Source organism: Trichechus manatus, unplaced genomic scaffold (assembly GCF_000243295.1).
Source record: "Trichechus manatus latirostris isolate Lorelei unplaced genomic scaffold, TriManLat1.0 scaffold00009, whole genome shotgun sequence".
Classification (NCBI taxonomy): Eukaryota; Metazoa; Chordata; class Mammalia; order Sirenia; family Trichechidae; genus Trichechus; species Trichechus manatus.
Window position 1 is genome coordinate 4385906 of NW_004443945.1, and position 57990 is coordinate 4443895.

The following is a 57990-nucleotide window of genomic DNA, read 5'->3' on the forward strand; positions in this document are numbered from 1 at the left end:
ATCTTTATATATAAGTTGTCTTAACTTTTTCTATTCCAAAAAAAAAGGGAACATATTGAACAGGAGAGAGTTCTGACTGTTGACATCTATGACGTAGAGCAACTGCACGTGCGCCAAATCTGTATACGTTCCCATTTGTGAGCATCTGGTACAATGTCCTCCCGCTTCTTGCTCTAGAGATGTAGGATGTGATAGCCATTAGCTAATTACTTTTTAAAACATTTGATAAATGTTTCCAAGGGATCAGAGTGCTACTTCAGTCAACCACTTTATTTGGCAGCAGGGAAGTGTGTATGTGTGTGTTGAAGTGACTTATCTGAGCCTTTTTGTGATTCATAGAAAAGTCAGTGAACACCTTTCGAGTTTGGTGTCACCACAGTCATTCCTCAGAGCCATCAGCACTTATGGGCTACCTCCTGCTCACTGTGTAGCTTTGGACAAAACCCTTAACCCTCTTAATTTCAGATTCTGAAGGTGTTGTAATGGTTTCATTTGTATCATTTGTACAAAAACAAACATACAGAATGGTGTTCAAGAGGTAATGGTGGCCCATTCGTTTCATTAATACACTCCAGGCAATTAAAAGGTTGTTGATATCTATACGTGTGATTGATTGTGGAAAGATTGCCATCACATATGGGTTAGTGAAATAAAGGAGTATGTCTGCTGAATAGATAAACTTCTGGCCTTGAATCAGTCGGTGTGAGGGAAAGGAGGTCTGTATGACTTTAAGTTATGTCTGTGAGGACTCTGGAATTATTGGAGCTGCTCAGAGATTCTGAACATTTTTTGAGCAGGCCAGAGGTAATGTTAAGGGTCTTTAACAAGAATAAATCCGCAAGTCTAACTAGAGAAGCAAGACCTGCAGCCCAGTGCTAAAGCAGCATCGGCCTGCTTCCTCTCCACAGAATAGTCTATTACGAGAACTCCTTACCTCAAAGTAGTGGAATTGGCATGGTTTTGCTTTATTCTTTACGTTTTCCCCCCATCATTTGAATTTTCTACAGGCTTAGATATCATTTTTATAAAAACAACGTACAGTAAATCTATTTTCATTTTGGAGACATTGAATGCCGCAAAGCAGAAACTCAAACTGCTTAACTCTATATCGTATAGTTCTTTCTCTTAGAGGTATGACTGCTTAACTCTATATCCTATAGTTCTTTCTCTTAGAGGTATGCTGCCTGGGGTTGGATGCACCTCCTCATTCACTCGCAGAAGATGCCATTGTTAGATGTGCAGTACCGGCAGCTCTCCTGGCAGGCCATTAGGTTAGCACCTCTAACTGGGGTAGTCCCGGAATTCAGAAAGTCAGGGCTGCATCCAGCTGGGAGGAGCTGATGAGTAGAAATGAAGCTTCCAGCTTCATTTGTAAGGAGCCCTGGTGGTGCAATGGTTAAGTGCTTGGTTGCTAACCGAAAGGTTAGCGGTTTGAACCCACCCAGTGGCTCCTTAGGAGAAAGACCTGGCAATCTGCTCCTGTAAAGACTACAGCTTATAAAACCTTATGGGGCAGTTTTACTCTGTCACGTGGGGTCACTATGAGTCAAAATCAACTTGAGGATACCTGACAACAACAACAGCTTCATTTATTGGGTATTTTCTTTAGGCGTGCTCCTAAAGAAATCACTCCTTTTAGGGCTTAGCCCTGGGCCTCCTTCCATGGACCATGGAGCTCAGTCTCCTGCGCATCTACACAGTGGTGCTAGAGGTCTTGGTATTACAACCTGGGGGCCATGGGGTTATAAAGAGAGGAGTTCCTATGTGTCAGCCTTGCATGCATTCCTGGGATTTTCCCCTTTTTAGGGTCTCAGCCCACCTGGGTGTGGGGCTGCGAATGCTTCTTCTCCATATCCAGTCTTGGGGCATAGGAACACTTTACCCACACTGGAGCTGAACAAGAGCCAGTGGAGTGGGCCCTGGCTCCTCTTGGATTCCCTGGTTTGCTGCAGTTTACAGCATTCTACCCCTTTCTGCCAATTCCATTCCTGAAGCTGCAGTCATTTCTTTAACAAGCTAAAGGACAGAGTGAAGCAAGAGGAAGAGGCCTTGAAGGAAAGTATTCATTGTACCTGCAAGCCATCTCAGGGCCATTTCAGGGCCTGAAAACACATCTCAGGCAGAGCCTTGGCATTTTCAGAGAAGGGATCCTAGAGGTGGTCACTGAGCAGCTGTTCAGATTTTTCTGGGGCTTGGCCCAGCCAGGGCTATGGTCTGTGGGGGAAAGGCTGCTCTCTGCCCTCGCTTGTTAGACACACTCTCCAAACCTCAACTGAACTGGCCAGGTTGTAAAAACTGCTTTACTGCCTAATACTTCATTAAGGCTATAAATCTTCAGGCCCTTAAAAAATGTTAGATGTGTGATTAATACTACTGTTATTCTTAATTAGAATGTTTACTTGTATTTAAAATCCTGCAGAGCTTTTCTGAACTGGGCTATCATTGGTCAATAATATATACATGCTTATGAAAGCCCCTCCTTGGTCCCAGTGCAGAGCTGGATGTTCCTGTGGCATGAAAGAATCATGTGAGGTGAGCCTTGCCCTCTGGGAGCTCCCCCACTGAAAGCAATTAGAGAACAATTTGCTTCCAGACCAGAAGTGGCCTGAGGGGGCTTTATTTTCTCAGGTGGTGGTTATTCTCACACAGGCCACCCCTCTGAGATGGCTGGTGTTACCTCTGGGGAACATTCTCTGGTACTCAAAATGGACTGAATGGCCATTTGGGAGGAGGGAGGTGGTGGCAACAATGTACTCTCATCTTTCATTACTTCACTTGTCTCCCCTTGATATTATTTCCATAAACATCCTTATCCTTTAGGAGAAGGTAGCCACCTACCCTCAAAATATGAACCTTGGTGCCTGTCATTCCACCATTATAGTTCCATTCCTCTGAGTCTTCAAGGCTTTTGCATTTCCAGTTTAGAGTCCCCCTTTAAAATGTATCTGCCCCTTGGGAGAGGTCATGCTCTTAGCAATTCATCACTAAACAGTAGCTTTAATTAACAGGAATTAATTAAGTCAACTGAGAGAAAGACTGGGACACAGGTAGCACTTGGGGATGAGAATGTCTGAAGGGAGGAAGGTAGCTGCATGGCAGAAGAGAAGCCAGGGCAGCAAAAGAAACTTTCATCCACATCTGCTGCCAGCAGGTGCTATTGAATCACCTCATTGCTGACCCTGGAGCCACCCTGAGTGGTCCTGCTGTCTGGGGCACAAGGTACAGTATGAGCTGGTGCTGCTGCAGGGACTTTGAGGCAGAGGTGGAATTTGAGCTGGGTCTTAAAGGGTTGGGAAGATAGTTTTCTCTTTCATTAAAAATATATATATATATATATATATATGCTCAGTTTAGAAAAATATGAATATTCTAAAGGAAAATAAATCCCGCATGATTCTACCTAATGATAAACAACTGAGATGTATAGGCAGAGGGGAGTGATCCTTTTAAAATGTATGTCAGAGCACATCACTCCTCTATCCAAGTTCTCCTGTAGCCTGTCTTCTCAGAGTAAAAGTCAGAGTCCTTGCAACAGACCTGCATTATCTGCCCCCCATCTTTGTCTCCTACTATGGCTGTGACCTGTGCTCCTTGAACGCACCAAGTGCTCTCCTGCTTCAAGGCCTTTCCACTTGTTCTTCCCCCTACCTGGAACCTCTTCTTCCTCGTATTCACATGGCTTGCTCCCTCACTTGCTTAAAAATTGAGAATATAGTCATTAAAATCTCTGATTTCAGACGAGGAATCCCCGTTGAGAAAGGCTGACATATTATGGATTTGCTTGTTTGTCTGTCTGTCTCCTTCCATTGGAATGCCAGCTCCATCTGGGCAGGGACTTTGTTCTGTTCACCGTGGCATCCACTGTGACTAGAACAAGGCCTGATGCACAGTAGGTGTTTGATTAATGTTTACCGAATGCATGAGTGTATGTGCGAGTGTATCACATATGTGTTGTGGAAATGAGGTGGAAAAGGCAATGTGGCTAGAAGCTGGTGGGGGGGGGGAGAGACTGAGTGTTCCTGGTGTGGAGGATAGTGAGGATGCTCTTGGCAGGAATGGAGGCTGCTGGTTGCAGGGAGGGTGGAAGTCTACTGTGTATCAGTCTCTACAGTCTCATCTCTTAACTGGTGGTAGTGTTGAGGTGGAAGGCAGTGATTTGGTGCTTTGGAGCTGAAATATAAAATTAATAGACCTAGATCTAGGCCTGGATCATGGAGGTTCTCGAACACCTGGCACAGGGGTTGACCCGGTTGTGGTAGGGTATAGGAAATGACTTTAAGTTTCGATCAGTCAGAGAATAACTGATGAAAGTGGTGCTTTGGGAAGATTGGCCTTGGAGGGACATGCAGGATGACTGTGCAGGGAGAGACCAAGGTGGTGAGGAAAGAGGTGAGCGGGATAGGGGTCGGCAGACATGGGGCAAAACAAACCCAAACCAAACCCGTTGCTGTCGAGTCAATCCTGACTCATAGCAACCCTATAGGACAGAGTAGAACTACCCCATAAGGTTTCCAAGGCTGTAAATCTTTACGGAAGCAGACTGCCACATCTTTCCCCCGAGGAGCGGCTTGTGGCTTGAACCAGCAACCTTTCAGTTAGCAGCCAAGCACTTTAACCACTGCGCCACCGGGACTTCTGCCATCATGGGACGGAACTGGTGAAATGAGTGAGACTTGGTAATGGCAAGATGCTCCCCACCTGCTGTGCAGCTCCCTATTTGGTAGAGTTTAAAGTGTTGTCAGTGGCTTCAGTTGATTTTTGGAAGCAGGTAGGGTGTCATTAGGAGATGAGGAAAGGAAGGGTCCTCCTCATGTTGTTGATGATGTTTATCAGGTTGATGGGTGTGGTAGAAAGCAGGTGGGTAATATCTTGCACTGGGCTGCATCCCACAGACCTAACTCCAGGCCTGTCTGTTCTTTCTGGTGAGCTGAAAACGGTGCCCTGTCCAGGTATAGCTGCCAGTTCTGTCGGGCCTGGATCTACACATACACCAGGATGGTATCTGAAATACATTTGTGTGATCACCTTCTTTCAACTCCATTTTCTGTCTCCATAGTTTTATCAGTTTCTCAGAACAAATTTTCTTTGACTCACAAACCCATTTGGGATGGATTAATTGACTGGAAATACTTATTTCTAAATGGTTATGTTTCATTAGGCTTCTAGCCTGCTTTCAAAAAGGTTTTTGCCAAGATGAGGTCAGCAGAGAAGTGATTTTATTATAATCAGCTTCTTCTTTCGGATGTTCTAGTAGAGCCATCTTTTGAGACTGGCATTTCTGATTTAGTCATTAATTCCTAGAATAAGTATTGGAGTGCCTGCTATGTGCCAGACACGCTTCTAAGCACTGGGAATATAGCAGGGAACAAAATAAACACAGATCTTACCTCACGGAACCATATTCTAGTGTGTGGTCTTGTAGACAGTGTTGTTGTTGTGTGTTGTTGAGTTGATTTCAACTCATAGTGACCCTATAGGACAGGGTAGAACTGCCCGATAGGGTTTCCTAGGCTGTAAATCTTTACAGAAGCAGATTGTCAGGTTTTTTCTCCTGCGGGGCTACCGGTGGGTTCAAACCTCCGACCTTTCTGTTAACAGCTGAGTGCTTAACCATTGTGCTACTGGGGCTCCTTTGATAGACAACAAGCAAGTAAAAATGTAAAGAATGAGAACTGTTGAAAAGTATTAGGGAGAAAAATAAAGCAGGGCTGAAGGGTAGGGAGATTTGGTGGGGAGGCGGATTTTTTGTTTTAAATAGAGAGGTCAGAGAAGTTGCACTGATAAGACACTTGAGCAGAGATCTGAAGGAGATGAGAGCCATCAGGGTAGAGAGAAGGGTACTAAAGCCCTGAGGTCAGAGTGAGCTTGAGGAACAGCCAGGAAGTCCGTGTGTTGAGCAGGAATGAGGGAGGAAGTCAGTGTGTCCCAGCAGGACTGAGGGAGGAGGTCAGTGTGTCTGAGCAGGATCGAGGGAGGAAGTTGGTGTGTCTGAGCAGGAGTGAGGGAAGGGAGTCCCTATGTCTGAGCAGGATTGAGGGAGGAAGTCAGTGTGTCTGAGCAGGACTGAGGGAGGGAAAGCAGCAGGTGAGGTCAGAGAGGTAAGGGAGAGGAGTTGATACAGATCTTCAACGCCTTGTAAGTCCTGGTTGGGACTCGAGCTTTAGCTCTGAATGGGATGGGAAGCTCTTGGCAACTGTGCAGAGGTGCGATGGGATCCACATTCATTCTGGAAGCGTTGCCCAGTCTCCTGGTGGTAGAAAGAGTGGGACTTTGAGTGACTCTTAGCTAAGAGTGGGTATCGAGTCTGAATCACCTGGGAGGCTTGGGCCTCCAGGACTCCAGGGTCAGCTGAAACACGGGTGTGACTTCCAAGGCTCACTTCATGCTGTTGTTCTCTAACTTTCCTGTGCACGAGCCTCCCCTGGGAACTGTTACAGCTTCAAGTTCCTGGGGCCCACTCCACACCTACTGAGTCAGAGTCTCAGGGTGGGATCCAGAAGTCTACATTTTTAACCATCTTTTTGGGTGAATTTTGAGGCCATTGGGCCCTGGATCACACCTTGGCCCAAGATAGTGGTTCTCAAGCCTAGACTACATCAGTCACCTGGGACATTTTTAAAAAATGTATGGGCCTCACTCCTAGAGATTCTGATTTAATTGGTCTGAGATGGGGCTGGCATCAGTGTTTTTTAAAAGCTCCCCAGGTGTTTCTAATATGCACCTAGGGTTGAGAATCACTGGTCTGATGGTTAAATATGCCTTATACCTGGTATTTGATTGAGAGATTTGAATTGGGTAACTGTAAGAAGGGGACTTCAGCCCCTCTGATGAGAAGGCTGAGGCAGTGCCTGTGTGACCTTGCCAGGAATAACAATAGTAATCTTTCAGAGCAATAACAATTCTTCTCAGTTTTTATACTTTGTCTCATTTGATCACTTCACCCCTCTGGGTCTCAGTTTCCTTGGTTGTAGAGTAAGTAGGTTATACTGAATGATTTTCCAGAGTTTCTTCAGCTCTAACATTTCTTAATCTTGCTGGTGTAGAAGAACCTATAATTTAGAACAGTGTTTTCTATCTTGGTCTTACAACATCCTAAGGTGTGTCATAATTATGGCAAGGGTATGGTAAATGTCTCAATATCAAACTGAAGGAAAATTTGTGCCGTATACAGTAGCACCTCGGGAAGACGAGAGTGTTGTGAAATGTGGAATCTGACCTCCTGGTTCAGAGTTCCTGAGTGGAAGGGCAGCTTGGTCTTTGGAGGCAGCGCTAGTCCTGGCTCTGCTACTCACTGGTAAATTCCCTGTGAAGTAGGAACTGTGTTTTATAAACTGTAAAGCTCGTGTAAATACAAGCATGAGTACAGGGGTGGATTATCTAACAAGCGAGCACTGTGCTTATTGTAGTGAACAATTTCACATGGGTTTGATGTGGTGAAACCCGTGTGAAATTGTTCACTACAGATTAGTAAGTAAGCATAAGTAGGCCCGTGCTTACCTTGCTAACTGGGTCATCTGCCCCTGTCAGGGATTGTAAATTTGAAAAGAGACTTTCATTCTGTGGAAAGGTGCTGCAGGGTTGGGAGAGAGACAGATGCTAGCCATACCTAGAAGCAGACTCTTTGATATGGTGAAAAAATGATATTGTTCAATACAGATGATCTGGTAAGCAACGTAAGCACCGTGCTTGCCTTGTCTATTGGATAATCCACCCCTGCATAAGTATGTGGATCGGGTGACCTGGGAGAAGCAGTCAGCATCTGACAGTGAACCTGATGGTCAAGTTTCTCAGCCCCTCTCTGCTGCCAAACTGTTGCTGCACATGGGAGACTGTCTGCATAGCTGGATAGAACCCAGTGGCTGGATGAACCAAGGTTAACCTAGAATAAATAACCAGGTACACATACTGAAGTGCCTCAGAACTTATTTACTGTTGGACATCAGACCTCTGCCCTCCCTTCCCCACCCCCTAGCCTCTGACTTTTGTCCTCACTTGGACGGCACAGTGTCTGCTTTTTAGTTTGTTTTGAAATATGAAGGTCCAAAATGAGAAAAGGAAAAACTTCAGGAAAAAAACAGTTTTCTCTATTTCCCTTCTGTAGAATTGGGATAATGGGTCATGGAAATGGGATGGAAAGGGCAGTGTGGCTAGAAGCTGGGGGTGGGGAGCCTTCCCTTTCCTTCTAAATTTTTACATTAAATACAGTCTGTGTTTCTGTTTAGAATCCTAATTAAATGCCGGTCTGTCAGAGTTAAGACCAAAATGAAGTAAAGTGAGGAGATGGAGGATTAGCATGAGAATGGACAGAATTAGAAATTCAGGGGATAAGCCTTTTTATTCTAGCATTTGTAGGTACATGTACCTGATGGACTATTAATCAGTATTTTTCAGTCTTGGCCAGTTAAATCTGAATCACCAGGGGTTGTGGCCAAGCACTGGTAGTTTCCAAAGTTCCCAAGGTAATTCTAATGATCAGCTACAGTTGAGAACCACCTAATTTTAAAGGTGGGTTCTGCCAGCTTTTCCCATTTCTTCTGTGATTCTTATCACCTGCTCAGTGCTTGCCCCTTCCCTGCCTTTCCTCAGCCTACGGCTTTCGCCCAGGTTGCCTACCTCTGCCTCCTGTATATATTCCCACTCCCTGACCCTGTGCTTCCTCAGCTTCAGCAGGCCCCTTGAGCGCTGGAGGATGAGCTGTGTGGGGTGGTGAGTGGGCTTCGCTTATCTTGACCCTCTCTCTACTGCGCATGCTTCCAACCGGCCTGATATTTAGGGATTTGGCAGTCTGCTGGGACAGTCCGAAACATTTTGAGGTAAAGCTTGTTGGCCACTGCAGTTCGTGGCATAGTACTTAACACATACATTTGCTATGTGCCAGGCAGTGTTGTAAGAGCCTTACAAATATTTACTTATTCACTCTTTATAACAGCCCCTTTTACATATGGGGAAACTGAGACACAAAGAGAAGAAACTTACCCTGGGTCACATGGCTAGTAAGTAGTAGAAGTGGGATTTGAACCCAAGTAGTCTGTGCTCTGAACCACCACACTAGGATAGGGGATGGGTTGAAGGTCTGGGGCTGGGAGAGTTTTGTCTTCGGCTGCAGTTGAGGTCTGCTGTGAATTCATGTTTAGAGATTTTTCTGAGGGTCTGACCTGTGCTTGGATTATTGTTTCTTAACTATCTTTCCTTAATTTAACACTTACCTTCAGACCTGCTTAAAGAATCTTTTTCTTTCCTCAGGTGGTGTTTGGAAGGTAGACCATGTGCCTGGATAGAAGTTTCTCCTTTCTCCGCAGCTCTACACCTGCAGCGATGCTCACCACATTCTTGTTTTGAGAACCTCACTAAGGTAAGGTATCTAGCCTGACCTGAGCTGGCCTTGAAGACCCGAGAATTTGGGCACAAGTGATTCTTTCTTTACTTATTCAATTACATATTTAATTGGACCTACTGGGTCCACTGGCTAAGGGCCCGGCCCCTAGTGTGTTGAAGTGTACACATGTGTAGAAAATATGACAGACCTCCATGTATTTCTCACCCAGCTTCACCGGTTACCAATTCATGGCCAACCGTGTTTCATTTACATACCCCTCCCTGCATTCTTCTTCATGCCCTGGGTTGTCTTGAGGCAGATCCCAGACATCACATCATTGTATCTGTAAACATTTCACTGTCTTAAAAAGATGAGGACTCTTAATTTCCCATTTTGTCTGGCATTATTTTCTAGCATTTCCTTAGGTCACCAGGGACATATACAGAGGGCACACATGGACACCTGGATGTTGGATCCATTGCTGTGCTGGGTTACTGGTGAGAGGCTACCTTGGCTCTTCCTCTGCTTTCCTGCAGAAGGCTGACTGCCTTTAGGTCAGCAATGGTGCAAGAGCCCTCCCAGAATTCTGGTGAGAGGAGAGAGAGAGAAGAGAAGAGGGAGGAAGAGTGAGAACAAGAGAGGGAGGAAGTAAGGGAGATGGAGAAGGGAATAGGGAGAGAGGGATTAGAAGGAGAAGAGTTTGTGTGGGGGGAGGGTGAGAAAGAGGAGAAGGGAAGTGAGAGTGCAGAGTGCCTGGGAGAGAAACTCTGCTTGCCCCTTGACTTACCAGCTCCTAACCTATTGCTGTAGAGTCGATTCAGACTCATCGTGACCCTCTAGGACAGGGTGGAATTGCCCCGTAGGGTTTCCAAGGCTATAATCTTTATGGAAGCAGACGGCCACATCTTTCTCTCATGGAGTGGCTGGTAGGTTTGAACTGCTGACCTTTTGGTTAGCATCTGAGTGCTTTAACCACTGAGTCATCAGGATTCCTTCCCAGCTCTTAAACTCCTCTGAAAAGGAGCCCTGGTTGTACAATGGTTAAGCATTCAGCTGCTAACTGAAAGGTCAGCAGTTCTAACCCACTAGTGGCTCCGCAGGAGAAAAGACCTGGTGATCTAACTCCTCTGATGATCTAAGGGAACCACAGGGCACTAATAGCATGCTCCTTGTGTCCCCCACACGTTTCAGTAGTTTGCCTGTGGTAGGTGAGACTGGTGGTGCCCTCAGAGCCACTAAATAAATGCATGGAGAGAGTGGCCCTGTCTCTTTTCTGGGGCCCTTTGCTCAGGGAGTGGAGGCTTGGTTCTCAGAAGGACTGAGGCTGCTGGCTTCTTGCTTAAATTTGGGAGTCTCCATCACCATGAGATGACACTTTTACAAAGTTCAGTGGGAGCGGCTCCTCCAGGATGTGTGTGAATAAGAAGCCCTGTCTCCCTTTTTTCTCAAGTGTCTACGACTTGTTCCCCTCTAACAATGTGTAGTGCTGTTAGTGCTGACATCTGCTTGCAAATGTTGAAAGTTAAAGGGGGTATAGGTTACAAAGTATCAGTTTGTATCTAAGTTCTCAGCTCTCTTTAAAGTTTGTTGCCTATACCTAGTTTCCATTTCCAACTCCCTCCAGTTCTATCCTCTTTTCTTTTTAACATTACAGCCTTATTGAGATGTAATTCACATGGCGTACTATCCACCTATTTAAAGTGTAAATTCAGTGGTTTTTTTTTTTTTTTTTTGGTATATTTGCAGAGTTGTATTCCCTTTTTTTAAGGCTCAAAACTACACTGTGCCCTCTCTTCCCCCATGGTTCTCAGAGCTAGCCTTCCCTCTCCGCTAGTGTCATGCTGATCCCATCCTCAAGACAGGTGACCTTATCATGGGGACATTGACCAGTAGGCATTTTCCACTGCTAAAATATTTAACTTAGCACCTGCAGGAACACAGGATTCATAGACAAGTGCCACTTCAGGTAGACTTCTTTCTGCTGGTGAGGTCTCATCACCACTCAAGATCTCTCTATTTATAATAAAAATTTTAAAGCCCCCCCCCCCCCCAAAAAAAAAAAAAAAAAAACTGCAGATTTGCCAGTTGCCTGACTGGTAATAAACCTGCTTGGGAATCTGTGACTGTCCTTGAACAATGTTAGTTCTGGACAGATGAGCTTGTCAACTTGTTTCACCTTTTTTTCTCTTTTTTTGAACATTTTATGTGGTTTGGGTGAAAGTTAACGGAACAAATTAGTTTCCTGTTCAACAATTTATACAGATTTTGTTTTGTGACATTAGTTGCAATCCCCTCAATGTGACAGCACTCTACCCCCTTCCTCCCTGAGTTCCCTGTTTCCATTCATCCATCTTTCCTGTCCCTTCCTGCCTTCTGAACTTTGTTTTTGGGCAAATGCTGCCCTTTTGGTCTGGTCTGGTTGATTATTCTGAGAAGTACATTCCTCACAGGTGTTATTGTTCACTTTATAGGCCTGTCTATTGTTTGGCTGAAAGGTGATCTCTGGGAGTGGGTTCACTTCCAAGTTTGAAGGGTGTCTAAGGGCCATAGTCGCTATCAGACTAGTAAGTCTGGTCTTCCTTATGAATTTGAATTTTGTTCTACATTTTTCCCCCTCTGTCCAGGACCTTCTACTGTGATCACGATCAGACCAGTCAGTATTAGTAGCCAGGCACCATCTAGTTCTTCTGGTCTCAGGCTAGTGGAGGCTGTGGTTTATGTAGTCCATTAGCCCTTTGGACTAATTGTTTCCTTGAGACTTTGATTTTCTTCACCCTTCTTTGCTCTAGATAGGAAGAGCCCAATAGTTGTATTCTTAGATGGCCGCTTACAAGCTTTTAAGACCTCAGCCACTGCTCACCAAAATGGGATGTAGAATATCGTCTTTATGGATTATGTTATGCCAATTGACCTTGATGTCCCCTGAAACTATGGTCCTATACCCTCAAGCCCAGTGACTCTGTCCCTTGAGGTGTTTGGTTATGGCTAGTTTTCATAACTATGTCCTCTGTGTGCTCTGTTATACACATGAATATATTTGCAGCACATACAAATGCCTATGTAGGAATATCCTCTGCCAAACCTATATATGCTCATGGGGGGTATTCCCATACGCCATTCTACTCCTGTTCAGCTTACGTATTTGTATCCACTTGTAATTTATTGTTTATTACTGTTTGTGTATGTAATAGTATTTACCGTTGTTGCCTTTTACTCTTGCTTTCCTCCCAGTGTCTTCCTTTGCCTTGGCCATGTTATGCTGACTTCCCCCATATTGTGTTGTCTTTCCCTTCCCCAAGTTAATACATCTCTACTATCTAGTTAGTGATTACCCCTCCCTCCTCCTCACATCCCTGGTAACTATCAAAGAATGTTTCTTTCTGTGTGTAAACTTTTTTTTTTTGACTTTTGATAATAGTGGTCTCATAGAATATTTGTCCTTTTGTGATTGACTTATTTCACTCAGCATAATGTCCTCCAGGTTCATCCATGTTGTGAGATGTTTCGCGGATTCATTGTTATTTAACATTGCGTAGTATTCCATTGTGTGTATGTACCGCAGTTTATCCATTCATCCATTGATGGGCACTGAGGTTATTTCCATCTTTTTGCTGTTGTGAATAATGGTGCAGTGAACGTAGGTATGCATATATCTATTCATGTGGTGGCTCTTATTTGTCTAGGATATATACCTAGTAGTGAGATGGTTGAATCATTTAATATTTCTGCTTCTAACATCTTCCACCTTTCTAATGGTGGATTACCTTCAATAAATGGACTAGAGCTTATAAACAGACAATAAGGAAATAAACAATTATATGTCAGGTAGTGATAAGTGCTATGAAGAAAAACAAAGCAGAGTAAAGGGATAGAGACTGATGGTGGGGGTGGGGACTGGTATCTTATATGGGATGGATGTGGAAAGCCCCTGACAAAGACACATTTGAGTAAAGGCCTGAAGGAAGTGAGGGAGTGAGCCACACAGAGACCTGGGGGAAGAACATTCCAGGCAGAGGGAATCGTAAATGCAGAGACTCTGAGGAGGGCTCATGCCCAGCATACTTGTGGGGCAGTAAGGAGGCCTGTGTGTGCCTGGAGCAGACTGAGTGACAGAGAGGGTGGAGTGAACAGAGGGCAGTTAGATCATCTGGACCTTGTAAGCTGTGGGCAAGACTAGATTTTACTCTGTGTGAGATGGGATGCCATTGGAGGGTTTTGAGGAGTGACATGATCTGATTTATGTTTTAAAAGGAGCATTCTGGCTGCTGTGTTGAGAAAAATGCTAGAGGCAAGGGTGGAAGCAAGGAAACCAGTTAGCAGGCTTTTGCCTTTTGCAGGAATCCATGAGATGAATGATGCTTGGAGGTAGTGAGATATGATTGGATTTGGATATATTCTGAAGGTAGCGTTGACAGGATTGGCTTATAGGTTGGATGAAGGGTGAAAAGGAAAGAGTCTCAGTTGTCTAGTACTACTATAACAGAAATACCACAAGTAGGTGGCTTTAAATAATAAAAATTTATTTTCTCAGTGTTTAGGAGGCTAGAAGTCTGAATTCAGGGGATAGTTCTAGAGAGAGGTCCTTCCTTTCCTATTTCAGCTTCCAGTAGCTGCTAGCAACCCTTGGTTTTCCTGGGCTTGTATATGCATCTCTCTCGGTAGTCTCTCTTCCTCATCCCCTGTGTGTGTCTCTGTGTCTATTTTTCCTCTTTTTATAGCTCTGAACTGGTTAGGCTTAGGACCCATCCTATTCTGGTACGACCTTATTAACATAACAAAAGAAAACTACTATTTCCAAAAGAAAACCACTATTTCCAAACAGGGTCATATTTACAGGCATTGTTGTTAGTTGCCGTTGAGTTGATTCTGACTCATGGCAATCTATGTGTGCAGAGTAGAACTGCTCCATAGGGTTTTCAAGGCTTTGATTTTTTGGAAGCAGATTGTCAGATCTGTCTTCAAGATGCCTCTGGGTGGGCTTGAACTGCTGATCTTTTGGTTAGTAGTCCAGTGCTTAACCATTTGCATCACACAGGGACTCCTATTTACAGGTATAGGGGTTAAAATTTCAACACATTTTTGGGGAACATAATTCAATCCATAGTAGAAAGATAAGACTCTGGATGACTCTTTAAGATTTTTGGCGTAAGCAACCGGAAGGATAGAATTGTCATTGACTGAAATGAAGGAGACTGGAGGAAGAAATCAGGAGTTAGATTTTGGATATGTTAAGTTTGAGATGCCCTATTCAACATCCAAGGCGCCCTGGTTGCACAATGGTTTTAAGCGCTTGGCTGCTAAACAAAAGGTTGATAGTTCGAACCCAACAGCAGCTCCTCAGGAGAAAAGACCTGGCAATCTGCTCCTGTAAAAATTTACAGTCTAGGAGATCCATGGGAGAGTTCTACTGTGTCATATAGGGTCACTATGAGTTGGAATCAACTTGTCAACACACCACAACAACGTTCAACATCCAAGCTGAGATACAAGCCTAGATTTGAGGGGATACCAATTAATTAATAATTTTGTGAGTACTTGTTCAGAGGCTTATATAAATAATAGGAAAGGAAATATGCATACTGAAATAACTATAGTTGTTGTTAGGTGCTGTTGAGTTGGTTCTGACTCATAGCAACCCTATGTACAATAGAATGAAACTTTGCCGGGTCCTGCGCCATCCTCACAATCGTTGTTATGCTTGAGCCCATTGTTGCAGCCGCTGTGTCAATCCATCTCGCTGAAAGTCTTCCTCTTTTTTGCTGACCCTCTACTTTACCAAGCATGATGTCTTCCTCCAGGGACTGATCCCTCCTGATAACATGTCCAAAGTACCTGAGACAAAGTCTCACCATCCTTGCTTCTAAGCAGCATTCTGGTTGCACTTCTTCCAAGACAGATTTGTTCGTTCTTTTGGCAGTCCATGGTATATTCAATATTCTTTGCCAACACCACAATTCAAAGCCGTCAACTCTTCGATCTTCCTTACTGATTGTCCAGATTTTGCATGCACATGAGGCGATTGAAAACACTATGGCTTGGGTCAGGCGCACCTTGGTCTTCAAGGTGATGTCTTTGCTCTTTAACACCTTAAAGAGGTCTTTTGCAGCAGATTTGCAGTGCGTCATTTGATTTCTTGACTGCTGCTTCCACGGGTGTTGATTGTGGATCCAAGTAAAATGAAATTCTTGACAACTTCAATCTTTTCTCTGTTTATTGGTCCAGTAAAGGTAGAAAATTATGCCATGCTAAGGAATAAGTAAAGCAAAAGGGAGCACAGTGGGGAGTGAGGTTACTTCTGATGAGTGGTCGGAGAAAGCACGTCTCCCTTTCTTGCCTCTAGGAATCCTGTGCTCTTGGTGAGCCTTCGGTGGTGTCCATGAATGTGTGGCTGCCATGTCTTCAGTGGGTTCTGTGATGGTACTCTGGAGTAGGGTCTGGGCCTTCAGCTTTGTGTCCTCAGTGCCAGGTATAATTCTTGGCATTTGGTAAATGTTTGATGGATGAATTCTTGTTTCTGAGCCCCAATAAAAAATGAAGAGGTTGGACTAGACCAGAACACTAGACCCAGCCGGGAAGCTTTAAAATACAGTCACGCACCGCATAACATTCGTTCGGAGCAATGACCTATGGTGTATAGGTCCGTGGTTCAGTGCGTGCCCTCAGGAGGATGCCTACCCACCCCTCCTGGTGCTCAACAGCTTTGGTGCCCACAGCATACATATGAAGCTCATGGCCATTATGTTCCAGAACCTGTTCCCCCTCCATCAACATGCACAAGGTAAACCTGAACACCATCAAGTGCTGCCTTCTCCTCATTTGACTCCCAGGAGCTGGATTCCCACCATTATAACATCAAAGCCATTCCTGTGGGAGCAAGTTGCGGATGAAGAAGCTTCTCCAGAAGAAGTTCCCCAATATGAGCCATCCGCAGGGTATCAGTGAGCTGTTGGCCACGGGTGTGGGGCTGTCAGAGAGCTAGGGGGAGCCTGACAGTGAGCACAACATTAAGGAGCTGCCCAGACAGTGGGTCCAGCAGAGCTCTCTGTGGCTCACTGAGATCAGTCCTTGGATGATGCTGCAGCTCATCAAGATCCAGGAGGGTGTCGGGGTGTCTACAGTTTTGTGTACAAGACGGAGGAGAAGCTGCAGGCCATCCTGGTGGCCAAGGAGGAGAGGCTGCATTTTAAGGCCCAGAGGTAGGACCAGCAGGCTCATAACGTGCAGCCCAAGTGAAAGCAGCAAGAGGCCCACAGGAAGAAGAGCCTGGTGGGCATGAAGAGGGCACGGACATAGGTGAATGGGGACAGGGATGCCGAGGGGGCCGGTGACCTGAGGAGGAGGAAGATGAAGCTGAGTATTTCTACCAGGTGGTGGGCGAGAAGCCTGATGAGGACATGTTCCCTGGGCTGACCAAGAGGAGACAGCCCACTGGGCCTCCACGCAAGAAGCAGCAGGAAAGGATTGGAGGCCTGGAGGCCAGGAGCCCGGGCCAAGCTGGGGCCCAGAGGGGCTGCCTGGAGCCGTGTGCAGGGTTGGGTGTGGCCGCCTAAGAGAGCAGCTGGAGCCTGAGCCCCAGCAAGGCGGAAGGAATGGCCTAGATTGGGGGCTGAGAGACCCTACCCTGGGGCTCCAGCCAGCCAGGCTCCAGGTGCAACCTTCTGTTTCCTTTTATAAAGGAGCTCTTTCCCTAACTCTACCCCCACCCCCACCCCCACAATAAATGACTGATGGTCCCAAAATGAGGGGGGAAAAGAAACCGAACTCTCCCTTCCTTTCTCCGGGGGGGTGCCCACAGTCCAGCTTGACAGTCTGCCCCACAGCTCCCTGCCCTTGGGAACGGATACTCCTGCTGCTGGGGGGAGTGGATGAGGGCGCTCGGCAGGCATCGCGGGATCAGCTCTGGAGGGGATGCTAGGTCCCAGTTTGCTGAGACTGCCCGCCTGCTGCCTAGGACACTGGGCGGGACCCACCAAGTACTCACCTGAGGCATCCTCAGCAGGAGATGCCCAGGTCATGTGTGGCACAGCAGTCCCGGGCCTGTGGGCCCAGATGTTTGCACAACGTCCCAATCAGAATGTATCGTGAATGTTAAGTGACACATAACTGTAAATGCAGGTGCCAGGGCCCCACCCCAGACCGACTGAATCACAAGTTCTATGGTGGAGCTTGGAAATCTGGATTTTAAAGTTATTTCTCATGTTATTCTTTTGCAGTTAGCCCAGCAACAGAACGGCACTTGGAAGCTACTGGACCAGATAATTTCTGAGGTCCCTTTCAGCTCTAACATTCTGTGAGTCTGGCTAGAATACTTGAGAATTTTGGTCGGGGTGGGAAGAGCATGGAGGAGGAGAGCAGAAGCTGCCTCTGGGTGAAGGACACCTCGGGCAGTGCAGGCAGGAGGGCAAGTGTATCAGCCAGGGGTTTGCAGAGTGGGGAGGAATGGTTCTGGGTGGGTAGGAGCAGTTCACTTGCCACTGAACCAGGTGTGTTAGTCCCTGGAAATAGCGATGAAAGACATAACCCCGACTTTGGAGAGGCTCACAGTTTGATAGGGGAGACTAATGAGAAAACTCATGATTCCAGCCCACTGTGGGGAGTGCTGCCATAGAGGTGGGGGGTAGTCCCCAGTGTGAGGAGAAAATGGAAGAAGAGGAGAAGGAGGAGGGTCATGGACTGGTGCAGCAGTGCTCAGAGAAGGCATCCAGAAGGGGGCCCTGGGCCTGAGCTTGGGGGATAAGGAAGATTTCTCAGGCAGATCCGTGTTTGGGGCCAGGGTGGGGTTGGGGTGCCAGGTATTATTCTCTAGTCACAGGGGAGTGGCTTGGACCCTGACCCAGAGGCATGAAAGTTTGAGAGACCTCCAAATGTGGTTAGAATGGGAGGTATCTTGGGGAAGTGGCTGGAGAGGTATGCAGAGACCAGATCAGAGTGGATCTGCCATGCTAGGCCTGAGTTTGACCTCTCTCCTGGAGGTGATCAGATATGTGTTTTATAGCAATCATTCTGGCAAAGATTGGAGGAGTTAAGACTATTAGAGGAAAGGACAGGTGAAAAAAATTGTTTTGCCTGGGGCCACTGAGGAGCTGTATCCTTGAATGTTGATGAAAATCTCTTTGGGCTGTTCCTTGCTAATAGTTGGAATGCCAGGTGCCTCATGAAATGAAATATTGGCCACTGACCTACTCAGAACGTATGTTTTAGGGTCCCTTAGACCTGTTAGCCGGCCTCAGAGGTGAATTTAGATGGGTAGTGATATGCATATGGTAGGGAGTCTCTGTATCCACCTTAAGAGTTAAGCTTTATGTAGAGATCCATTAGTTGTAGATTAATTTGCCCAGCTGCCGCAGCCTAGCCTATTCAAGGATCTTTAGAGTTAGTTTAATTTTACGTATTAAACCAAGGCCCGCCTAACGTCTTCACTCAGGTAATTAGTGACAGCATAGAGGTGGAAGCCACTTCTCGTGGTTCACAGTTCCTTATGCTCTTAGCTCTACCATTCCCACTCTGGGCCTTCATTCTGGGGCTCTTTTTTCAGTTTCCTTTGATCCAGCTGAAGTTTCACTGAGCTGCCTTCACCACCACCCATGAAATCAATGTCTCTGTCTAATCCTAGTTACTGCCAGAGTCCAGGCAGGAGCTTCTGTCGATCTGGGAACAGCAGCCTGCTCTCAAGCTTCCTTGTTCCTTCTTTCTCTCCGCTTGTCTAGCTTCCATTCCTATTACAAAAAATTCCCCTACCTGGCAACTCAGACAGTACTTTCTTCTGTTCTCAGCTTCTGCTGAGTAACCTGTCTCTCTCTTGCTCTTTTTTTCTTTTTGGTATCACACAGCTTGAGTTATTCTTTGCTCTTTTGTCCCCGGCATGCTCCTTCTTCTGAAATAGACAGCTGAGGTAACTCACAGTTACCCATTTTAAAACTTTTAACCATTATAAGTAATAATTTTATAGAGATTATATCAATACATAAGCCATATTCAGTTATATGGGGAACAGGGTAAAGAGTTACCCTACAGATTTGTTGTAAAAAATTCATCCATCCATCCTTCCAGCCTTCAGCCAACAATGGCAGTTTTGTTGTCTCACAGTCCGGTGTTCTTTAAATCATGCTGTCTTTCACTTTTATAAATCTGTAATGTGTTATTTGCTTCCTTGTCTTATTAAACATAATATACTGAATAGAAATCAGATTTTTCTTGATGCTTTTGGAACACCTCTGCCCCCTTTGATGTCCTATTACTGAATTTTTATTAATCTCCTGTTACTGAGGAGTCCCTGAGTAGGGCAAACGGCTAATGCGCTCGGCTGTTAACAGAAAAGTTGAAGTTTGAGGCCACCCAGAGACACCTCGGTAGAAAGGCCTGGCGGTCTCCTTCTAAAAAATCAGCCATTGAAAGCCCTGTGGCACACAGTTCTATTCTGAACACACACGGGGTTGCCATGAGTTGGAATCGATTTGACGGTAACTGGTTTTGTGTTTTTACTGTTAACTGAACTTCGTGTTGCTAAGAAAAACATGACCAAGTTTAATGTTATCTGAAATTTGATATCTTCAATATGCTGAGGGAAAGTTAATGGGTTTAGTGAGTATTCCTTGTTCCTAGTTCCTCAGAGCCCTTTTTTACTTCTAGATATGAATAAGTCTATTAGTATATTATGTTAGTATATTAATGCCTGTAACAACTTCCATACATTTTCTGACTAATGAATAAAGTAACCTTTTATTTGGTTACCTCTTTTATTTCAAACTTTGAAATACTGCCCTACCCTCTGTAGTACTTTGAGATTTGATGAACATGTCTATACTCCAGTTTATGCTTCCTTTTTTCCCCTAAATCTTCCTCCTCCAGAATGAAATAGAGTTGTAATTTTTTTAGGCTTTCATTAGGGAGCTCTGCCATCTACTGTATAACTTTGATCTAATTTCTCAGAACTTCTTACTCTGTTATGCCTTCTTTAGGTGTGGGGAACCAGGACTGTGCAGCACTTCTAGCTGTGGTCTCTGAGTGGTTTTGAATAAGGGTAGGATCACACGTTTTATTTTGCTTCCAGTGTCCTTTTCTGATAATGCCCAGCGTTTTCTGGACCTATTGTGATGAAACATGCAATGTGGTGTCTTAAGAGAGAAGAGTCTAAACTGATGTCCAGGCCTCTTTCTTGAACAGTTTAGCTTAGAGCCCCGTTATTCTAAAGTATAATTGGAATTGCTCTTCCCTAAGTGTTCTTTTAGATTTGCATTCACTGATGCTTATTTGCCACAATTTTGCCTATTTACACAGCCTCATGAGAACTTGCTGCCTTTTCATTTTGCATTTTGATTTCTGGAGCAGCTTTAGGTGCCATTGGTAAACTTGAAGGTTCCACTTTATTGCTTTGACAAATATTTATTGAATACCTAATGATGAATGCGATGATGAATGAGACAGATAAGCCTCCTCCCTCACTAGGCGTCCAGCCTAAAGTCCTTCTACTAGATCATTGCTTCCCAAAGCATTTTGAGTAGGAGACCTCCTTTTCTAAATGATTTTTTCATGGACCTCATTCAATAGTGGAATTTTTAATGGCCAATCATTAAGGATACATACGTGCATGTGAAGTTGAGTTCCCTAGTGAATTGGGAACCACCATTCTAGGTAACTTATAAAATCATTAAGTTCCAGTCCAGAACTGGTCGCTGGGTTAAAAACTACTGTTCGCAGTTCCAGTGACAATCACATAAACACACACACCATACATTCACCCAAGTTCTGTGGAATTCAGTGGTTTGTGTGTGTGTAATTTCGGCATTTAAAATCTGAAGAAATTCTGCTACTAGTTCTGCTGTAATCTGAGAACTTGGTTTTACCTCAATGAATTCTAATAGGCTAATTAGACAGTTTTTCCTCCCAAAATGAAGATGCTCCGCCCCTGCCCCCCTCCAATTGATTATGTTTACTTAACTGTTTGGTAAAATTTCCTGGGCAAACTAGTAAAACCTATAATAAACAATGAGAATTTATACTCAACTTTTCTTTTAATTTCTAGATCCTCCCTGGAATAGAAAGTCATCCTGAAAGAGGGTAGTGGCTGCCAGTCCTGGAGTTGTTCTTTACCCCCAAGGGTTTGTATATATTGTTGCATAGTTTCACCGTCTCACCTTTGAGTGAAATTTGCTCTCAGCCTGGGCCACAGAGAACCCGTGACCCTGCCTCGCATGTTGACTAGGCTGCTCTGTGTTACTCAGTGAGCTCACTGTGTCTAGATCTAGCTTGTTCAGACGCTTCAAGGTGAATTTCTGCTGAGTGCTCATGCAGGGTAGGCCATGGTTCCTAGAATGTATTCGTGGACACAGGGCAGGGGCCACCACCCAGCTCTGGGCCCCATGTAGCTGTCCCCTAGGCAAGGTACGCAGCTGCCTGGGGTTTGCTGTTCCTAATTTCAGCATGCTACTTTCAGCAGATTGCAAACAATGATGTATACTGAGGCTTTTTATTTTGACTATACCTACCTGTCTACCTTACGTTTCGCTACTCTGCTGTACATACCTACCTATCTTCTCTCTCTCTCACCTTTTATTTTAATTAAGTTACTCCACTGATTAGCTAGCTAGCATTCTCCTGCTGAGTCATGCTAGTGTGTTTTGAGAATCTTATATGAATGATTTTTAGAGTCCTTTGCAAGGCGGGGTGGCTCAAATTTTTTGGCTTGCTTAGTTTCTTCTTCTTTTGCTATATTAAAGGAAATATAATTTAATAAAATCACACAAGCTATACAACTTTACTATAAATGCTTTGAAAATACAAATAAATAAAACAAGGAAAATTTCATCATCTCTTGAGTCACTTTTAACATTTTGGAGTATTCTAGCCTTTTTCATATATGCTGTATGTGTTTAAAAGTTTTTTGTTTTGAATAGCAATTATGCTATGTATACAATTCGGTTATCTTTTTTCTTTTCTGACAGCATGTCTCACAGCCTTGGATATTGATCTGTAATATAATTTATGATACCTAGTATTTGATTTTATTTAATACACCACGATTTATTGAACCAGTTTCCTATAGTTAAAACTTGAGGTTGTGTCCCATTTTTTATTATCAATAATTCTGTAATGATTATCTTTGCACAGAAATTGCCATGTGCATCTGTTTCGTTAGGGTAAATTTCTGGAAGTGGTGTTATTGACCGTTTTGTTTGCATTGCTAAAGTGCTGTTTAGATAGGTTGTATCAGTTTATACTACCTTCAGAACGCTTACTTTGCCACATCTCTGCCAACACTGGGGATTATCATTTTATGAAAACCTTTGTCAATTTGATAAACGAGAATTAACTTCCAATTATTTTGATTTACATTTCTCTAATTTCTTGTGAGGTTGCAACTTTTTTCATGTATTAATTGTCCACTTGTGTTTCTTCTTTTTTTAATTGTCCCCTTATCATCACCTTTGCTCATTTTCCTAATGGGTTGTTCATCTTTTACTTATTTCATTGTAAGAACTTTTTATATATTAGTAACTACATTAATGATATTAGCTACCATATGTTGCAGTTATTCCTTTTGGTCTGTTTGCCTTTTAACTTTGCTGGCAGGTTTTTGATGAATAAAACTTTTTATTCGTAGTCTTTTTCATTATGGTTTCTTTCTTTGCTTTTATAACAGGGTAGATTTTTGATTAATTTCTATTTGCTACTTATAAGCGATGCGATACTGAATTTAGAGCAAGGTTGAAATAAATACAAACACCTAGGTAGAAGGTGAGTCCCTTGTTTACTGTTATCAATTGCTGCTGCTTCTGGTTTTCCCTACTAGGGCTAACTAGAAAACAGGACTTGATCTTTGGGTTTTATAGCCTTCAGCTTTGGTAAAAAGCTTTTTCCTGTTGCTGATGCTGAGCTGCCACATCATTTACTAGCTCTGATTTTCCTAACCAAAGACACCTTACCTTACTTCTCATCATTCTCAGGGAGTCTCTGAGATTTCTCTGGTGTGGAGAACATTACTTTCTCTCGATGCAGTATCTCTGCTTCAAGCCCCTGTGACTTCATGTTAGACAATAGCAGGCTCTCATCTATTCTTCACATATACCACCAGCCATCCCTACCCCTCCCCACACACGTTTCTCCCATCTCCTTAAAAGGACCAATCTATTCTGCACTTCTCCCTCAATCTCTTTGTTCCTGTACAGTTAAAAAAGAAAAGAAATGGGAATAAGCTTGTAGAACCAATATCATGCACATGTTTCCTTACAGTTATCACCCTGCATAGTAGTTCACTTGGTACTAATGCCTTCAGTACTTTCAGTGACATCCATTCCTTTGTTTACAGGTTCCAAAACTTCCCATTCTAGGAGACTATCATTCATTTTGTCCAAAAACTTTACCTCTCATTCCAATGAGGTATTCTGCTGACCCATGTTTAGATAATTGGTATTTCACTTTATTATTACCTACCATAATTAAGTAACTTTCCAGTGTATGTGTAGGGGTTGTATTTTTAATTTTCTGTGAAGTTGTATTTTGATGGGGTTAGGAGGTGTGTGGAGAAATCAGACTTGCAAACCTGCTGGTCCCATGGGGAGGTAACAGATATACCTTTGCCATGGCACCTGCTCCCCTCATGGTTCTAAGTTTTTTTTCCCTGTTTAAAATTATAAAAGCAATCTATCTGCATACAGTGATTTTTGAAAAAATAACCCACCAGTAATCCCACCACCGTGCATAATTATTTTCATTTTTCTTTTGTTCTTGTCTCAAATGCATATTGAGTTTTATTTTGTTATAACCATAGTCTGTGAACATTTTTGTATTAGTTTTTTTAGAACTTAATGCTGTAAGTAGTTTTCCATGTTGCTACATAGATGTCATAATTAGGATTTTGAATGCATAATAGTCCATCAGTTATTTATCTATTCCCTGTTGTTGGACATTTAGATTCTTTTTGTGTACGTGTGTCTCTTTTGTGCTGTTCTAATAATGCTGCAGCATACAATTTTGCATATGGCTTTTGGAAATTTTTTGTCTTAGGGTAAAGTTCTGGAAGTGGGGTTCCAGGACCCAAGGGTTTGTCATTTGTCTATTCTGTGCAGCTGCCACACTGCTTTCTAAAGGAGTTGTGCAAGTCCACATCCAGAAAACTGTCAGCATAAATATGGTGTGAGAAATATCTAAGCCAGGATGGCCTTGGGATGCTAAAGCAGATGGAGGATTTAGGGCTTAACGAGGGAGGTGGTGGGGTTTTTCCCCTCCCTCAAGCATGTTTGAGCCAGCCAGATTTCATGTTTCCTGGAAGTGTGAGTGTCATAGTAATTTCTTAGTGGAGGGCCTCTTTCCTGAGGTCTTGCATATTCTTTTTGACCATAGTTCTGTAGCTCTGCTTCTTCAGGTCATGAAGGAAACAGGTGCATTTTCTTTTCTTTGTGTCTGAAGTTAAAATAGAATTTAGGGCTTTCTCAAAACTGTCCCCTGGCTAATTTGGTAACCATGTGGTGCTTTGAGAGTCACCCTGTCCCTCAGGTCTAACCACCCATTTACTCATGGACAACAACCTTAGGGTGAAAAGCAAGGAATCAAGGGTGTCTGCTGAATAGAGCAAAAAATACCTAGGGGATGATAGAATATTCTAGAGTTTATTCATGAGACAGTTTAGCACAAATCCTGGCACTAGCAAATCATTTTGGATTTGATTGAATTCAAACAGTAAAAATACAGAGTTATGCAAAGTTGGTGAATAATTACAAAGAGTAAATTAGTAGAGAAAGTTCTTCAAGTCTCATATGAATTAGGAGTTTTCTGAATGAAGGAGATGCTGAGCCATGCATTTCTTCAAAGGGCTGAGTGATTGGCTTTTTGACAGTGCACTTCATCATGGAGCGATGATTTTCCCTGAGAAATCGAGGGAGTGTGGTGTGAGTCTATCTTCTCTTTGGCTATGCAGCCAGCCAGGAATTTCCGGGTATTGGGGTTTAGGACCTGCAAGGCAGGCTTGTCACTGAATATAATCCCTTTTCTACCTACTTCTTCAGCATTTTAGAAACTTGGGGTAAAACTTGTTAGGTGTGTAATTTTTCCATAGTGCAGGGGGTTCTGCATCGGTGTGCTGGCCGCATGTGTGTTAGGGTGATGGGCATGGGATGAAGACGACGCTGGACAGAGTCTACTGGGATCCTAGCGCTCGCTAATTCTGTCGTCCATTTCTTTTATAGCCTTTGCCAGCATCCAGCCATGGGGGACATGAAAACTCCAGATTTTGATGACCTTCTGGCTGCCTTTGACATCCCAGACCCCACCAGCCTTGATGCCAAGGAGGCCATCCAGACACCCAGCGAGGAGAATGAGAGTCCTCTCAAACCTTCAGGCATGTGTATGGATGAGAGTGTGTCCTTGTCTCACTCAGGATCAGCCCCAGATGTTCCGGCCGTGAGTGTCATTGTCAAGAACACCAGCCGCCAGGAGTCGTTTGAAGCGGAGAAAGACCACATCACTCCCAGCCTCCTACACAATGGATTCCGGGGCCCGGACCTGCCTCCAGATCCACACAACCTGGGACACAACTGTGGGAAGTTTGATTCCACTTTCATGAATGGAGACAGTGCTCGGAGTTTCTCTGGCAAACTGGAGCCGCCCAAGTCAGAGCCATTACCAACCTTTAACCAGTTCAGTCCAATCTCCAGCCCCGAACCTGAGGATGCCATCAAAGACAACGGGCTTGGGATGAAGCCCAAGCATTCTGACAGTTACTTCCCACCCCCTCCTGGCTGCGGGCCTGTGAGTGGCCCAGTCTTGGAAGCTCTGGGTAAGTTTCCAGTCCCGGAGCTGCATATGTTTGATCACTTTTGTAAGAAAGAACCGAAGCCAGAACCTCTGCCCTTGGGGGGCCAGCAGGAGCATGAGCGAAGTGGGCAGAAGGCAGTGGAATCTCACAAGGAGCTGGATGCCAGTCGATTCTTTGGGGAAGCTTTGGAATTCAACAGTCACCCCAGCAACAGTATCGGAGAGCCCAAGGGGCTTGCTCCAGAGCTCGGTACCTGCTCGTCAGTCCCCCCTCGGCAGCGTCTTAAGCCAGCTCACTCCAAACTGTCCTCTTGTGTTGCTGCCCTGGTGGCCCTGCAGGCCAAAAGAGTGGCCAGTGTCACCAAGGAGGATCAGTCTGGTCACACAAAGGATCCCTCAGGGCCCACTAAAGAGGGTTCTAAAGGCAGTCCCAAAATGCCCAAGTCACCAAAGAGTCCCCGGAGCCCTCTGGAGGCCACTAGGAAAGGTATCAAGCCATCGGACAGCCCTCGCAGCATTTGCAGTGACAGCAGCAGCAAAGGCTCCCCTTCTGTGGCTGCCAGCTCCCCACCAGCAATTCCCAAAGTCAGAATCAAAACCATTAAGACATCATCAGGGGAAATCAAACGGACTGTCACAAGGATCCTGCCGGATCCTGACGATCCAAGTAAGTCCCCTGTTGGGTCACCTCTAGGGAGTGCCAGTGCCGAGGCCCCAAATGAGGTGCCGGGGGATGAGGACGCTGCCCCGCCTGCAGAGGAGCACTTTTCTGAGCTGGACACAAATTCAGGGAGCCCCCAGGGTGACAGGAAAGGGGATGAAAGCATGAGCAAGGCCAGTGAGTCTTCGTCTCCCTGCTGCAGCTCTGGGCCCCGGGCCTCAAAGGGGGCTGCCCTGGGCCCACAGATTGGCAAGAAGCAGCAGCAGAGCTCAGCACTGCAGACCTCCAGTCTGGCCCCTGCCAACCTCCTGCCCAAAGCCGTCCACCTGGCCAACCTGAACCTGGTCCCACACAGTGTTGCTGCATCAGTGACGGCCAAGTCCTCAGCACAGAGGCGGAGTCAGCCACAACTCACGCAGATGTCAGTGCCCCTTGTCCACCAGGTGAAGAAGGCTGCCCCGCTGATTGTGGAGGTCTTCAACAAGGTCCTCCACAGCGCCAACCCTGTGCCCCTCTATGCACCAAACCTCAGCCCCCCTGCGGACAGCAGGATCCATGTGCCGGCCAGTGGGTACTGCTGCCTGGAGTGTGGAGATGCATTTGCCTTAGAGAAGAGCCTGAGCCAGCACTACGGCCGGCGGAGCGTCCACATTGAGGTGCTGTGCACATTGTGCTCCAAGACGCTGCTCTTCTTCAACAAGTGCAGCCTGCTCCGGCACGCCCGCGACCACAAGAGCAAGGGGCTCGTCATGCAGTGCTCCCAGCTGCTTGTGAAGCCCATCTCTGTGGACCAAATGTTTGTGTCGGCCCCCTTGAACTCCACAGCACCAGCAACCCCGGCCCCCTCGGCCTCCCCCAAGCCTAGCCTCACTTCAGGCAGTGCCAGTCCTCCTCCTCCAGCCTTGCCACTCTACCCAGATCCTGAGAGGCTCATCCGGTACGGACTCAAGTGTTTTGAATGTCACAAGCAGATGCGGGACTACATTGCCCTCGCTGCACATTTCCAGAGGACGACAGAGGAAACCGAGGGGCTGGTAAGCAGACCCTCCCTCCAGTGGGTATCAGGCCCTGGCTTGTGATCAGGCCTGGAGAGAAACGCTCATTGATGTGGGGGCAGTGGTGGGATCTCAGGAGTCCTTGGGGAGGATGTCTGACTTGACGGCTAGCAACTCACCTGAGTATATAGTGCTTGGTGCTTATTGGGAAAGGCATCTTGCCCACAACTGAGGGGAGACCCTGAAGATTGATGGCCATGCCCCATGTTCCATTCAACTCCCACTCCAGTGAGCTGTCGGGAATTGTTGCAGGCCTCGGGTTAGGTCTCTGCTGGATGGTCACCTTCTGGTCCCTGGCAGGGCTCAGCACAGTCCGGCCATGTTCCCAGAGGACACGGGGGCAGAGGTAGGTGAGTCCCTGCTCCACTCCTCAGTTTGTACTTCTGACAACTATGTTTTCAGTGTGCTGCTGTTCTGCCCCACAGTGGACACAGCTATTTTTGCTGGGTCCCTTTGGGTAAACTGCGACAGGGACAGCGGCAAGGCTGGTGTGGAAGGAAGGGAAGTAGCCTGACCTGTGGGCTTGGGACAGAGGCTTTTGGGGCCTCCTTTCATTTGTGCTCTGACCAGTTATGCTTATCTGCTTGTTCCAGATACTTGGCTATACTTGAGGAGATCTGTTTGTTTGTTTTTTAAAGGCATTCTTTGCCCAAAAATCTCTCTGGCATCCTCTGTGTTGGTAGCTGCCTGCATTAGCAAGGTCCTGGGAAGAAGCAGCCTCCAGAAGGCTGCTGGTGGCATATGGAGGCACTCAGCCTTCAATATTCTTTTTTCCTCCTCCAGGTGGTTCTCTTCACGATTTAGCTAAGCCCACCCCCTTAACTGTGCCTCCCTAAGCCAGGGCTACAGAGGCCTGAGAGGAAAGAGAAACACAACTATTTTTGCTTCAGCTCAGCCGGGGGCCTGTGCACCTGTTGGTGACCAGCAGGCTTTGCTCATGCTTTCCCAGTGCCCACAGTGTGCACAGGGACTCTGTGCCAAGTGCGGGGTGGGGTGGGGAGGGGTTTACACTTATCCTCCAGAAGCTCACAATGCCTTAGCAAGGGCAGGGTTCACCACCCAAATAGCTACCATGTAAAATAGACTTTAAGATTGGGACTAAAACCAGTTGCCATGGAGTTGACTCTGACTCATGGTGATCCCGTGTGTGTCAGAGTAGAACTGTGCTCCGTAGGGTTTTCAATGGCTGATTTTTTTTTAGAGTAGAGTGCCAGGGCTTTCTTCTAAGGCACCTCTGGGTAGACTTGAACCTCCAACCTTTCAGTTAGTATCTGAGTGTGTTTACTGTTTATACCACCCACAGACTCCAAGATTGGAACTAAAGCTGGGTTATAAGCATAGGGGCATAGGTGCCTCAGAGAGACAAATTCACAGGGACTCCAGGCCTAGGGAAGGGGCTGTTGGAAGTGATATTGAAGCTGGGCCTGCAAGGATGAGTTTGGAGGAGGGGGAGGGGCAAGGGTGTTCCAGATATAGGGAGCACTACAAAGGTATGTAAATGTGTAAAATGGGTTTGAGGAACGGAGCTGTTGACAGGGTGGCTTTGAGGGTATTGGGTTAGGGACAGGAGGTAGAATTTGACAGGCCTGTGGGACTTCTGCAGAGGACCCCGCCCGCAAAAGGGGATCATCAATGTGCTGGAGGAATACTTTGTTGCTTCTCATCTTTACCCTCTCTGTGCTTCAGTTTGCATTTTCCTTCCTCAGGTGGAGTGTGGCTGCCCCGGGGCCTTTCCCCAGGGCTTCAGTGTTCTTCCTGCCAGCCTGGTTGAGTTGGGCCAGGATTACTTTTTTGAGTCATGTGATTTTGAGTCACATGATTGGGACCCTTGGCAGTGGAGGGCTGATGTCTGGGCCGTTTTTTTTTTTGCCCCCATGCTGCTCCTCACCCATCTTCTCAAATCTGAGTAGGCAGAGCTCTGGCAAGGATCCCGGCTAGCACCCTTCTCATCCTGCGTCTTCTCTGTGTTACTCTCCTCTAATGGGAGCTGGACAAGAGAACCTCCCAGACAGGAAGGGAGGGAGTACCCAGGAAGGCTGTCAGCCTAGCGCGCAGCCCTCACAAAGTGTTCTGTCGATAATTGTGGCCTTCAAGTCTCAAGGAAAGGAGTAAGACTTAAGCTCTGGGATCAGAGACTAGCCTTGATGGTGGTTGGGCCTGGGTGTCCTGAGACAGTGCCTAAGGCAGGGGGTGGACAGATGAGTTGTGGGTTTGGTTCCACCGCAGAGTAGGGACAGTGTGTTTGGGGCCTTCTGTCTCCTCCCTAAGAGTCCACCTGAACTGAATATGCTTCCCTCTGTAGTGGTTAAAGAGGATCTCTTCATCCTTCCTCTTGCATTCCAAGCTTCCTTGCTGGGGCAGGATGTCAGCACAGAGGGATTCTATTTTCTTGTTCTTAAGATTTCCTTTAACTGTAATGTCATTATCACATCTAACAAAATTCATAATAATTTAGTGTTACTTAATATAAGTCCATATTCAGATTTTCCCAATTGTGTCAAAAAATGTCTTTTTACATTTGGGCTTGTTGGAATCAGGATCCAAACATGGAGCACATATTATATTTGTTTATTAAGTCTTTTTAATCTGTATCTTCATCTTGAACAGTACTTCTTTCTACTCTATGTTCTCCCTCCCCCCTTTTTTTTATTCATGCCATTGACTTGTTGAATAAATAGGGTCATGTGTCCTGAGAACTTTCTAGGACAATTCTGGGTTTGACTGGTTGCTTCCTCATGCAACTAATTTGTTCTTCCTTACCCCAGGTTTCTTCTGTAGACTAGAAGTTAGTTCTAAAGACTTGATTAGATTCAGGTTCAGTTTTGAGGGGAGCATGAAGACTGCATAGGTGGTGCTGTATTCTTCACATTTCACGACTTCTCAGGAGGCCAAAGTGCCTGACTGTCTCACTTTCAGTGAAGCTAAACTTGATCAGTGAGTTCAGATTATGATGTTCTGAGCCCTTCATGATAAAGTTCCCCACCTTCTACCTAATGATTTTAGTATCCATTAATAAAACCGTTTGCCGTCAAGTCGATGCTGACTCCCTGTGACCCCATATGTGTCAGAGTGGAACTGTTCTCCATAGGGTTTTCAGTGGCTGATTTTGCAGAAGTAAATTGCCAGGACTTTTGAGGTGCCTGTGGGTGGACTCGAGCCTCTAACCTTTTGATCAGCAGCCAAGCACATTGACCATTTGCATCACCCAGGAATTCCATTCATAAATCATTGCTTGAATCGGTAATTTTATTAGGAGTTGTAAAAGAGTGTTTTTCTAATTTTATCATTTCTTTTTCATTTATTAGCTGAACTTCTGTATAGAATATTTTCCCTTCTTCTGTGAGGGCCATTTGGTTACATTGAAATATAATTTATGTTGGAAAGTGGGATTAAAAGTTACTTTGTTTCCTTTAACAATTTTCAGAGTAGTGAGTTGATGCCCTAACAGTTTCAAATGGTGTTGAAAAAATCCTGTCTCTATTATTTTTAGTTTTAGTGTAATAATGAGCTCACTGATTTTTATATATTCAGTATGTTTATTCATTCATTCTTTTTGATGCCAAGTTACCTCATCTTTGGTTAGTGGGAATCCCTTCAAGCGGTCCTGTGTCTTTTTGGCATGAGCTCATTAATCCTTGAGCTCTTCCTTGCTTCAGCCCCGACAAGATGCCCTGGCACATGTCTTGTGCTAAACCTAAAATCAGCTGTATCTCCAAGGAGCCAGGAGTCTATTTAGAGAACACATTCTAGGCATCAGAGATGCTCAGTACTACTGGGTTTTTAGTACTACTGGGTTTTTGTTGTTTCTAGGACTTTTCAGTGGTCAGAGAGAGTAAATACATATTTTTAAAAAGAGGAAAGAAAAATCATGCATTTATACTGGTATTCTAATTTAAAATTACAGTATTTTTATGTAACTTGATTTTATCCTGAAAATCTTGGTTCCTAAGACTTTCCTACAGTATATTGATTGATCCTATAATATACATGTAAAAATTTCAAAATATCAAAACCAGTATTATTTCTAACATTAAGACAGCTGCATAAGTTTAAAGTATACTTAATTTCTTTTTGCCCTTAGAATACACCACAGTAAGAATGTGTAAGTCAAAATACTGTGTTTTAAGCTTACGGGGATAATTCTTCTCTTTGTACGGTTATATGACCATCTTAATATATAGTTAGGTTATTTGTTTCTGGTTTTCAGTTTTAGAAATGCTTTTATTTAATTTAACCTTAATTTTATTATTTTTTAAATTATCTAAAACGTTTATATGTTTCCAAAGTTAAAATTAAATAACAAGGCACATTCAGAGAAATCTTGCTTCCATCCCTGTCGCTTTTGCCCTGTTCCCTCCTTCCCTATAGGTAAGCATTTTTATTTATTTTTAGTTTATCCCTCTATTCCTACTTTTTTGCACTGTGAGTTGTGGGAGGACAAGCACTGCCTCTGCTGAGCTGAGCTGAGGCCTGTGCGACTAGAAGGGTTCTGGTGGTGGTGCAGTGAGCGCTTGGAATTCAAGAGGTGCCTGAGGGCTCTGGAAAGGAAAAGTCGTCTATGCTAAGCCAGAGTAAAAAGCACTTACAGTCCTAGAGGACAAGACTCCCATTAGGGAAAATAGTCGGGTTCTGACTCTGATTAATAAGGTAGGAGACAAAGTTGGCTTGCGTGTCAGTATCAGACATTCTTAATGAGGCTTGGGCATGTCACAAGTGTCCTAGGGGACTTACAAGAGAGTGGTGGGGGCAGGGGGTTATTCTGCCACATATCCTAGGAAAACCAGACAGCTCTGATGGGAGAGCGCTGGGTCTGCTGCGCCTGTATGATCTGCTTTCTTGATGTTCTTTCCTAGACTTGCCAGGTGTGCCAGATGCTGTTGCCCAACCAGTGCAGTTTCTGTGCCCACCAGCGGATCCATGCACACAAGTCCCCCTACTGCTGCCCGGAGTGCGGGGCCCTTTGTCGCTCCGCCTATTTCCAGACCCACGTAAAGGAGAATTGCCTGCACTATGCCCGCAAGGTGGGCTACAGGTGGGTGCTGCCCGGCTCGCTGTCCCATGACTGCCCAATGGCTGGTCCTCTTCCTGGGCCAGAACGCATTTCAGACTGAGGTTTGGTCTTAGGAGGTCAGGGCTCCAGCCTAATAGGAAAAGGACATTGATTGGTACATAGGCAGACATGTTTACAGAAGGAGGAGAAGGAGATAAAGCATATTAAGTACCAAAAAAATAGTTTTGAAGGGGAAGGTTTTAGGGAGATTGTTGTTGTTGTTGTTAGGTACGATTTTGTTGTTGTTAGGTGCAGTGTTGTTGAGTTGATTTTCAGCTCACAGCAACTCCATGTAACAGAGTAGGACTACTCCACAGGGTTTCCTAGGCTTTAATCGTTATGGGAGCAGATCGCCAGGTCTCTCCTGCAGAACTGCTGGGTGGGTTTGACCTGACAACCTTTTGTTAGCAGCTGAGCACTTAATCAACCATTTGTGCCACCAAGGCTTAGAATGTACATAACATTCACTTTGTCAATTTGGTGAAAACAAGTATATACATTTAATTTGCTCACGAAGTTTATCATGTTTGGCATAATGAATTTAAAGTACTGTTTCATAGTAAAGTAACTAATTGTAGTACTTAAAAATGCTCTCAACTTTTGTTAACAAACAGAGCTGTAAGACACCAAACTCAAAGGACTCTAGTATTTCTGTTTAGGTTAGTTTTTGTCAGTTTGTGAGAAATAGTCAAAAGCTCAGAATGGAGAAAATGATCAGCCTCACAGTAAAACCAAGAGATTTTGCTTATGTTAGATTTAATTGCCTACATTGTATCAAAAGTATATAAGCAAGAAGTCATTTTCAGGAAAATGACTTTGGAGGAGAAACTGTCTTCCAAAGCTTATTGATCTGTAACTTTTACATCAACCCAGCCAGGTCTCCTTGGCTGATTTATTACATTTGGGTGTTTCTATGTTGTCTGATGTTCCACTGTATCACTTTCACTTTTGAGAGTTAATTTTACCTAAATTTGTTAAGGTTTTCTGTCCTTTGGTATTTAAAAAAATACTAGCTGAATTAATTTATTAAACATTTATTAAGTACCTATTATTGTCTTTAGCATTGTTCTACACACTCAGCATACAAAGATGATTAAGACACAGCCCTGCCCTCAAGAGGGCAGCAGTCTGGTAGGTGACGAATGTATGCGCTCAGAGTGGTAAGTCCCATAATAGAGGAGTGGTGAGGAATAGCATAATTCTATTGGAGAGGGCCAGGAAAGCTTCATGAGGGAGCTTTTAGGAGGTTTTCAGGCAGAAGAACTGGGGAGAACATATCTGGCAAGGGTACAGGCAGGGACACAAGCGCTCACAATAGGAGTTATGGGAATGATAAGCAGTTCAATAGAGGCGTATTAGGATAAACTGGGGGGAGTGGTGAGAAAATGAGACAAGGGGCCAGGCCATGCAAGACCTTGTATTCCTTGGCAGACATTTGACTTTTATTGTGTGAACAGTGAGGAGTCACAGAAAGATTTCCAGCAGGGGAGTGAACCAGCTATCTCTCTGTGTTTTAGAAAGATGATTCTGGGAAAGCTGATACATATATTAGAGAGGAGATTGGCTGGAGACTGGTTGAGAGTGTAATAGTCCAGATGAGGCAGTGAGGGCTTCAGCTCAGGCACGGCTGTGGGGATGGAGAGGAGAAGGTAGATTGAGAGACATTTAGGAATTAGAGGCATCAGGACTTGATGATAGTTTGTGTATGGGGATGAAGAACCAGGAGTTGTTGGTGATGACTCCCAGGTTTCTGTCTTGGCGTGAACATTTCCAAATGTAGACTAATTTCTTTCACATGCTATGAAGGATGAGAATCTAAAGTGCATTGAGAAGCAAGATAAACCCGAGACAGGATTACACAAAACCCTTGCTGCCATGTTGCAGAAGGGCACTGCTTGGCACTGTCCCAGGCTACATTTTTAAACCAAACACCTGAACATGTTTTTACAGTATCCTGTAACGTTTGAAAATACCTTTCTAACTTTGACTTAAGTGTATGCTTGCTTGTTCCAAGGTCGAATTCAATCCAATAGCAGGGCAGTCAACACTTAAATTTTTATCTTTGAATCTTGAATCCAAGAACTTTTCAGTAGTGTGGATGGATCGATAGCAAATTTTTGTGTGTGTGTGATTTCTGTTAAATCTTTTATTTTACTTGCTTTGTAAAGAGTAAAAAGAAGCATAGTATCTCAAAAGCGATTCAGTTTGCCAAGCCTTTTTGTAAGGAATGTCAAATAAAAATGCATTGTCATTTAACTAAAGTGATTATTGAAGACATTGACATTGAAACCTTAAATGATCTATGAGTGAACCCAGAAGACATATACACCGATACAGTATTCATTACACTTAAGACATGAACTATTAATTTTTTTTTGGCAACAACTTTATACATAATTCATGTACCATACAACCCAGCCATTTAAAGTGTATGATTCAGTGGTTTTCAGTCTATTCAGAGTTGTTCAACCATCACCACAATTAATTTTAGAACATTTTCATCACCCCAAAAAGAAACCCATCCCCACATTCCTAGGCAATCACTAATTTACTTTCTCACTGTGGATTTGCCTCTTCTGGACATTTCGTATAAATAGGATCACATAATATGTGGTCTTAGCATATGTTTTCAAGTTTATCCATGTTGTAGCATGTATCCGTACTTCATTCTTTTTATGGCTGGATAATATTCCATTGTATGGACATATTATATTTTGTTTATCCATTCATCTGTTAATTGACACTTGGTTTGTTTTTACCTTTTGGCTATCGTGAATAATGCTGCAGTGAACACTGGTGTACAAGTATTTGTTTGAATCCCTGCTTTCAAGTCTTTTGGGTATATACCGAGGAGTGGAGTTGCTGGTCATATAGTAATTCTATGTTTAACTTTTTTAGGAACTACCAGACTGTTTTCCAAAGTGGCTGTACCATTTTTATATTCTTACCAGCATGTATAAGGGTTTCAATTTCTCCACATCCTCACCAACACTTGTCTGACTCTTCGATAATAGCCGTCTAGTGAGTGTGAAGTGGTACCTCATTGTGGTTTAGATTTGCATTTCCCTGATGGCTAATGCTATTGAGAATCTTTTCATGAGCTTATTGTCTATTTGTATATCTTCTTTGGAGAAATGTCTGTTCAGATCCTTTGCCCATTTTTTAATTGAATTGTTTATCGTTTTATTATTCAATTATAAGAGTTCTTTATACACCTTGGATATAAGTCCGTTATCAGATACATGATTTGCAAATATATTCTCCCATTCTTGTGGGTATTAATGTTTTTAGTAAATGCTCAAAAGATAATGTGTGTTCATTTCATTAAACTCTACTACAGAGTTTTACAGTGTTACTTTATCTTGAAGAAAATATAAAAAGCCTATGCATGTTTTATAAATTTTTTTTGCTACTCTTGTTGATAATTTGGAGAGTATACAATGATGCCGTTAAGGAAGCAAGTTTAGTCTGTTGAAAAAATATTTTCTTATTTGTTGTGATTGTTAGCAAATTTAAATATTTTAGTACTCTTTATCTTTTCTAAAACTTCAGTAATTTCACAACATACGATTCTATAATTGTCTGCTTTCTCTTTTTCAGTGTTTCTTAAACATTTTGGTATAGCGTTATATTATGTGGTTGGATTTTTTTTCTGCACACTTTTTCGGTGTAAACCCCACTTGATAATTTGCTGTGGCTGCTTTGCCTGTGTTCTTTTACCCATATATGTTACTTTCAGTGAGGTTTTTTTCAAAGAATGTCTGCTGGGTAAAGAGAATGGATTTTCAGTGGGATCTACAAAGAGAATATTTATATTGCTCCTGCAAGAGTTTGGTCAGTTTGCATACACACACACACACACACAAAGTGCCACTTAAGAGATTCTTTGCACGTATTAGGTGTATTTGGCTGCTTTGGATGAATTTGGAAATATGTAGATTTTTCCCCTTCATAATACTTTGTGGCATGAAAGTACTTCTATGTGCTAGAAGTTGATTTCACGTTTTGTTTAGCAGGAAAGAAAAGAAAATATAACTGAGTAAGTAGCTTGTATATTGTTGGTATTGTTACATGCCGTCGAGTCAGTTCCGACTCATTGCAACCCTGTGTACAACAGAAGGAAACATTGCCCAGGCCTGCACCATCCTCACAGTCATTGCTATGTTTCAGCCCATTGTTGCAGCCACTGTGTCTATCCATCTTGTTTAGGGTCTTCCTCTTTTTCTCTGACCTTCTACTTCACCAAGCATAATGTCTTTTCTCCAGGAACTGGTCCCTTCTGGTAACATGTCCAAAGTACACGAGACGAAGTCATGCCATCCTGGCTTCTGAGGAGCATTCTGGCTGTACTTCTTCCAAGACAGATTTGTTCATTCTTCTGGTAGTCCATCTTGTTGTTGTCAGGTGCCATTGAGTCGGTTCTGACTCACAGTGACCCTATAGGACAGAGTAGAATTGCCCCATAGGGTTTCCAAGGAGCGGCTGGTGTATTTGAACTGCTAGCCTTTTGGTTAGCAGCTGAGCTGTTAACCACTACATCACCAGGGCTCTGGTATATTTAATATTCTTTGCCAACACCATAATTCAAAGGCATCAATTCTTCGGTCTTCCTTATTCATTGTCCAGTTTTCGCATGCATACAAGGTGATTGAAAACCTAGAAACCCTAAGTTAAAGTACACACAAATTTAGTGCTGAATGCTCCTCAGAGCTCATTGCAAACAGCTTTCTGGTTTAGTGAGCTGTACCTCATTGCTCATTAAGTTTGCAAAGGTGATTCTGTTCCCCATTCCCACCCCACCCCACCCCACAAAGAAAGCAAGAAAAGAAAACCAAAAAGTATTGGTCAGTATTTTGTGGTGATTTGTGGTGATGTGGATTGTGAAAATGGGCTAATGTAGTGAAATGAAAGTTAACATTCAGGAGTCAAAGTTTTTTTTTTTTAATTGTTATTGAAAGTATACACAGCACAACGTACACCAATTCAACAATTTTGTGTGTACGATTCAGTGATATTGGTTACATTTTTCAAGTTGTGCAACTATTCTCACTCTCCTTTTCTGAATTGTTCTTCCCGCATTAACATGAACTCTGTGCCCCGTAAGCTTCCTGTCTGATCTTTGGAGTTGCTGTTGTCAGTTTGATCCCATATAGATAGTTCTTCAAAAGAGCACGATGTTCAAGGCAAACACTCTTTACTAAATAACCTAATTTATTGCTTGGTTTAAAGAAGACTTTAGGGAATATTTTTGGTTTAAAGTTTAAAGATTATCTCACAGCAGTAGTTTTGGGGGTTCATCCAGCCTCTATGGCACCAGAAAGTGTGGAGCCCCTGGTGATTTGGAATGCTGTTCTGCATTTTCCCCATTTTGTTCAGGATTCTTTGTAGAATCAGGAGTCAGAGAATTCTTAAGTGAAGTCGTGTTCTTTCTTTAAAACAATAATCTCTTTTCTAGTGCCTATTTGAATGTCAGGGCTACAGGGGCAGGCATTATTGCAAGAGATATTGATAACTTTTTATCTATCTTCTGTTATTTGTTATCTAGAGGGGAATAGCAGAGAGCACTGAAGGTGATTTTTTTTTTTTCCCCATAGAGGGGAGACCTAGGTATGTTTATAAGTGGGAGGAAAAACTAAACAGATGAAAGGGATTAGGAACTTTAGTGGATGCAGGTTTGCATGGAGAAAGGTCACATCTTTCTCTGATAATTGAAGAAAGGAAAGGCAATATTTATAGAGAAATAAATTTTTGGAGTTGAAAGAAGAACCCAAGAGCAGGGTCCAACATGGCCTCAATTTCAGAAAAATGGTTTAAGGCCGTTCTTTGTTTCATTTTTTCATACCTAATAAAAATATCTCTACCAAACAAAACTTAGAAAATACAAATTGGTACAAAACTAAGAAAACCTGTTGCTGTCAAGTCGATTCTGACTCATAGTGACCCTAGAGGACAGAGTAGAGCTGCCCCATAGGATTTCCAAGGAGTGGCTGGTGGATTCGAACTGCCGACCTTTTGGTTAGCAGCCGAGCTCTTGACCACTGTGTCACCAGGGCTCCACAGATTGATACTGAGAAAAAGAAATAAAAAGTTGTCCATAGTCCCACCAAGTCAACATCACAATGCTTTAAAAGCTGATTCAATACAGTACCAGGTACATGCGACTGTGCATACTTGAAATGTGGCTGGTGTACCTGAGGAACTGAATTTTTTTTATTTTATTAATTTAAATTTAAATAGCTCCACGGACAGTACAGCTATAGAGCATTTCCATCATCACAGAAAGTTCTGTTGGACAGTGCTGCTCCAGAGTACGTTTTCCTGGTCTTCTTCCCTGTGTTTTGAGGGTTGATAGTTTTAATGTGGTTGTTGTAATGGTGGACATAGCCTTTCCTGCCCTGTTTTTTCCACGTAACAGTGTATCATAAGCATTTTCTCATATCGTTACACATTCTCCACAAATATTTTTAATGACTGTACTTGTGTTAAGTGGCCATCTCTGCTTATTCAATACCAACCTATGGGAAGGGCCAGGCTTTCTGTAGGCTCCCTCTAAAATTCCTCCTGGTCTCCTGCAGTTGTATCAGACTTGAATTTATACTATTTCTGTCATTGGAGCCCTGGTGGCGCAGTGGTTAAGATCTACGCTAAGCTACGGCTGCTAACCATAAGGTCAGTAGTTCGAATCCACCAGCTGCTCCTTGGAAACTCTGTGGGGCAGTTCTACTCTGTCCTCTAGGGTCGCTATGAGTCAGAATCAACTCAACGGCAATGGGTTTGGTTTTCATCCTCCCTCTCCACTCCTGCCAACTTCTCTTAGCTGGGCTTAAGTTTGCAGAATTTCGTCTGGCCAGTGAGGGGAGAGGTTAGGGTTTTCTACCAGGAGTGGCCTTGGGTTTGTGTGGCGTTGGGTGACTGCATTGTGCCAGACTACAGCAAACAGGCTTTTGGGATATACACGTGGAGGATGGAAGACTACGTGCTCTAGGGAGGTGGGTATGAGCCCCTGAGTTGGCTGTTCCTGCTCTCCCTCCCTTCCAGCACCACCTCTGGGTCTGACATCCCCACCCTCCGCCTCTGCCATCCAGGTGCATCCACTGCGGTGTTGTCCACCTGACTTTGGCCTTGCTGAAAAGTCACATCCAGGAGCGGCACTGTCAGGTTTTCCGCAAATGTGCATTCTGCCCCATGGCCTTCAAGACTGCCAGCAGCACTGCAGACCACTGCGCCTCACAGCATCCCACCCAACCCCACAGACCCTCCCAGTGAGTGCAGCTCCAGGGCCAGTTGGCCCTTTGGGGCGGAGAGGAGTGGCCAGGGTGTTAGAGGGGGTGGTGCCAGGGGTAGGCTGGGGAGCTGGGGCTGGGGGAATTGATGCCTGGAGTCCCCTGAGGACATCCTGAGCCTGGGGAGTGTCCACCCTTGTTCAGACAGAGCAAGGGTGAAGTGGGGGGGTGTGGTTCTGCCAGCAGAGCCTTGACTGCCTCATGCCCTGGGGCTTGTCTCATCAGGCTCATCTATAAGTGTTCCTGTGAAATGGTCTTCAACAAGAAGAGGCACATTCAGCAGCATTTTTACCAGAATGCCAGCAAGGCGCAGGTGGGCGTCTTCAAGTGCCCTGAGTGCCCACTCTTGTTCCCGCAGAAGCCGGAGCTGATGCAACATGTCAAGGTGGGGTGCGCTGGGGGAGGAGGCCGGGGAGGAGGGCATGTGCAATAGGCTGGGGGGTCTGACTTTGTGCATCTTTCCCCTTGCCCAGTCAGTAATCGCTCTCCCCATCCCCAGAGCACCCATGGTGTTCCCCGAAACGTGGATGAGCTGTCAAGCCTCCAGTCTTCAGTGGACACGTCCTCCAGCCGCCCTGGCTCTCGAGTTTCCACTGAGTCTCCAGCGACTACTGTGGCTACTCGTGGCAGCTCCTTGCCCTCCAGTCGCTGGGGCAGGCCTGAAGCCCACCGCAGGGCGGAAGCCAGGCCCCGGTTGAGGAACGCTGGCTGGACCTGCCAGGAGTGCCAGGAGTGGGTTCCTGATCGGGAGAGCTATGTGTCCCATGTGAAAAAGAGCCACGGTCGGGTAAGTGCGGCCACCTGGTCACGAGGCCAGGTCTTCTGGACTTCTGTCCGGTGGCCAGGGCCCCCTTATGTGGCTGACCCTTTGGGTTCCTGGTGCTTTGGGCAGGGTGGGTACCACAGATCTTAAGGTCTTTGGGACATCTGCCTTCCGCCCACATCACCTGAGAAGGAAGGTGCACTCAGAACTATCTTATGGTGTGTTGCTTTGTTTCCTGCCACCCCTCCCTTAGACGTTGAAGCGGTACCCATGTCGCCAGTGTGAACAGTCCTTCCATACCCCCAATAGCCTGCGCAAACACATCCGCAACAACCACGACACAGTCAAGAAGGTCTACACTTGTGGGTGAGTTGCTGGAGAAGTGGTGGTGAGGAGCCTGGAAGTTCACAAAGATTCTGTCCATGGCACCTTTGGGACTTTTCTCTGATGTAAGATCAGGGGTCTAAGTCAAGAGACAGGCAAGTTTCTACCTGGGGAAAATGCTATGGCTAGGTCAGAAATGGGGGGAACCCAGCTTCCAGAACCTGGTGGCCCCTGAGCCCTCTGCCTCTCCTCTCTCTAAATCTGGGCTGCACCAGTCAGTAGTGAAGGTGCTGTGAGGTCTAAGAGGAGCGATGGTGATGTGACCAGGTACCCCGTCTGGCCGTGTTCGGGACATGCCCTGGCCTCTTTCGTGCTGACCACTCTCCCATGCACTTGGGCCCCTGGGCAGTGATACCAGGGAGTAGAAAGTAAGATCATAGCTTGGGGCCAGGTGTCAAGGGTACAAATATTCTGTCTGCTATCTTGGCTGGCTTGCTGGCTTGATTTCTCCAGTGAGCCCCCAGAACTACCCAGCCAGCCTAAAGACTGTGGCTGTCTGCTTGCTCCAGGTACTCACTCTCTCTCCTGGTCTTCTGTGTGGAGAGTCTGAAGGAGCCTGGAGTCAGAAGCAGCTTCACTTCTCTCTGCTTGCCTAACTCCCCTGGGCCCTGCAGCCTGTTATCCTACATGATCTCCTCTGGTTTTGCCTTTGCAGGTATTGTACGGAGGACAGCCCCAGCTTTCCTCGACCTTCTCTTCTGGAGAGCCACATCAGCCTTATGCATGGTATCAGAAACCCTGATTTGAGCCAGACGTCCAAAGTCAGACCTCCAGGTGGACCTTCCCCTCAGGTGAGTGTGGGGCTCCTGCCCACTGCAGTTGCCTGCTCAGGGAGGCCTGGAGCTGCAGGAGCATTAGGAAGGCAGTAGGGGGCCCATCTGTCATTGTGGCCATAGAGCAACTCTCTAGTCCTGTGTGACCCACCTGGGACAGCAGACCAGTAGAGGACAGGGACAAAGACCTGTGTGGCAGTCCACTGGCCTTTTGTTACTGTTGTTCCCTGTCGCTGTTACCCCTCCTGGGGTGTGTGCTGTGCTCTGTGGACATTGGGGTGCTTTCACACACACCATCCTGTTTCTGCCTCACAGCAGCTCATGAGGCAGAGACAGGAAGGGTGTATTTGTTGGATGAGGATAATGATGCTTGGCGGAGTCCCCTGCCCCTTCTCCACTACCACGGGAAAAGCCAGGCCTAGAATTCTGCTATCCCGGTCCCCTGCCCTGTGGCCTCATCCCTGTTCCATGCCCTGTCCTGTCCCTATTTCTGATGAACTTCTAGAGCAACCTGTTTTCCCTTCCTCACTGCAGGCTTTTCCCACTCTTTAGTAGGGGCTGCTCCCTGAGGGGGCAGCCGTGTCTGGAAAGCTCTGGGATCTGCCTGGAGTTCCAGGGCATTCTCAGAACTTTCTTAGCTATTCAGAGAGGGGAGGTGGTTGGCAAAGGCATGGGGAAAACAGCCCCTTTTGCACATAGTGGGTGAGTTGTCAATTGACATTTTGGCCAACATCTGTCAATGACTAAAGTGCACACCCTCACTTGCCCCCAGATGCACATACCCTTTGATCCTGCAATTCCACTTCTAGGAATTTATCTGTCAGATATCTTTGGCCTTGGACATAAAGACGTGTGTTCAAGGATATTCACTGCAGCACTGTATGCAGTGACAAAGATGGAACTCAACTCATTGTCCATCCATGGGGACTGCTTATATCAACCCTGGTTCATCCCCACAATGGGGTAGTGTGCAGCTGTTAGGAAGAATGATGCCTCTATGTGCCCTCATGGAGACAAGCTCCAATATATGTTAAGTGGAAAAAGCAAGATGAGAAAAAGTGTGCATGGAATGCTATCATTTTGTAAAAGACAATAGTTCTAATTTTGTATGTGTATAGAATATCTCTTGGAGGATGGCTTTCTCTGGAGAGCAGGCCTGGTGAGGGGTAGGAGGGACTTAATTTTCTCTGTACCTTTTCCATATCTTTGGAATGGTGTGCCGCATGTATATGTTACATTTAAAAATGAACCAAACCTAAATCAGCGTTCAAGACTGGGGTGACTCTAGCTTGGGTGGTGACCCCTGTGAGTCCTCGAGGCTGCACTGGTCATGTCTGGGGAGCTCTGTCTAGGGCCAAGGCGCAGCCTGGACTCTACTCACACTGTGTCCCCTTCCAGGTGAACCATCTGAAAAGACCCATCAGCGGAGCATGGGACGCTCCAGGCACCACCAATGACGTGACTGTCTCTTCCTCCAAAAGACACAAGTCCCTTTTTCAGTGTGCAAAATGTAGCTTTGCAACAGACTCAGGGCTTGAGTTCAAGAGCCACATACCTCAGCACCAGGTGGACAGCTCCACAGCCCAGTGTCTCCTCTGTGGCTTGTGCTACACCTCTGCCAGCTCCCTCAGCCGCCACCTCTTCATTGTCCACAAGATGAGAGATCAGGAGGAGGAAGACGAAGAGGAGGCGGCGGAGCCGGCAGAGCCCGAGGGGGGCTCCGGGGAAGAGGTGCCTGTGGAGACCAGGGAGAATGGACTGGAAGAACGTGCTGGCGGGCCTTTGTTGGCCAACCCAGAGGCAAGGAGATCACTGGGCCCGGCCTCTGAGGAGGATGGTGCCCAAGATGCTCAGAGTCAACCGCGGGCCTCTCAGGACCAGGACAGCCACGTACCATCCCCTTAGGTGTGACCAGAGGCTTTGCAGTACGTGAGGTCGGGGTGGTGCCCTGGTGTCCTCTGCCTGCCATCTGACAGTGGGAAATAAAAGGCTCTGCCCTGGTATGAGTGTGGCCAGCTGTGCCCTGGAGCAGTGTCTGCCCTGTGCTGCAGGGTGCTGAGTGTCCTCCAGCTCTGGGAAATGGGGCTCGCCCAGGGCCCTAACAGTTCTGAATTTGCTTCTGTTATTTATGGCTTTGTGCTGCTTCTTGGTACCCCAGCTCTTTGTCTGTGTCCTCCCAACCCCAGGCTGCTCACGTGGCCCAGCACCAATGCTGTCAACTTGGCTCGAAAACCCTCAGCTGCTGTGCTCTTCTGGGCGGTTCCCTGCTTGCTGCCCTCATCCAGGGGGCTCCTCGGAGCTCTCTGTGCCTGCAAACACCAGCTCTCCTTCCTGCCGTCCGAGCCCGAGAAGGGGAGTGAGGGGTGCTGACACAAGTCCCTCTTGGAGAGCCCCTGGCCTGCAAGGGCCCTTGGTCACTTTGTCCCTCCTTCCCATCTTCTCTGATTCTTTTCCCCCACAATTGTCCTGGAGAATGAATTGTCACACTGGCTCAACATGTCTCTGTGGGTGGGTGAAACTTGGCAGCGCACCTCTGTTTGGAACCCGGGTGGAGCAGGAGGTGCAGCAAAGGCAGGCGGGCACCGCAAGCCAGACCCCCCCCTTCAGAAGGAGCTGGGGGTTCTTGTTCTGCTGCTGTTCTGCCTTCCTTGACAAGTGGGGTTCGGGGCACACAGACATTGGAATATTTGTACTCTTGCTCTTGTGCCATTAGAGAGGCTGCTGCCCCAGGCAGGCAAGCCCCTCCTCCTCTCAGCTACACTCGTGTTGCTCAGACTATATTTCAAATAAAAAAATCTTCTTACCATGCAGGTAGGCTCTTGTATTCCTCTTCGGGTGAGCCTGGCCCCACCCTGCTCCACCTAAGGGTCTCTCCCAGACTTCCTCCTTTGTCCCATCTCTGAGGGAGAGCAATGCTTCCTACCGTCCTACCGTCCAAGGAAGGTCCTCTCTAGACTCTGGAGCTTACAGGTAGGAAAGCAGGAGCCCTGTACTTCTGGTTCTCTGGAAACCTGAAGAGAGGAGGGGAGGGTCTCAGTGCTGTCAGGAGTCACCTGTAAGGTCTCCCCTGGGCTGTGGCATCAGCTCTAGGGCCCATCTGAGCTCCTTCATCTTTCTTACAAATGGATTTTCAACCGAAGAGAACCCTTCGCTGGTGAGGAGGAAGAAAGGGGTGAAGGGGAGGGATTCTGTAATGTTGCTACGTTAAAGAGGCCTTGGGACTGACTGCCTACTGCCACAGGGAACTCAGGTGTGGCAGAATTGGGTCTCGGCTTGGCAGGCCAGGATGTCTTTTTGCTGATAGAGGAGTGTGGGTCATTGTCCTTGTTGGGGCCTGCATGAGCACATGGAAGAGGCTTGCGTGGAGGTGTCCTATGACCCAGGCTGCCACGCCCTGGCATGGATGGGCCATGGGGCTGGGCTGGATAGGGTCTAGTGCAGCAGAGGGGAGTGGGTGGTGGCTGGGCCCTTAGAGGTGATCTTTCAAGGGAGGCATTGAATATCAATTATAAGTTATTAAGTCAGATAAATATGCCTGACCTTTCCACAATTGAAAAAATTACATTTTCTTCCTCTTTCAAATGCCAGATTTTCAGTGAAATGCTAATGGCAGTGGGAAAGGTTAGTGCTTGCCTCAGTTTCAGAGAGGCTATGGCTGTGTGCCATTTCAGTGATTGCTGTACCTGACAAGGCCACCATGTCCCTCCTTCCGGAGCTTGTAGTGAGGTCAGACTGGGCTTTATTTCGGCTGCCTGCCAAGCCAGAACTAGCCCCAGGAAGGAAGCTGGGCAAGCATATACCCTGACCTGACTTAGCTTTGGTCCCTTCTGAATGCAGTTGTGAGGAGCCCACCCTGTACCCTGGGTCCATTCGTAAGAGCAGGTTTAGAGGAGCCTAATACAGCCTTGGAAATGGATGGCTGAATCCCTCACTGCTCGGACACTGGCAGCTGAAGCATAGGGAGATGGCAAACTCTCAGGTTTGACCACCCAGATACAGTAGTCCTTGCTGGGAAGAGCACGGGGGAGAAAGAATGCCAAGCCACTCACCTGGAAACCTGGGTCATGGCCTGGGGTCTTCTCTTAACCAGCCCTTGACAAACCTCCTGACCTCAGTGACCCCCTTCTAAATAGAGCTAGTGATTCCCTCCAACTCACTTCGTGGGCTTTTGTGAGATAGTGAATGTGGAAGCATTTTCTAGTTTTTACAACACTATGTACATGTGAGTGATTCTTGACCTTAGGGCTTGGATGGTGGAGTGTCCCTTGTCTGCATCAGACTCGGATGCTGATTATATGTTACGATTCGGTCTGTGACACCTTCCTATTATTTATGAACAGTGGGGACAGTAACACTTTGGAGCATTTCATATGTACCCCACACTTTGCTAAATACTTTTCAGTGATTCATTTAATTCTCACAGTGATCTCAGTTATCACTCAGAGGGTTAAATAACTTGCTGGGCTGCCTGCAAATAAACGGTGCTGAGACTTGAAATCAAGCCTGTCTGTTCCCAGAGCCTGTGATCTTGGCCACAGCCTGCCTGGCCTGCCTTAACAAGGAGCCTGCTCTGGCTGGCTGCCAGCTCGTCAGCAATCTGCAGCCATCCAGACGTTGGTTTTCTTACTTCCCATGTGGTTGGGATGCCCTACTGAGTGCCAGGTTCTCTTTGGAGTGGGTCTGTGCCTAGTCACCCCAAGGAGGGCATGCATACCACGTTTGCTTGTGATATTCTGAAGCACATATGGTATCTCTTCATCCTTCATTCTCTTTGGGGTTTACCTTGCCGTTTGAAGGCCATTATTTTTTGATGACCATCCCAGGAAAGGTTGTCCAACCCTCAAAGGGAATACATGGTTCCCTCAGGATCCAATACCTTATGATCTTTTCTTTCTACATATATGTTCTAACGCTTGTGCTATTATTTGTTATTAGAAAATGCTGTCTGTAGCAAGCACTTATCTGCACCTTCCGATGCAGTGAATGCTCTACCGATCAAGTTAAACAGATGAGATCCCCACCCTGGGAGAAACTACAATTTAAGGCTTGACAAATGACTAGTATTTATTTCCCAACTACGTTATCTCTGTAAAATGATACCCTGAATTACTGTGAGGTAATTGATATAGAAAGAACCTTTCCCTTAATTTATGTAACAGTCTGGTTTTTAAAGACTTAGCAGTTGCAGCCCAGTTAATAAGTTCAACACTTTGCCTCTCCCAAGACTGAGGAAACTCTGCCCTGTTCAGCACCAGCCAGTTCCTTTTAATTTTTTGTTTTTTGAAAAATTAATACATGTACATGGTAAAATATTGAAACAGTACAAAAAACAATGAAAAGTAAGCCTCCTGATGGAGGTCAGCCTCTGGTCCCCCAGCTCCCTCCTCCTGAGTTAATACTGTCATCTCTATCTTGTGTATCCTCTCAGAGCAATTCTATGCATTTACACGTTTATAAATATGTATATTTATATATCTACTTTTAATACAAATGGTAGCATTCTATACACAGTGTTCTGAAGCTTGCTTTTTTCACTTTGGAAATTGTTCCAAATTCGTACACTGGGTCAGCCTAATTCTTCAAATGCTTCTAGCACGGTTCTCACACAATAGGGGTTCAGAAAGTATCTGAATGAGTGAGTGAATGCATGCCTGAATGAATGAATCGGATTCTATTGGTAGCTACAAAGTTCTCTCTGGGTCCAAGATAAAAGTCTGATCTGATCAAGACAGGACCATCTAGATTCTAGAACATGTTCCCCCTGTCTTTTCCAAGGGTTTGGGCTGCTGTTCACCTTCTCCACCAACAGATGCCACAGCAGCCTCGGGAACTGGGCACAGTGAATCTTTGGCCCCTCTGGAGGAAAGAGCAGGGATTAAGGCTCAAGTCCTAAGTATGGAATTTTGATTTTTTTGGTCCCTATTTAAAATGCCTTTTTTCTCATTGGAAAATGATGTAACATTACTAAAGAAAATTAAAAACACACATACTTACAATCCCATCCACCTCCCATTGCAGTTGGTTTTGTTTTTGCATATCATTTTCCAACCCTTGTTCAGCACATTCATATCTGAATTCATGCTGTAATTATAATAACAGTGGTTAACACTGAACATTTCTATATGCCAGACATTATTCTTCTCACTTTATATTCATTCTGTTATTTCGATTCACAACAATTCCATGAGATAAGTACTACCATTATTCTCCTCTTGGAGACAGTGAACTTGAGGTTCAGAGGGGCTGAGTAATTTCCCTAAGGTGACGCAGCTACTTAGGGGCAGAGCTGGGATTCACACTCAAGTGTGACTAACACTATACTATCCGATGCAATTTAGTACCAAGCTTTTTTCCACTTAACATTATGTCCTGGATTTTCCCATGTTTCTACATGGCCCTTACATTATTATTTTCAATAATTGTGATCGTTTTCATCATGCCAGTTCTACCTAGTTTATTTAACCATTTCCTGCTTAACATTTAAATTCCCCACTTCATAAGTACAACCAAGAGTGCTGAGAATATAGCTTTTTAAAAAAAAATTTTATTTTGTTGTTGAGAATATACACAGCGGAACATACACCGATTCAAGTTTCTACATGTACAATTCAGTGACATTGATGACATTCTTCAGGTTGTGCAACCATTCTCACCTTCCTTTTCCAAATTGTTCCTCCTCCATTAACAAACTCACTACCCTCTAAGTTTCCTGTCTAATCTTATTTTTGTGTGTGTGCTTTAGGTGAAAATTTACAGCTCGCATTGATTTCTCATTCAAAAATTTATACACATACTGTTATGTGACATTGGTTGCAGTCCCACAGTATGACAGCTGTCTAATCTTTCAAGTTGCTGTTTGGGCATACAGCTTTTTGCTCCTACAAAATTATTTCCTCAGGATGTATTCCCAGGAGTTCATCCCTATTTTTCTTGCCTAAACACACTGGTAGTATGAGATGGAGAGAACACTAGTGACTAGAAATCAGAAGCCCTGGGTTCCAGTCCTGACTCTATGACTAAGTCAGTCACTTGGTCCCTTCTGACCTCAGTTCTCTCATCTTTTAAATGAGGGGAGTGGGTTTATATCTTTGGAGGTCTTGAGTCTGGCTAATTTTATCTTCTCATTTCTGTATATATCTGTGTCAAAATAGAGGAGACATTCCCGAGGCAAGAACTCTTATTGTGTTTCTTCTTTTGTTGTTTATTTTCGCCTAGATATATACCAAAATTTTAAAGGTACAAAGGGATATATAATGAAAAAGATCCCTCCCATTCCTTCAGTTGCCCTCCCCAACAGCAGTATCACTTTAAAAAATTCTTTTAAATTTTATTGTGGTGGAGTATATATATATACACACGTATGTATATAAATTTGCCATTTCAACCATTTTTATGTGTACAATTCAGTGATGGTTACATTCCCCATATTGTGCAACTACCATCACTATCCATTTCCAGATCTTTTCATCACCGTTAACAGAAACTCAGTGCCCCTTGAGCAATACTTCTCCATCACCCCCTCCCACCAGGCCCTGGTAACCACTAACAAACTTTGGTCTCTATGTATTTGCCTAAGCAATATTACATTTATTGTATTTCAATTTGCATCAGATTTATGCTTTCTCAGATAGAGTTCTAGCTCTTTTATGAGTACCTATTTCTTTTGGCTTTTTCAAGGCTTCCAAGGTTTGAACTGTCTGTTGACTTGCTAATTCCCAAATATCTTCACATCCTTTAATCATCCAGGCATTTTTTCATTAGGGTCCTGGGTCCAGATGAATTTTGGGGCTAGTTCATTGTTTCATGCATTGTCCTTTTAAAATGCTCTTTTTGTAATTTCTTTTCTGTTTGTAAATTTAAATTGAGTTTTTATTGCATGAATACTAAAAATCAAATATATAACCAATCATGTAGGAAATGGGGCAAGAGGATATGATAAAACCATTTAAGTCAATTAATTCTAACTGGAAAAAGCCCCCATCACCTTGAGTGCTCAGGTGACTGGATCAAGTAGCACCATCTCCTTTCATGGGCGGGCACAATATTATACAGTGATTATCTAGAATCAGACCTTACTTCTAAAACTTAATCCCATAGCCTTTGCCTCTACTCTCTGTGAAGATGGGGATGGTTGATTATGCCCTGATGTTTGAAGAGAGTGATGAAGCCGCTCTTCAACCCCTCATTCATTAAGCTCCGCTGTTTCTAGGCCTCCCTTTTCAATTATAGTCCAGGGCACACTGTACACAATTCCCATTTTCCTCTGAGGTTTTCTAGTCCGTAAACGTCTTCACTTGGAATTTTGCCCTAAGATCCATTGTGCATAGACAAGGCTGAATATTTTTGGCATCTGGGTCAGAGGAGGGTAGGTGCTGCTTTCTGAGAAGCTCTTTGCCTGTGAAGGAGTCTTCCCATTTCTACCCTTGACTGGCTCTTCTTAGGAGGGCTTTGGATATGATTAAAAATGTGATTAATAAAAATATGGAGGAGATGGGATGGGGAAGTGGTAGTGGGGAAAGGGATACAAAGTTGTGGAGGAGCAAGCAGAAGAGTTTAGATCCTGGAAACAATGCACTTGAGTTGCAGGGAGGGCAGTGTGTGTGTGTGTGTTCGAAACTAGGAATGTCTGATTAGGAGGAAATGTGCTGGGTGGGTGCAGGGGAGCTAAAAAAAAATGGAGGCAGTGGCTTAATCTGTCATGCCTTGGGTGAGCAGTAATTTCAGCAGCTGTTGTAAAACCAGTTGCTGCCAAGTCAATTCTGACTCATTTCAGCCACATGTGTGTCAGAGTGGGACTGTGCTTCATAGGGGTTTCAATGGCTGATTTTTTGGAAGTAGACTTCCAGGACTTCTTTCTGAGGCACCTCTGGGTAGATGCAACCACCAACCTTTCAGTTAGTAGCTGAGTACTTAACTGTTTGTACCATCCAGGGACTTGATAGGAGGTACTAACATTTTTTTTAAAAATGAGAAGAAGAGTCTGAGATGTCTGTTGAGGAAAAGGAGCTCTGAGATACAGAGTTCCTTTGAAAAAGAAGGGGAGGAAAAGGACCGGTTTACCCTGGATGAACACCAGCAGAGGCCAGGGCTTGGTTGGGCCTTTCTCAGGCTCAATTAAAGATGTGGAGTTTGTGTTGTAGGCCTGACCAACTAGCTGCCCCCTTGATCAAAGAGCTGCCCTCTCATCTAGCGATTCTAGAATGTACCTAGATTTGTGGCATAAATTCTAGACCCTCCAGTCTGGTATGGAATCATAGCAGGTGGGCTAGGGAGGGCATCTGGCTACACTTGAGTCCCAAATTCCCCTTCCAATCAAGCCAAAATCAGGAGTGACTTCTTACTGGCAGTAATCCTTTAATTGGTGTCCACTTACCCAAGCACAGCTGTGGCCACATCTCCAATCCCTGGAGATGAGCATGCCAGAGTGGCCAGCTCATCCCAGAGCAGCAGAACCAGGAGTCTCCACCCTCTAGGACAGGGGCTCAGCTGTTCAGAGCCGGGAGCTGTGGGAGCTGTTGGAGGGAGGTCAGACAAGCAGTCAAGAGCAGTACAGACGGGCCGGCAGGAAGGGCAGCTTGCAGCAGAAAGCAGTAAGTTCTCATGGGAGGGCAGGACCAACAGAGATCTGGGGCTTCTTTGCTGAGCTCAGGGCTAAGGCCTTACTTTAGATGACTGGAATCAAGAGGAGGCTGAATAAATAGAAAGTGGAAACTGGAAGAGGTGGATATGTGTTTGATTGACTTACCGTACTATCAATGACCTGCATAAGACGGGCCACAGGTCTGGGGAGCCGTGAGGGCTGGAGTGGAAGCTGATGATGCTTCATCAGGAAGTTCTCATGGACCTCTGACTTCAATTCCTTGGGCCACAACTTGTGGAAAAGGCCACCTTGGCATGAGTCCACATGGGAGCAAAAAAAAACTAAGACCTCGATAGTCTACTATCGAGTGAGGTTGATGCTAGTTGTACTCTGTCTTCCTTTGAAAAACTCACGTGTGAAGTGTGATGCTCATAGCACAGTAACTGAAGGTGGACACTGGCAAAGTGGGCACATCCAGAGGGGAATGTGCACCATGGCTTAGGGGTCTCGGTGCCATTTCGCACATGGAGCTAGTGAAGGAACTTGATGTTTGTGAAGAAAAAAGATGTTTCATGATCAATGTTTTTGTACCTTTGCAGGGCTATTATATCAAAAAGGAGTCTAGAATTTGTCTGTGTGGCCTCAGAGGGTGGAACAGAATTTGTCTCAGTTAAAGGAAAATCTGCCTGAAAACAAAACGGGCTGCCTAGAGGGGTGGCATGCTCCCACTGCCTGGAGATATCCATGAGCAGGCTGGGGACCTCCATCAGGAGTCTCCTGGAGAGCACAAGGCCTTGCAATGGTGGGGGGTGGGGGTGGGTTCAGGTAGAGGGGGTACCAAGTGACTGCCAAGTTCCTTTCCTGCCAGCCCTGACTGGCCCCTGCCCTCTGGTTTTTCCCTTCTACACAGCTGGGGCCACATGTTCTTCCACTCATAGACTTCTCCCTGCCCAGGCCTGGGGACCACCTCTGACCCCTAGGAGCTCCATGTTCACCCTCAGGGACAGGCATCTGGCCACTCTTGTTGGGCAGGCCTGGTCTGGCTTTATGTTTCAGCTCTAGTCACTGGCCTTCTTCTGCCTTGTTCAGGAGGCCAATGTTTGCACTTTTATGACCTAATTCTGGGTAACTGCATGACTGCTTGATAACATGACTGCTTCCCCTTGGGCTCTTTTGAGAAGTTTGGTAGTGAATAGAAGTGAAAGATGGGGTAAATATTTCAGAGAAAAGCAAACATTTGATCATCCTCATTTGCCGTGAGAAGGAGGCTGGGCAGAGGACAGGGAGACCCAGAAGGCCAAAAGCTTGGGAGCCTTGGAAAGGAACAATCTATGTTTTGAAGAGGAGGTTGTCGTGACACAGGGATAATCTAGATAGCTTGCCCTCCTTCAAAATTGAAGTTCTTGCCCGATAGTCTCACACTTCTCCGTACTTTGAACAACTGACCATTGTGAGTGAGGAAGGCAAAGAGGAGTTTGGAATCCTGTTTGGAACAGTTGTTGCAGGAAAAGGAGAAGGCCAGCTTAGGGAATGTAAAAGTGTTGCTGAGCAGCCTAAGTCCCACTCAGGTTAGAAACCAGAAATGTTGGCCAGCCCTGGGGCAAGAAAAATTTACAACTAGATTCCAGATTAGGAGCCAGCAAGGTAAGCAAGTGAAATGAGATCCCTGAGGAAAACGTAAATTCAGTATTGTCCACTTTACACTGTGTCTGTGTGTATGTGAGGATGGGTGGGGGTGGTTAAGAGAAGCTAGGAAGGACCTCATGGATGGAGAGGTTAGGGAGGAGTTGAGGTCTGGGGTTGCCCAGAAACCCAGGGCAGCTTGAGAGATGGAAGCATAACAGCTTGGCATTTTAGAGGTGGAGAAATTCATGATGACAAGGTTCAAGTCGTGGGCATTTGATTGGGCTGCTAAAGAGAAGTGGTGGTCTTTGAGAGGACAAGGTCAATGGCCTGCTGCCAGGGTGTTGCTGAGTCAAGAGAGGCTAGGATGATGGCAGGGGACCAGAGCCTGGGGCACAGTGGCACTCAATGAGGTGACCATTATTGTTTTTAATAAGTTCAGCCAAAGGTGGTGAGGAATGTGGAGTGGCATCCTGATAGCTAATAAATATTGGGGATAAGTACTGGGTAATGCCATCCCATGTCTAATGCTTAGATTGTTCCTAGCAGTGGTGGTTCAGTGGTAGAATTCTTGACTTTCATGCAAGAGGCCAGGGTTTGGTTCCTGACCAACGTACCTCATGCACAGCCACCATCCGTCAGTGGAGGTTTATGTGTTGCTATGATGCTGAACTGCAGCCTTGGTGGCTCAGTGGTTAAGAGTTTGGCTACTAACCAAAAGGTTGGCAGTTTGAATCCACCAGCTGCTCCTTGGAAACCCTACCAGGCAGGTCTACTCTGCCCTACAGGTTCGCAATGGGTTTGGTTTTTTGACGGTGCTGAATAGGTTTTGGTGGAGTTTCCAGACTAAGATGGAGTAGGAAAAAAGGCCTGGTGATCTACTTCTGAAAATCAGCCAATGAAAACTCTACAGCTCATAATGGTCCAGTCTGTTGTGCACGGGGTCACCATGAGTCAGGCGCTGACTTGATAGCAGTTAACAACAGGAGAGAGAGAGAACTGGGTAGGAAGGGGAAGAGTTGGGACTAAGTAAAAATTCAAGCTATCTTCAAACACAGCTAGACCTTGGTGAAGGAGCCCTGGTGGTGCAATGGTTAAACGCTCTGCTGCTAACCAAAAGGTTGGCAGTTCGAACCCACTCAGTGGCTCTGCAGGAGAAAGACCTGGTTATCTGCTCCTGTAAAGATTACAGCCTAGAAAACCCTATGAGGCAGTTCTACTCCATCACATGGGGTCACTATGTGTCGAAAATCGATTTGACAGCACCCAACAGACATTGGTAAGAGGGGTGGACACGGTTGGCTCAGAGTGTTCTGGGAGACTCCACCATCCTCTGACAGGGAGGGAGCAGCTTACGCTGGGCTAAGTATGGTAATTAACAGTAGCCCAAGATTTTCCTACCAAAAGCACCCAGTTTATTCTGGGGCCCCAGGAAGTTCAAAACAACCTGAAGAGCGGATCCTGGCATCAGTAACAAATTCTGACAGCACTTCATCAGTACTCATATTTAATGGCAAACACTGACTGCTTTGTATCATGGTTATTTCCAAATACAGAACCGGAGCATGCGCAAACCTCTATCAGAGCAGTTATGGCGATTCTGTTTTAATTTTCTATCTTTCCTTCAGTCTTCATATCTTCTTGAGGGTAGAGACTGTGACTATTCATTTCTGTACCCTCAGCACCTGACACGATGCCTAGCATGTAGGCGTTACTTAATAAATATTTGCTGAGTGAACAGCTTTGACCTTCAGGATCATAAAGGATGTGCCCCGCTCTCCCTTTACAAAGGAGAAAGCGGAAGCTCAGGGATGGTAAACCACTTGCCCAAGGTTACACAGCTTGCTCAGTGGAAGAGCAGGATTAGAACCTGAGTTTCCTGACTCCTAGTCTAATGCTCTTAGGCAACACCACTTTACATGTCCTCTCTCTCCTGGTAGATTGTAAGCTCAGAGAGGAAAAGAGACTGTGCCTCATTGACCTCTCCATCCCTCAGTGCCTTGACATTCTGTACTCAGCTCTGGCCCCCTCATCATTAACTTGGTTGAAGACAGGAAGTCAGCTTATTAAATTTGCAGAGAGCAAGAAGCTGAGAGGGACAGATGATACACAGATTATGACAGGATCAGAGTTCAAAAAGATCTAGACAAGAAGGAAAGGGAGTAGGAGACTAAGAGGATGAGATTTAATTTAAAAATCATAAGGGTAAGTTTCTGCATTTAGCATAAAAAAGACTGAACTCTATAAGCAGGAGTAGGGAAGACTTGGGGAAACAGTGGTTCATGTGGAAAACTCCCATGCTGATGAGTCAATGAAATAATTTGGCTGCCAAAAAAGCTGTTGCTAATGTGTGGACTTCAGACCCAGAGAGGTGTTAATTCTGTTCTAGGCTGCTCCAGTCTTACCTCTGCGGTGCCACGTTTTCAATAGAAATTGATCAGTTGGAGGGTGACCAGGGTAACTAGTAGTTCCACATCCATTGTTATATGAGAAATGGCCCCTGCCGTATTTTCATCTCTGTTTACTTGCCCATCATCTTTACACTTGAGTGGCACGCATACCAGGCTGTTTCATACCGCCATACTCCAAATCTTTGCACATACTGTTCCCTCTATCAGGTACCTGGGTGGCACAACTGGTTTGCACCTGACGACTAACCGAAAGGTTGGCAGTTCAGACCTACCCAGCGGCGCCATAGGAGAAAGTCCCGGAGATCTGCTTCTGTAAAGATTACAGCCAAGAAAGCCCTGTGGAGCTCAGTTCTACTCTGTAACACATGGGGTCGCCATGAGTTGGAATCAACGGCAATGGATTTGGTTCCCTCTATCCAGAATATTCTGTCTATCCCATGTGTTCTCCCTTCCCCCCTACTCCCACCAGTCTACTTGATGAGCACTTATTTAATTTTCAAAATCCTTTTCAAGCATTACTCCCTTCCTTGTAAAAGTGTCCTAACCAAACCCCCAGGCAGAACTAACCACTCTTTTCTTTATGCTTGTACACTCCCCTATACATAATTTTATAATTGTATGTTTCTTTCCGCATTGTATTTTGCTTATATGCCTGTCTCCACTATTTTAGGCGGTAAGCTTCTTCACGTCAGGAATCATGTGACCCCTGCCTCTAGCACAATGCCTGATACATGGTGGTGGTTCGCACGATTTAAGCAAAGGAACCAAATTTCAAGAGAGTTGGAGTAAGCTGTTTTCAAATACTTGAAGAGCTTCCTTGTAGACAACTCAAGAAATTTTAACATGCACATCTCAAGAGAGCCAAGAATAAGCACCAATGGGGGCATGTGATCAGGAGATGGATTTAGGCTCACTGTAAGAAAATAGGAATCCCCGGATAGGGCAAACAGTTAATGCACTTGGCTGTTAACTGAAAGGTGAGAGGCTCGAGTCCACCCAGAGACACCTTGGAAGAAAGGCCTGGTGATCTACTTCCAAAAAATCAGCCATTGAAAACCCGAGGGAGCACAGTTCTACTCTGACACACATGGGGTTGCCATGAGTTGGAATTGACTCAATGGCACTAGTTTTTATGAGAAAGCACTTTAGAACTGGTTAGGATTCATATTTCACCAGGAGAAGCCTAATCTGAAGTAGTTTGAGCAAAGGGAGACCTTTTTTGGTATACAAACGCCAAGGAAAGGTTGAACCAACAACCTGCAGGAAGCCAGGGACATGGATGGACCTTAGGATCAACTGCAACAAGGCACCTGAAAGCCATCAGAACTCTGTGCCCCTCTTCTCTGCTTCTCTTGTGTCAGCCTCCTTCTTTCTAACTGCAGACTGGCCTCCTCCACATCACTGAAAACTTGGGCCTCACAGCTCACAGCTTTCCACCACAGAGGGACTGGTTTTCTCAATTCCAGTTTAAAAAATTCTAGGGAAGAACTTTAATTGGCACATCTTGGGTCTGATGTCTACTCTGTGGGCATCATGTGGAATGCAGGCATGGGATCATACAGGAATGGCAATTGCCATTGGAATCACATAGTTAGAGTGGGAGAAGAGCCATTCCCAAAAGGAATGGGGTCATGGGTGCAACTTTTAGAACAAAGGGGTTGTACTTCTTTGTTCCAGCTTTCTAACAATTATAGCCATCCAGCTCTAAGCACTTTCTGGATGCTCTCAGGGAAGTGGGAGAAGAAAGAAAAAAATGGGTAAATGAACTGTGGTCACTCCCAATGTCTAGAACCAGGTTTAGCGCAATGCTTAAACTTTGCCCTCGGGAACTTGTCGAATGATTGAATTATTTTTCTGGGTATTGGGACTCAGGCACTGGGAAATGACAAGTTAAGGGGTGAAGAAGGAGGTTCATTTATTCTAGAAGTGTGTCCTGAGTCCCTAATCTGTGCTAGACACTGAAGGAGAACACAAGATATGTATCAGAGGAGTCACAGCTTCCCAGGGACTTGAGGTCACTAACGGAGGTGTGTGGGTTTGTCTAAGGGCTGGACCAACAGTCACTGGATGAGGAGTGCCAGTGAGGGCTACTTCCAGGAAAAGGGTCAGTCCTCTGGCTCCCTCCCACTGGGTCTAGTCCAAGTTCCCAAGCGACTTACGGGGCTCCCTCTCCCTCCGGCCTCTGTGGCCTCACCAGGCTTCGCTCCTTGATGCTTCCTGCCTTTGCACCCCCTGCTCCCATCTGAGAGCGCCTCTGGTCGGGAGGGGGCAGAGTCTGAGCTTCCTAGTTCGCAAAACGGGACAGGAGCAGGGAAGGAAGGTTGACAGGAAGTGGGGGTTCT

The 57990-nt window shown here is 45.3% G+C and overlaps 1 protein-coding gene and 1 pseudogene across 5 annotated transcripts; both read left to right on the plus strand.

Moving 5' to 3' along the window:
- Positions 1–4350: 4350 nt before the first annotated feature.
- On the plus strand, positions 4351–16885 carry LOC101354558 (suppressor of SWI4 1 homolog pseudogene; annotated as a pseudogene).
- Positions 8618–47859, plus strand: ZNF592 (zinc finger protein 592). Of its 5 annotated transcripts, XM_023725967.1 has the most exons (11): positions 8618–9352; positions 17530–17606; positions 21339–21414; positions 25498–27760; positions 32635–32813; positions 39917–40093; positions 40340–40499; positions 40614–40901; positions 41131–41243; positions 41917–42052; positions 43433–47859. In XM_023725967.1, exons 4-11 carry the CDS (start codon positions 25517–25519, stop codon positions 43937–43939), a joined length of 3804 nt encoding a protein of 1267 aa, XP_023581735.1. In that variant the 5' UTR covers positions 8618–9352; positions 17530–17606; positions 21339–21414; positions 25498–25516; the 3' UTR covers positions 43940–47859. The 5 variants fall into 5 exon arrangements, with proteins under 5 accessions (XP_023581735.1, XP_023581736.1, XP_023581737.1 ...); XM_023725968.1 differs by lacking the exon at positions 21339–21414; XM_023725969.1 differs by lacking the exons at positions 17530–17606; positions 21339–21414.
- Positions 47860–57990: the final 10131 nt, after the last annotated feature.

Bases quoted from the DNA above. Each gene is read 5' to 3' on its own strand.
- ZNF592 (XM_023725966.1), top strand. From the start codon at position 17,473: ATGGTGGAGCTTGGAAATCTGGATTTTAAAGTTATTTCTCATGTTATT. The intron at 40,500-40,613 runs GTGGGGTGCGCT...CCCCATCCCCAG, and splicing joins AGCTGATGCAACATGTCAAG to AGCACCCATGGTGTTCCCCG. The intron at 40,902-41,130 runs GTAAGTGCGGCC...CCCCTCCCTTAG, and splicing joins TGAAAAAGAGCCACGGTCGG to ACGTTGAAGCGGTACCCATG.